The following is a 72,089-nucleotide window of genomic DNA, read 5'->3' on the forward strand; positions in this document are numbered from 1 at the left end:
CAACAACTTTATTAATTGGTGGACGGTGAAGAAGGCTGTGGTGCCTTTGTTTGCATGAAGTGCAACTATGTTTGCTTTTGCAGGTTTTAACTACATGGCCACGAGATAAACAATTTACGCAACATTTATTTTTCTTAACAATCGAGAATTTGTCCTCAAATGAAAGTTTTAGAAACTGGGGGCAGAGCCGAAGATGATGGCTCTGGTTAGGACAAATGGAGCAAGAAGTTTTGGAGGGTGAATTTAAAGCTCGAGGTGGGGTAACACATTTTGCATGATGTGCCGACAACAATTTATTGGGGGAGTTTGGAGTAGCGCTACTAGAAGGTGACAACTTCTTAGAGGGATTGGAATGCATTTTCTTTGGCAACAACAACTTATTTTTGGTGGAGAGGATGTATTCTAAACAAGTCAATGTTTGTATCCTCTCGGTGAGGAATGCGTCTAATTCTAGCCAAGAGGACAACGACGATTTATTTTTTATACTTTGCTCCCAAAGAGTCAAAGTCAATTTTGGCAAACGCTGAAAACAAATGTAAACAACAATAGGATCCCAATGATCCGTGGTGACGTCATAGACTGACATTGCAGCAAGGCAACTATTTATCCCACGTTGGATAGTTTTAAGGCCAGAAATATTTTCATTGTCTATGGAGGGGATTTCAAACAAACATTTGAGATGACAATTTACCACAATTCGTTTATTGTCATACGTATCAGACAAAGCTTTCCACGCTAAAGGGAAACTACAATTGGTGAGTGGAAATCTGGAAACGATTTCACGAGCTTCACCGGTGGTCTTCTGTATTAGGTGACAGAGACGTTCAATGTCTGATATTTGTGAATTGTTTACAAATAAGGTGGTGAACAGATCCCGGAAAGTGGGCCAAGATATAAAATCACCAGAAAAAACTTCAATGTCGATAGGTGGAACAACAAGACTATGATTATCGACAGGTGGATTGGTGTAGCTATTGGTGGTGGAAGAATTTTGCAATTCACAAGCAACTATAGGAGTGGTGGACTGCACAGTATTCGAAACGGAAGGTGAAAGGTGGCATATAATTGTGACAATTTGGTGGAGAAGGTGAACTCGGTGGAGATTGTGTAACTGGTGGAGCTATAGCAGGGGAACAATTACGTTGAAGGTGATTGAGATGCCGATTTATGGTGGATAGACACCAAGAATACGCAATAAATGCAGTATTATATTTTTTTCGACGACATCAATTATATTTACCTGTGCATTCGGAGATGTCGCAAGGTATGTTTTGCACTCCTCATAGGTGCACTGAACTTTATCCCATAACTCTCGAATTTCTGTATTGCGAATTTCGAGGTTGTATGTTGAATACTGGGATTCTGGAATTTTTTCAAAGAATTCCACACTTTTGACGACAATGTCAGTGGCTCTATTGAAGCGTGTGAGAGGAGTTATCGACATTATGTAAGGTGAAGAGGGGAGACAACACAATAGATAATATAATAATAATGCCGAAAAACAAAAAAATACTGTATAAACAATAAAGTATGGAGGAATAGTAATTGAATGACTACAAATGTTGCTATAGCTCAAAATATATTTCAGCAAAAACTCAAAAATATGGACAAAATTTGTAAAATATTGCAAAAGTCTATATTAAAGTAGTACAAAGTGAAGACAATTTTGAAGAATTTCTTCACGATGCCAACTACTTTAAAAAGACCTCAAAAAAACAAGTATTTTTTTCAATTTTCCTCAAATTATACAAAATCTACCAATTGTAGGGTGTAGTTGAGGAGGTGAATGCAAATAATAGGGTGCGGTTGTCCAAAAAGCAAACAAGAATATATCCACTGAGCAAAATTAATGTGTTGAAACACAACCACAATAGATTTAATTGTCACAAAACAATATTTTTAGCAAGTAATTTTGCTTGGGTATATGTAACCACAACCGATTGTAGGGTGCAAATGTCCAAAATATGTAGATAATTCTACAACAAGATTTCAAATATACAAAGTTGTGGAGTAAAACACGACTACAATGAATAAAATTTGCCAAACTAATAGGAAAAACAAGTATTTCCTTACTCCGAATAATGTACGAAATTACCAAGTGTAGGGTGCAAAAGTCCAAAAAATGCTGAAAGCCTTCCAAAATGACTAATGTGCAATGCTTTGAATTGAAAACAACAACAAAAAGGGAGAAATATTCAAAAAATTAATATTTTTCACAAGCACTTTTTATGCTTCGATTGTATGCAATAGCTGCCGAATGTAGGGTGAATTTGTCCAAAAATATAAAAAACCCTACTACCAATCAGTATTTATTTAAAATAATTCAAAAATATTTTTAATACAATTTTTTTTTTGAAAATTCACAATTTTGTCGCTTGGTACCACTGTGCTGTAGTGTGGTGAATAACGAATATCACACAAAACAGAATAAAACACAAGCGACGCTAACAGCGAAATGGCTATGCGTAAGCAGCTACGCACCCACACAACACACGACGCGAGAAACGATCCAACAGTGAGAGTTGGAGTCGACAACAATTGTTGGTATATTTTCTGTTATACCAAGGTGACGCTAGAAAAAGGCGCGTGGAATACACGTGTGTTGTTATTGCAAAATGACGAGACAAATTCTGCAGTGAGAACTGACCAACGTGAGAACAATAACAACAACAGAAGAATGTTTGGTTGGTGATGGATCTATACAACAAAGAAACCAAACAACAAGATCGTGGACTGTTAGGGTGATTGTTGTTATTGTATATTTGGTAATGCAAATTTAGAATAAATGAATAACAACAGCAAAGAATCGTTTGGTTGGGAATAATGCAACAACAAATAAACCAAACGAAAAATAGGAGGTGAAGAGTTTTTTATGTTGTTATTTCTAATATTACAATGTATTTTCTCAGCTTGGAGAACAAACGAGGGGGATAACAAGACGAATTCGTTGGAGGAAAAAAGCAACAAATAATTCAAACGAACAATATAGGGAGAGGTGAGGTTTGTTGTTAGTACAAAATGTATAAATCGAGAAAAAACGAATATGTTTGGTTGGTGAGGGTAAAGAACAACAAGTAAACCAAACAGACAATATGTGGAGTTGTGATGATTAGTAATTTAACTGCAGAGAGTCGAATGGAAATACTGTGTGTTGTTATTGCAATATTATTTCTAATTCTCACTGAAGGATTTTTAAATGAGAATCGATCAACAAATATAAGACGACGAGTGGTGGTAACAACAACACCGAATGCTTTTGTATGATCAACGCGACGTAGGGTGATCAGTACAAGGCGATATACTGCTAATATTTTGTATGGAAGAAAATACGTATTAAAGCAAGAAGTGGTATTATAAGTCGACTAAAATGACTTAAATCACACAGCGAATGAGAACGGGAGATGTGTGTTGCTATGGTGATATTAAAAATATGAAATTCAGAGCCAACGAAAATAGCAACAACACAGATTTGTTCTCCAATGATCAACAATGCTTTTTATGATCACTACAAACAAATGTGGACTGTATTTTTGGTGAATAGGTGAACGATTGAAAGCACACGCGTAGGGATAACTGAAAGCCGACCAATGCCAATTCAATACCGATTGAAATTGGCAAACAAACAAAAAAGACTAACACTCGCGGTAGCTCACTTTTAACGAAATCTGAGTTTACGTACCTGGTGTTAGTATGGTGATTTGTTGATGTGATGATGAGAGATGATTCAAGTAATAATTTCTCCGTCAGCAACAAAAACAACGAGGCGACTGGCTTCTATCCGGCTCGATACGACCAAATGTTTAGGAGGGCGCGAGAGCTGAAAAAGGGAGATCAACAACAACAAGGCAAGTTTCTTATCCGGCTCGTACGGACCAAATGTTTAGGCGAGGAGTCTGCTCTACTCCTCGCCGTGGTGGTGTGTGGGGGGGTGATAAATGTATTAACTCAAGGGAGCGGGGTGAAGCGATAACGAGAGCTCCCAAGCAGTTAATGGTGTAAATGGAAAAGAAAAGAAATTGCAAAGAGAATAAAACACAAGAGTTATTAATATAATTATTCTAAATATCTCGGTTTTATTGGTGGTATTCTTTTCTTAATACAACAAATAAATTACCTCTTGTAATTTATGGTGGCGGCGCTGAGACCTGTTAATAACGCGTAGACGTTATTCGTAGACAAGTTAATTCTATGGAGGTTGAACGACAAGTGAACGCTGTGGTTCATGCAATCACAGAGGATTGCGGTGATCGCTGAGGTTGTCGTTTACTACTACATTTACATATTCCAATGGGAGAAAAGGTCAAGCAAGGAGAGCAAAACAGCAACAACCACCGCTCGGTGGCATCTGCACCCTACGGTCTCCGCTGAGGGAACTTGCAGAGGAGATGCCCGTGGTGTCAATCAGCAGACGTGATTGACTGAGCTCGGGAAGTTGAGTCAGAACGTATCAAACTTATACAGCTATAATACCCTGACAACATTGTTGTGTAGGATATAAAAAATCCAGGCCTCATAAAGATCTGGGAAAATACATCTAAAAAAGCCAGGTATTGGAAAACAATTTAAAAAATCCACAGTTCTTACAGGTCTAGAAAAAATTAAAAAATCCACGCCTCCTACAGGTCTTGAAAAAACACATTTTTTCCACGCCTCTAACAGGGGTTGAAAAAAATTAAAAAAACACGCCTTTTGAGAAACACATATTTTTTCCTCGAAAAAAATCCACGCCTTTTGGTAGGACTTTGATTTTTTTTTAAATTCATGCACTTTGTGGGGCATTAAAAACAATTAAATATACACGTCTTTGGTAGGAATTTAAAAAATATTTTTGAAATCCATTCCCTCCTCGCCCTTGTACCTTGAAAAAATATTTATTTTTAAAAATAAAATCATTTAAAAATTTAAAAAATAAATCCACTCATTTGTTAGGAGTTTGAAACTATATAACGATAGGAATATATAGGAACTTTAAAAATACATTTTTAAAAAATCCTCGCCTTTGGTAGGACCTCAAATAAATATTTTTTTAATTCACTCCAAGGGTGGGTCCTTGAAAATCCTTTCAAAAAATCCTCGTCTTTTGGTAGTCCTAAAAAATGTTTGTAAAAACTTCCTCTCTTCTATCTGTCTATGAAAAATATTTTATTTACCCAAAAAATAATAATAATAATCTTTTGCCCAAATCCTTTTGTTGCAACTATTTTCGAACACATGCTCCTCGTGTAAGTAGTTTTGTACACTCAGCCCGTGTTATGATTTATTTGTTTCTCTTCTCCTTGGGTCTAAGTTCAGGACTTTAAGTACCTATCACAATAAGTATGTGTGCGTGCTTTGAATGTCATACTGCCGTTACTAAGTCTGAGACATAAACCTTATTAATGTCTCACTCATTGACTCTGCCAGCCGCATATTGCCAGCCTGCTGAGTGCTACCGCAGCCACCATTCCGCTTGTTTATTATTTTTTTACCGGCAGTTTTGTAAACATTCCATTTGTCCATTGTCAAAATATTTTTGTTCGATCATTGAAGAATTATTCATGTTTTCATGTCTCATTTTTTGTAGTATTTTTGACATGGTGTGTCTGAATGAACGCACATCCACACGCACAGCTCCCTTGTCCGTCCATCTCGAAGTCCGTCATGTGCGTTTGGTGACAATGTAGCCTTTTTTATGAAAATGACACCCATCCATTGTTTGTTGTTGTTGTTCTGCCTATCTGTCAGTCTGAGGGATTGTCTCAGAATCAGTGCTTGACTGCCTTCTTCGCTACCTCGCACCGCCCCCTCTCCATTTCTATCGCTGCCTTTTGACACCATAAACGTGATGTAAAAATGTCATATTTTGACAAGCAACAAATCGTCGCATCGTATGCTTCAACATGTTTCCCTGTTGCTGTTCTGTTGTTTGTTGTTTTGCTACTTGTCCATCGGTTGTTAAGATAAATGTTCGAAATATGACTTTGTGATAAGAAAAACCATAGAGGGAAAGAGGGCGAGGGTGATGATTACAAATTGTTTTGATATTTATTTTTTTAACAATGGATTACAGTCAACGACCCAGGGTTAAAATTTTAAATGATTTGTGGGTGTGTGTGAGTGTGTTAGATAGTAAATAGGATAATGGCTATTGAGTTCGCAGAAGGATAATGAAAAATATTAGCTAATTTATCAATGCTCAGGGAAATTCCGAGGAAGACTCACACAAAATATTATTGATGATAACGATGTCTATCAAAGGAAGCTGTTGCTGCTGCTGCAGGTTAGAAGTTAATGGCGGAAATCATTTGTTTTAATGCTATGTGTATAGCTGTCGGATTTGTGACAAATGTGAAATATTTTTAGCGGGAAATTGCTAAGTGGTATGGAAAAAAGTTCGGTTATAAAATATTAATATGTTTTCAGGGCTATAAGAGGCGTATATTTTATATATTTAAAGAAAATATTTTTTTTCAAGGCTTTTTAAGAGGTGTCGATTTTTATACCCTTCACCACACTGTAGTACAGGGTATTATGTCTTTGTGCCTATGTTTGTAACAGGCAAAAGGAAACGAGATAGACACATGGTTCCTTTTGAGAATATGCATAGAATCACTTTCTAAGTCGATTTATGCATGTCCGTCCGTCCGTCTGTCTGTCTGTCTATCTGCCCATGTTAAATTGTAAACAAAGTACAGGTCGCATTTATCATTTAATTTGGATGAAATTTGGCACAGTTCACATATTTGGCCCAAGGACGAACCCTTTTGAAATTGGAGAAAATCGTTTCAGATTTAAATATAGCTCCCATATATATTTTCGTCCGATTTTAGGTAAATGGTGCACCAAAGTCGTTATAAATCTTCCGATTTGCACGAAATTTGGCACAGCGTACTAAATTCGGCCTAGACTGATGTGTGTTAAGTTTCGTTAAAATCGCTTCAAATTTAGATATAGCTCCCATATATATTTTCGTCCGATTTAGTGTAAATGGTGTACCAAAGTCCCTAAATATCTTTCGATTTGCACGAAATTCGGCACAACGTACTGAATTCAACGTAGACTGATGTGTGCAAAAAACTCCCATATATATGTTTACCGATTTAAGGTAAATAGTGCTCCAAAGGCTCTACATATCTTCCGATTTGCACGAAATTTGGAACAGCGTACTGAATTACGCCTAAAATGATGTGTGCTAAGTTTCGTGAAAATCGGTTCTGATTTAGATAAAGTTCCCATATATATATTTTAGTCCTATTTTAGGTAAATGGTGCACCAAAGTCCTAATGTTTGTCCGATTGACACGAAAGTTTGACGACACTAAATCTGCCCGAATGAAATTAAACTTAGCATAGTTTCAGAATATATCTACGGATTGATGTTAGTCGGTTCACATATAGATAAAGATCACATATTTAACTTCGTCCAATTTTATATCAATATGTGAAAGTGGTGAAGGGTACCAAATAGTCGGCCCAGTCCGACTTTACTACTTTTCTTACTGGGTTTAAAATGATTTTTCAAGGCGTAGACTTTTTAAAAGATTTGTTCAAGGCGTGCTTATTTTAATAAATTTTTCAAGGACTATAAGAGGCTTGGATTTTTTACAAATATTTTTTCAAGCACTATAAGATGCGTGGATTTTTTAAAGGCATTCTCTTAGTTCTACAAAAATCATTTATTTTTCCTTCGTTTCCAGTTTAATCATACAAAAATAACATATTTACGCAAATTACATACGTATGTATGTATATACATTTAGTTCCGTCGTGTGTTATATTGTTATTATTATCCGTCTGCAATTGTCGGAAAATAATTGTTCGCAACATCCATGACGTCAATGATGATGCCGATGATTTTCCAGATATTTTTATTTATATCTGTTTTTGATGACTTCCCCAGCAATAAAATACTAAAATATATAATTTTCAACATGCCATTCTTGTTCATACATACAGACAATAAATGTATGTCTGATTGTTTCGAAAAAAATTTATTTGAATAAGAGTATCTTTTTTCACCCTCCACACCTTTTGAATTTAACTTCCGTTCGATATTTGGAAGAAAATGTGGATTGGTTTTCGTTTGTTTTTCAATCCAAAACTCTTACGAACGTGTTGCATGACACATCTTTAAGATTTTTATGTTTGAAGCTATTCAAATATGCAAACACGCAATCGTAGACTACTTCCAACAATTTTAGGTGAAATATATTTGGATGCTGATAATTTCGATATTACGACTTTTAATTTCCCCTCCAGAAAAAAACCCAAATTATCTTTCAGTTCCGGTAAATGTGTGAGAGAGATGTGGGGGGAGGGGGAGCTACATATTCCCAGGAAACTAATTGTGTATTGGCATAAATTAATGTGAGTGTATTTATATGTTGCTATATGTCACGACATGAACCTTGGGGGGTATTTCAATACGAACATTTAATTTTTGTTTGAAACGCATTAATAAATTGATTACTCTCGTAGATAATAAATACAATAAGGCGTGGACTTTTTAAAAACACCTTTCAAGGCATATAAGAGGCGGATTTCTTAAAAATATTGTTTATATATTTTTTTAAACATTTTTTCAAGGACTATAAGAGGACTGGATGTTGTCAGGGTATTATAGCTTTGTGCAGCCCCAAAAGATTGTAACGCCGCGAAATATTGGTCCTAGACCCACCTTTAAGTATACCGATCGTCATATCTCGCCTAGCTGACCTAGCCTAGCCGACCGTACGTCTGTCTGTCCATTATAATTTGTAAATACGATACAGGCCACATTTATGAACCAATTTTCACAAAATTTTGCATGTAGGATGGGTTCTGAACAATGAAGACCCCTATTGTTTTTGGTAAATATCGGTTAATATTTATTGGATGAAATGGACCAAAAACATTATTTTTGTCTGATTTCTGGTCTCTCCAGAGTCCGCAATTATGGCCCGAACATCGCCAAATTATACTTGGAGAAGTGGATCGGCCCCGTCCGACTGGTTTAAAAATGTTTTTTTATAGCCTTACCACACTGTGGTACAGGGTATTATGTCTTTGTAACAGGCTAAAGGAAACGAGTTAGACACATGGTTCCTTTTGAGAATATACAAAGAATCACTTTTTGAGTCGATTTATGCAGGTCCGTCCGTCTGTCCATGTTAAATTGTAAACGCAGTACAGGTCGCAGTTTTGATTCGAATTGGATGAAATTTGAAAAATCGGTTCAGATTTAGATATAGCTCCCATATATATTTTTGTCCAATTTAAGGTAAATGGTGCACCAAAGTCAATACATATTTTTCGATTTGCACCAAATTTGGCATAGCGGACTAAAGTGTAGAATGATGTGTGTTAAATTTCTTCCAATTTTAGGTAAATAGTGCACCAAAGTCCCTTTACATCCTTCGATTTGCCCGAAATTTAACATAGCGTAAGGAATTGAGCCTAGAAGGATGAGTGGTGAGTTTCAGAAAAATCGGTTCAGATTTAGATATAGCTCCCATATATATTTTCGTCCGATTTTAGGTAAATAGTCCCTTTATATCTTTCGATTGGCACGAAATTTGAATAGAGTCTAGAATGATAAGTGCTACATTTCGGGAAAATCTGTTCAGATTTCGATATAGTTCCCATATATATTTTCATCCGATTTTATGTAAATGGTGCATCAAGGTCTCTATATAACTTTCGATTTGCACGAAATTTGACACAACGTATTGAATTGAGTGTAGAAAGATGTGTGTTTAATTTCGTTAAAATCGGTTCAGATTTAGATATAGCTCCCATATATATTTTCGTCCGATTTTAGGTAAATAGTTCGCCAAAGTTCGATTTGCACGAAATTTGGCATAGCGTAATGAATATAGTCTAGAATGGAAAATGCTAAATTTCGGGAAAATCAGTTCAGATTTCGATATTGCTCCCATATATATTTTCGTCCGATTTAATGTAAATTGTGCACCACAGTTTCTATATATCATTCGATTTGCACGAAATTTGGCATAGCGTACTGAATTAATTCCAGAACTATGAGTTCTATGATTCATGATAAGATATATGCTCGATTTGCACGAAATTTGGAATAGTGTCTAGAGTGATGTGTTTTAAGTTTCGGAAAAATCGGTTCAGATTTTTATATATCTCCCACATATACATATATATTCGTCCGATTTTACATAAATAATGTTTACCCGATAAACACGAAATTTTGCACAACGTATAAAATGGGACTTGAATGAACTTGTTGAAATTGGTGCAGATGCAGCCTTAGTTTCCATATGTATTTCGAACGATTGATTGAAATTAAATTTTTAACAGTGTATAGCGTGTATCAATTTTCCTATAAATCGTTTTCCATAATGTTGTCCCATGGTACGCAGGCGACTGTAAATCTGCCTGAATTAAATTAAATTTATCACATGTTGCAGAGAGACATGAGTACGTCCATTCGAAGGAACATTGACATGCAAGTGTAAGTATACATACCCAAAGTGGTGAAGGGTATTATATAGTCGGTCCAGTCCGACTTTACTACTTTCCTTACTGTTTTTTGTATTTTTTCGAGTCGATCTATAGGTTACAATTGAAAGCCAAACATCACTACACAGCCCACGGTGAAGGGAACATGGACAATTAATTAGGAGGACTGTACTGGGTATTAATAATATCTGGAAAATATGTCAGTGTAAGGAAGAGGTGCTGTTGATCTCTAATCGGGCAAGAGGGCGCAACTATCACGAAATAGTGTGCAGGCTCGCAATAAAAATCCGCAGAATATAAAAGATCTATCGTAGTTGTGTAGGGTAGGCCCTTCCGACTATACTGCTCCGCTCACTGGTCAGACATAAAAGATGCGCGAATCTTTTAAACATATTTTTTAAGGACTATAAGAGGAGAGGATTTCAAGGACTGTAAAGGATATTGACTTTTTAACAAATATTTGTTTTCAGGGGCTATAAGTGGCGAGGATATTTTAAAAATATTTTTCAGGGGCTAAAGGTGGCGAGGATTTTTTAATGTTGTTTGAGAACTAGTGTGGATAGTTTAAATCTTTTTTTTTCAAGGACTATAGGTGGCATGGATGTTTTAATTTTTTTTCAAGGACTGTAAAAGGCTGCGATTTTAAAAAAATATATATTTTCATTCATCACTCCTAGATGCTCCTTCCATTGCTGTACCTCAAATGCATTGAATTTAATAACTTTCTTGCGAACGAAACGAACATCTTTCGTTGATGGCATTCCATTCCCCCAAAAAAATAAAGAAAATGTATTTCAATTCTTCTTCATTTGTTGTTGTTTTTGTTTCTTTCGTTTATTTCGACAGTACCGCATGTGTTTGTTTAACTGTAACCAACATGAAGAAAAACAAAACCAGAGGTTTTCAATGTGTTTTTGTGTTATTTTAAAGTGACACTTTTTCAAAATTTCGACAATCCAAAACTATCCAAAATAGAGTAGTGCCGTTGGTTGGCATGCAACACGCAATCCTTTCATATACCTTTCATCATCCTCTGAATTCATGCAATCACTCGCAGCAATAATGAAATGGGTAGACCTACTTACAACTCGTGGCGTATAACATAAAAACTGTAATCACAATACAGAGTACCACGGGTTGAGAAGTGGTCATGGAAATTTTTGGAAGTGTGAAGCTCGTCCAATGGCGGTGAAAACGGAGTCACGTCAGGTCCTATCTAATAATAATGTTGCAGAATTTTTTGAAATTTTTAGATTGATATTTGTATTAAGAAGTATCTTAAATTGAATTATTAAATAAACATCATACATTTTTTCTAGTGGTTAACAATATTATTTCAGAATTGTATGACAATTTTTTTCTTGAATCCGACCTTAAGAAGTCAACGTTAAAATATGTCCCTTGAAATTTACCAACAGTTCAATACTTGACATATAGCAATAATTGTCATAATATGTTTTCTTTCCCACAGAGAGAAATCGATACAAATGGCGTGCAATATGTCATTATTTGTTGCAACGGATAGGTTTACAGATATGCCGCCATTCTATGAATCGTATGAATATTTTATATTTGTCATTGACAGTTGCGACAGGGGGTGGTAAATATATTTTCACACCTTCAAGGGTATATACATGTGTGTGAGGATATTTTTCATAAAATAAACAACATTATTATAAAACTCTGAGAAATATATGTATATGGATTTAGATTATAAAAATTATTTAATCAGTAAACAATAGGCATTTGTGGAGAAAAACGATAAAAATATTGACCCTTCTCTAAAATATAAATCTATATGCCAGAAGCATCAATTTTTTGCAAATAGGTTTTTCATTCAAATCACAGCCACTTCGCGGGAAATGGGAATTCGATGAAAACCTTATTTACTTACTTAGCTGGCTTGTTACAGAACGGTTGTTCCATAAGCCGAACATAAAAAAAGATTTCCAAGCGCGTCGGTCTTGTGCGCATCTCCTCCAATTTGAAAGACCACGTTCCAAGATGTGGTTTTCAACTTGGTCTTTCCATCTAATTCGTGGCCTTCTTCTTCTACGGGAACCATCAGTAGGCTCGCTTTTATATGCCTTTTGAGCTGGGGCATTCATTCGCACAACATGGCCTAGCCACCGTAGTCGCTGCAAGTCAATACGACTGACTATGTCCATGTCCGCGTATAAATTGTAGAGCTCGTGGTTCATTCGAAGCCGATATTCACCGTCGACGCAGATCGGCCCGTAGATCTTTTGGAGAATTGTTCTTTCAAACACCCCAAGGGTTGCCTCATCTGTTTGCGCAAGTATCCATGCTTCAGATCCATGTAATAGCACGGGTAGTATCAGCGTCTTGTAAAGTGTGAGTTTGGTCTGGCGGGTGGCCTTGTTTCTAAACTGCTTACTTAAACCATAGTAGCATCTGTTGGCCATCACAATCCTTCTCCGAATTTCAAAACTGATGTCATTCGTTTTATTTATGGCGGTACCAAGGTATATAAAATATTTAACTACCTCGATGCTGTGGTTCTCAAGTTCCACAGTTGGTCCGAGTCTACTGGACGTCTTGCGCATTGATACCATCATCTTGGTCTTCTCGCCGTTTACTGCTTGGTCTTCTCGCCGTTTACTGACAGACCCACTTTGGCAGACTCCTTGCTTTTGAGTTATTTGCTCAGACCATAGTAGCATCTGTTGGCCATCACTATCCTTCTCCGAATTTCAAAACTGATGTCATTCGTTTTATTTATGGCGGTACCAAGGTATATAAAATCTTTGACTACCTCGAAGCTGTAGTTCTCAAGTTCCACAGTTGGACGTCTTGCGCGTTGACTGCCAGACCCACTTTGGCAGACACCTCAATTTGTTCAAAGGTGGCTTTTACCGCTCTCAATGTTCTACCCATCATATCGATGTTATTCGCCTACGCCGAGTAACATGTGTTGTTTGGTATACATAGTGTCATTTCTGTTCACCTTTGCCTCGCGTATGACCTTTTCCAGCATGATGTTAAAAAGGTCACACGACAAACTGTCACCTTGTCTGAATCCTCGTTCGGTATTGAAGGGCTCCGATAGGTCCTTTTCGATTTTAACTGCTGACCTTGTGCCACTTATAGTTATCCTGCATAGCCATATTAATTTTGCAGTAATGCCAAACGCAGACCTGGCTTTATACACCTCTGAAAGAATGCGGCTTTATAGTCGACGAATAGGTGGAATGTGTCGATGTGTTTTTAGTAGGTCTTTTCCACGATTTGGCACAGAGTGAAAATTTGGTCAATGATGGATTTACCAGGTCTGAAGCCATATTGGTATGATTCAAGAATGTCGTTGTCCTGCTGCTTTGTTATTCTTGAGCCGATTAATTGCTTTTATGACATCATCTTGGCTAGGTGGTATACACTCTATATCATCATCTCTTATTGGTTCTGGGGTATCTTCTTCACCGCCACTATTTGATACCAGAATCTTTTCAAAATGCTTCTTCCATATCATCAGCACGCTGTCTGTATCTGTCACCAGGTTTCCTTCTTCTTCTCTACAGGAGGATGTGCCTGCACCAAAGCCTTCGGTTTGGGGTTTTACTCGTTGGTAGAATTTTCGGACTTCATTCTGATTTCTGTACGATTTGCTTACGCTCACGTTTTTCTTGTTCTTTCTTCTTTTTTCTGAAAACACGTTTCTCCTCTCTCCGTTTCTTCCGACAATACTCCATCACATTACGTGTTGCTACTGTTTGCAGGGTTACCCTATACGCTGCGTTTTTCACATCAGTAGCATTACGACACTCCTGATCATACCATGGGTTTCTTGGTGGTGGTTTTTGGTACCCAAGTGTTGCTTTTGCTGTAGTTTGTAGGGAGTGGACTATTCTTGGCCATTGTGATTCTATACTATTATCGGGACAAGAAATGCTTTCGTCAAGCAGTTGGGTAAATTGAGAGGAGTAGGCCTCGGCTACCTGTTGTGTTTGCAGCTTTTCGACGTCGAGTTTCCGGGTTGTGTTACATCGCACCTTTGCTGCTACATTAAGACGGTTGCGTACCTTGGCTGCCACAAGGTGATGGTCCGAATCGATATTCGCTACTCGGATCGATCGATCGAACGTCTAATACACTGGATGAATGCCTTCCGTCTATCACAACATGATCAATTTGATTTCTCATTGTTCGATCGGGAGGAATTTAAGTGGCCTTGTGTATATCGAGATGCTTGAATATGGTGCTGCTAACTACGATGTTTTTTCAGAAGACTGAATTTTCCGAAGATGGGGCCAAAGATATTTTCCCTTCCGATTTTTGCATTAAAATCCCCTAGCTGAATTTTAATTTTTTGGCCAAGGCAGCGATCATATGCTGTTTCTAGGCGCTCATAAAATATATCTTTGGTCTGCTCATCTTTGTCTTCGGTCGGAGCATGGGCGCAAATGAGACTGTTGTAGAAGAACTTCGCTTTTATGCGGATTATAACAATTCGCTCATCTACTGGAGTGAATCTGGAGACGAGGTATTTTATTCTCCTGCTAACCATAAATCCACAGCCAAATTCATGTCTCGTTTCAAGGCAGCTATAATACAGGGCGTAATCGTCTGATTTACTTACGCCTCTGCCTTTCCATCGCATTTCCTGTAAGGTAATAATATCGGCTTTGTACTTCTTGAGTACATCCGCCAAAGCGAACACTGCACCTGTTCTGTACGATGTGCGCACATTCCAAGTGCAGATTCGCAGATCGTGGTCCATTATGCGTATGCGGGGGTCGTCAAGGTTTGCGAGGGGTTTGGGTTTCTTTTCCTTTGCTTTTTCATAGTAGGTTGGGTTTTCCGAGAGTGGGCAATGAAGCCGACGCCTCAACCCATTTTTTTATAGTTCTTATGGGTGAACTCGCGGCACATATTAGCTCACTATTTCATGGGGTGATGAAAATATCTAACCCAGGTAGCACCGCGGGGAGGTCAGTATCCACAATTGAGATGAAATAGGGACCAAGATAAGCCTGGACTTCACCATGTTAAAGCCAATCAGAGCCGTGGCTTGGTATCTATCATCCCCAACGCCACCCTATTACATTCATATAATAAAAAACCACGTAAATGCATATTCATATTTCGATTTATCTAAAAGCATTTTCAATGAAATGCCGTTATGCTTTTCTTTTACATTTTTCTGTGGAAAACTCGTCCTTCACTTCGCAGAATTACATTTTACAAATCCTTTCGTTGAAAATGTCAGAATATTGAAGATATTTGTAATTGCAAAAAAAAAGAAACAAAAAACTTGCAACATTGCAATTCCTAACTATACATAGTTGAAACGAAAAACTGCAGAATAACTAAAATACTGGTATACTGTGGTAAATGTTAATAGGTACAAACATTAAAGCATAAAAAATTATTTTAAAAATCTGCGACTTTATAAAATGTAATCGAGCTTTCGCTCAATATTTTTTTTAATTCTCATTGTCTTTAAATTACCCATAAACAACATACCTATTCAATGTTCCACAGTGTAATCATATTTATCTATCTGAATTTATATTGGATGAATAGGAAAAAAAAACACCACACACAAAAAGAGGAAAACAAACAAACAAAAAGTAATGCTAGTTTTCGTCATCTCCATCGAGGATTAGTAAAGTGTCATGGTATCAGTAGTAGCAGCAGCAACGACAGCTACAACAAGGATACGATACAAACACAACTACACCTCAAAGGCAATGTGTTTGCAAGGTTGCCCGTGTCACATCGTTATCAATGTTTCACTGAGGCAGTACCACCACAACCACTGCCACCTCGGGAACATACAGCATCCGCATAATTCTCGCTTTAAATGCAATAGAATGAAAACAAAAACAACAACAACAAGGAAGAAATTCACGCGAATGCACAGTAAAATAATCGTTTACCAAGACAATTGTGAGAAGCGATACCCAAGGGGACTTTATTTGTTGGTAAAAAAAAAAAAAAAACAATGAAATGAATTCATCCTTCAGTTGGGAATGTGTAAAATAATATGAAAAACGTTTGTAAATATTTTCGAAAAAAAAATGCATACCTCAACAATAAGTTCGGGAGATGCATTAAATAAACAGATAATGAGGATCCGAATAATTTTTCAAGGACCAAAAGAGGTGAGGATTTAAAAAATATATATTCAAAGTAAATAATGTTTTTTCAAGGCCTATAAGAGGCGTGGATTTTTTAAAGAACATTTTTTCAAGCCACCATAGAAGAGGCGTGGATTTTTTAGATAATATTTTTTCAAGCCACCATTGAAGAGGCGTGGATTTTTTCAAGAATATTTTTTTCAAGCCACCATAGAAGAGGCATGGATTTTTTTCAAGAATATTTTTTCAAGCCATCATAGAAGAGGAGTGGATTTTTTCAAGAATATTTTTTCAAGCCACCATAGAAGAGGCGTGGATTTTTTAAAGAATATTTTTTCAAGCCACCATAGAAGAGGCGTGAATTTTTTAAAGAATATTTTTTAAAGCCATCATAGAATAGGCGTGCATTTTTTTAAAGAATATTTTTTCAAGCCGCCGTAGAAGAGGCGTGGATTTTTTAAAGAATATTTTTTCAAGCCACCTTAGAATAGGCGTGAATTTTTTAAAGAATATTTTTTCAAGCCATCATAGAAGAGGCTTGGATTTTTTAAACGAATATTTTTTTTCAAGCCATCATAGAAGAGGCGTGGATTTTTTAAAGAATATTTTTTCAAGCCACCATAGAAGAGGCGTGGATTTTTTAGATAATATTTTTTCAAGCCACCATAGAAGAGGCGTGGATTTTTTAGATAATATTTTTTCAAGCCACCATAGAAGAGGCGTGGATTTTTAAAGAATATTTTTTCAAGCCACCATAGAAGAGGCGTGGATTTTTTAAAGAATATTTTTTCAAGCCACCATAGCAGAGGCGTGGATTTTTTAAAGAATATTTTTTAAGGCCTAGAAGAGGAGGGGATTTATTAAAGAATATTTTTTCAAGGCCTAGAAGAGGTGGGGATTTTTTAAAGAATATTTTTTCAAGCCACCTTAGAAGAGGCGTGGATTTTTTAAAGAATATTTTTTCAAGCCACCTTAGAAGAGGCGTGGATTTTTTAAAGAATATTTTTTCAAGCCACCATAGAAGAGGCGTGGATTTTTTAAAGAATATTTTTTCAAGCCACCATAGAAGAGGCGTGGATTTTTTAAAGAATATTTTTTCAAGCCACCATAGCAGAGGCGTGGATTTTTTAAAGAATATTTTTTCAAGCCACCATAGAAGAGGCGTGGATTTTTTAAAGAATATTTTTCAAGGCCTAGAAGAGGAGGGGATTTATTAAAGAATATTTTTTCAAGGCCTAGAAGAGGTGGGGATTTTTTAAAGAATATTTTTTCAAGGCCTAGAAGAGGTGGGGATTTTTTAAAGAATATTTTTTCAAGCCATCATAGAAGAGGCGTGGATTTTTTAAAGAATATTTTTTCAAGCCATCATAGAAGAGGCGTGGATTTTTTAAAGAATATTTTTTCAAGCCATCATAGAAGAGGCGTACATTTTTTTAAATAATATTTTTTCAAGCCGCCTTAGAAGAGGCGTGGATTTTTTAAAGAATATTTCTTCAAGACACCATAGAAGAGGCGTGAATTTTTTAAAGAATATTTTTTCAAGCCATCATAGAAGAGGCGTGGATTTTTTAAAGAATGTTTTTTCAAGCCATCATGGAAGAGGCGTGAATTTTTTAAAGAATATTTTTTCAAGCCATCAAAGAAGAGGCGTGGATTTTTTAAAGAATATTTTTTCAAGCCATCATAGAAGAGGCGTGCATTTTTTTAAATAATATTTTTTCAAGCCGCCTTAGAAGAGGCGTGGATTTTTTAAAGAATATTTCTTCAAGACACCATAGAAGAGGCGTGAATTTTTTAAAGAATATTTTTTCAAGCCACCTTAGAAGAGGCGTGGATTTTTTAAAGAATATTTTTTCAAGCCACCTTAGAAGAGGCGTGGATTTTTTAAAGAATATTTTTTCAAGCCACCATAGAAGAGGCGTGGATTTTTTAAAGAATATTTTTTCAAGCCACCATAGAAGAGGCGTGGATTTTTTAAAGAATATTTTTTCAAGCCACCATAGCAGAGGCGTGGATTTTTTAAAGAATATTTTTTCAAGCCACCATAGAAGAGGCGTGGATTTTTTAAAGAATATTTTTCAAGGCCTAGAAGAGGAGGGGATTTATTAAAGAATATTTTTTCAAGGCCTAGAAGAGGTGGGGATTTTTTAAAGAATATTTTTTCAAGGCCTAGAAGAGGTGGGGATTTTTTAAAGAATATTTTTTCAAGCCATCATAGAAGAGGCGTGGATTTTTTAAAGAATATTTTTTCAAGCCATCATAGAAGAGGCGTGGATTTTTTAAAGAATATTTTTTCAAGCCATCATAGAAGAGGCGTACATTTTTTTAAATAATATTTTTTCAAGCCGCCTTAGAAGAGGCGTGGATTTTTTAAAGAATATTTCTTCAAGACACCATAGAAGAGGCGTGAATTTTTTAAAGAATATTTTTTCAAGCCATCATAGAAGAGGCGTGGATTTTTTAAAGAATGTTTTTTCAAGCCATCATGGAAGAGGCGTGAATTTTTTAAAGAATATTTTTTCAAGCCATCAAAGAAGAGGCGTGGATTTTTTAAAGAATATTTTTTCAAGCCATCATAGAAGAGGCGTGCATTTTTTTAAATAATATTTTTTCAAGCCGCCTTAGAAGAGGCGTGGATTTTTTAAAGAATATTTCTTCAAGACACCATAGAAGAGGCGTGAATTTTTTAAAGAATATTTTTTCAAGCCATCATAGAAGAGGCGTGGATTTTTTAAAGAATGTTTTTTCAAGCCATCATGGAAGAGGCGTGAATTTTTTAAAGAATATTTTTTCAAGCCATCAAAGAAGAGGCGTGGATTTTTTAAAGAATATTTTTTCAAGCCATCATAGAAGAGGCGTGGATTTTTTAAAGAATGTTTTTTCAAGCCATCATGGAAGAGGCGTGAATTTGTTAAAGAATATTTTTTCAAGCCATCATAGAAGAGGCGTGGATTTTTTAAAGAATGTTTTTTCAAGCCATCATGGAAGAGGCGTGAATTTTTTAAAGAATATTTTTTCAATGTTTCTTTTTTCAAGCCATCATAGAAGAGGCGTGGAGTTTGATTTAGAATATTTTTTCAAGATTAGAAATATTTTTTAACGCCAAGAAGAGGTTTGGTTTAATAGGCTTGGATTTTATAGGGCAATTTTTTAGACAAATGTTATATGCGGAAGAACACCAAACCCTGTGTAAGACCAAATATAGCATTGCCCCAATTTCATTGGAAGCCAAATCAAACTTCCCCTCCATCCCAACCTCAGTTCCCAGTCAACCATTCAAAGCTTGTCAAACCGTAATAAGTGGATTAATTCGCAAAAGTACTCCATCAAATGAACATGCAAACCTGTAATTTTCATTACCTTATAACAATTTTCCGTTACGTGTGTCTCCAGTGCTCTTTTATAGAGTAGCATATATGGGTGAGAGTATAGTATGCGAGTTTGTATGTGTCTGATCACCCACATACACATACCTCCATATATAGCACATAATTAATTACATAAGTAAGGCTGCCTGATATTCACTCTGACTGTCTGTCTGTCCCTCTATCACTTAGCCAACTACTACTGGCACCGTTGATTGGAATGCGAATGAATTTCCCAGTTACTTAACCAACTGCATCAAGAGCGAGTGACTGAGCACACTGTGAACATTTTCTTTCTTTTGTGTCACTCAGTCAATCAGTCACTAAGCCAGCCAACTTGCTGAACATTTTATGTTTTCCCCAATGTCGGGATGGATGTATGTATACATGGTATTCAGCTATGCAGTATGTTGGATTTGAACATTTTTGGCATTCGACTGTGACTTTAAAACTCGTCGAACATCGTCATTTTCTTCATATTTGTGCATTACAGTGGAAGAAAGTGCATTTAACAGATTTTTTTTTTCAAAACTCTATTTTTTAGGGATTTGCAAAAGAAACGTTTTTAAGGCCTAGTTATTTTTTGCAGGGTCCTGGACGTTTAAGAATACATTTTCAGTGCCTATAAGAGGCGTGGATTCTTAATGAAGATTTTTTCAGGGCCCATAAGAGTCGATAATTTTTAAGGCCTATCTTAATCTTAAAAGATTTTTTTCTAGGCCTGGAGGAGCCGTATATTTTAAAAAAATCGATACGTAGAAGTAGGTTCGATGTTTAAAGAATATTTTTTCATGGTCTAGAAGTGTCGTGGATTTCTAAAGAATAACTTTTCTAAGACCCACTAAGTCAGGATTTTTTAACCTCTTGCAAGCATTTTGGGTTTATATGGCGCACATTTGTTTAATAATCTTTAATCCGCTTTACTCTAATATTCTCTTTTGTTTACACTGTTCATAAACGCATTTGGTTTATAAGCTATCATATCAAAATTTTTTTTTTCTGTTGCCAACTTTTAGATGACATTTCAACATTTGTAAACTTTGTTAAGTCTATTTTCGAACGTATTTAAGTATGTGTGTGCGAGCATTTGTGTTTATGTGCGTTCGCTCATTATTTTTCTGTAAATGCGATTTGAATTTTGAAAGTTTCGCAGAAATCCCACAACTGTTATACACACACAAATCTATATACTTACATACAAACATAACATTTGTTGCTCACTTCGACGTTCATTTGCCTGATAGAAATGGCTTAGAAACTCCAAATACCCGCGTTTCAGCGCATTGATATAAAATATGGAAAATATGAACACGTCACGTCGTGTGCCAATGATAGTGCGTGTCGTGCATTCTAAAATGGGTAGCTATGGTTTGCTGCTGTTACATTTTTAGCAAAACACAGACACAATTTTTATTACTATTACAGTTATTGAGTTTTTTTATTTAATGACATATGTTAAGGGGAATTTTTAAAAACTCATTATGCAAGCTAATTATTTAAATGGGACTACAATTTCTTTAAGAAATCTTCAATTCAGCCTGGCTGAATTTGGATTTCTATAAAAAAATCTTGAATTCAGCCTGGCTGACTGATGACTTCTATAGGAAATTTTTAATTCAGCCTGGCTGAATTATGATTTCTATAGGAAATCTTCAATTCAGCCTTGTTGACTTATGATTTTTATAGGAAATCTTCAATTCAGCCTTGTTGACTTATGATTTCTATAGGAAATCTTCAATTCATCCTGGCTGAATTAGGACTTCTATAGGAAATCTTCAATTCAGCCTGGCTGAATTTGGATTTCTATAGGAAATCTTCAATTCAGCCTGGCTGAATTATGATTCCTTTATAAAATCTTCAATTCAGCCAGGCTGAATTTGGATTTCATTAGGAAATCTTCAATTCGTCTATAGGAAATCTTCAATTCAGCCTAGCTGAATCATGATTTCTATAGGAAATCTTCAATTCAGCCTAGCTGAATTTGGATTTCTATAGGAAATCTTCAATTCAGCCTAGCTGAATTTGGATTTCTATAGGAAATTTTCATTTCACCCTGGCTGAATTTGGATTTCTATAGGAAATTTTCATTTCACCCTGGTTGAATTTGGATTTCTATAGGAAATTTTCATTTCACCCTGGTTGAATTTGGATTTCTATAGGAAATCTTCAATTCAGCCTGGCAGAATTATGATTTCTATAAAAAAACTTCAATTCAGCCTGGCTGAATTTAGATTTCATTAGGAAATCTTCAATTCAGCCTGCCTGAATTATGATTTCTATAGCTAATCCTCAATTCAGCCTGGCTGAATTATGATTTCTATAGGAAATCTTCAATTCAGCTTAGCTGAATTGTGATTTCTATTTGAATTTTTTATGTTCATGGGAAAAAATCAACATATCCCTCATTGCAACTCTCAGCCACACACACACAACTTATCGAAATAAATTGCCAATCAACAATACATGCAAATGTGTATCCTTTTACTTTTTTGTTATTTGTGACAATTTGTCGTTGTTGCTATTGTGGTATCATTCAATCCATTAGATTTATATTGTCTGTGTTGATGGCTAAAAAGCTTTGGTATTCTACACAAATATCAACAAAAACAAATTGGCATACCAACAAAACCACAAATACAACAACATAAAAATGACAAAACAATTGAGTTAAACGAGATGACATTTATGGTATTTTAATTTTTGTTTTACAAAAAAACATTTCTATTCAAAGGATAATAAAAACAAATGAACATCAATGACTCTTTTGGGTCCTTTTGATAAACAAGTTCGACAAAATTTATGATACTTTATTTGAAATAGAAGTTGTTTTTATTTATTTGTTTTTTTTTATCAAAAAAATCGATTTCGATATCGACAGTTTACGGCATCAAAGGCCTTAAACTGTCAATGGATGATATAAAATATCCTTGATGTATAATTGAGTTTATTAAGAGGTAAATAGAGACTACTTAGTATATGGAGGTCCCAATTTACAAAATAAAAAATAGAAGTTGCACTTATTGGTATATGAAGTTCTCCATTTCTAAGGATGGCGAAGAGAATTTTTACAAAGAAAATAGGTCTCAGTCTTCCAAATACACTCTTCTCTGTCTACAATCCCTACACACCTTCATATGTTCAGTGAGCAATTTCATTATCCAACTCTCTTTCTCTCGCTCTTTTATATTTCCACAAATAGTTTTGATTTTTTTCAATTAGAAAAAATAACCATGCTCTCTTTAGAGACTGAAGACCACAATTAAATATTCATATTTTTATTTAGATAAGTGCGTGTTGATATTTCACATACATATGCGTACATAACAATGCACTTACACACGAGTACATATGTATGCTGTAATACATGACAGCCATTGACATTTGTGTTTACAAATTGAATTTATAATTCCAAAACAGCATAGCCTAATATAGAGTTATGCTGAGACGGACCGTCATATTAAATCCCAAAACACACAACGGACAACCCATAGGGTATTGAGGTTAGAAAAATAGAATATGGAAACATGAATACAAAGCAAAAACAAAACGACAACAACATCAATAATTTATTCATAATTTCATTTGCAATACACAATAGGAACAAATGTTGTTATTTTGTTTTTCTTTTCATACAAGGACACAAATATGTACATATGTATACCAACTTTTGTGATATATGTAAAGGCTGAATAAAATATTTCTTATGGAAATCGTAATTCAGCTAGGCTGAATTGAATATTTCCTAAAGAAATCGTAATTCACCTATGCTGAATTGAAGATTTCCTAAAAAAATCGTAATTCAGCTAAGCTAAATTGAAGATTTCCTATAGAAATCATCATTCAGCCAGGCTGAATTGAAGATTTCCTATAGAAATCATAATTCAGCCAGGCTGAATTGAAGATTTCCTTTAGAAATCATAATTCAGCCAGGCTGAATTGAAGATTTCCTATAGAAATCACAATTCAGCCAGGCTGAATTGAAGATTTCCTATAGAAATCACAATTCAGCCAGGCTGAATTGAAGATTTCCTATAGAAATCACAATTCAGCCAGGCTGAATTGAAGGATTTCTTATAGGAATGATAATTCAGCCAGGCTGAATTGAAGATTTCCTATAGAAATCACAATTTAAACGAGCTAAATTGCAGATTTCCTAAAGAAATCACAATTCAGCCGGGCTGAATTTAGGATTTTTAATTTTTATAGGAATGATAATTCAGCCACTCTATAAATTTTACTCACATCAAATTTTTATTTCAAAATTGTATTAAATTACAATACTTTTTCTTTAATATTGTGCTACATCATAAATTCCATCCATAACCCGAACGTTCGTTCACTCGTTCACTTATTTAAGATGAAGTAATAACTGCACTATGTCATCCAAGTGGACACTTTATTATCTGCTCCATCAAAATATGAGCTTTGCACTATTTATTACACATACACACATTGCATTTTTTGCAGTGCTAACAAGGGGCAATGTGGAGGAAAAGGGTGGTGGTTCTCTAGCATGACTTCAATAATCTTATCGCCGGTATCAAAGTTTTACAACTACCGCTGCTTTCTCCCACCCCGGTTATGGCAACATAAAGCCGTGGATACTCATATTTTATGGGGTCATATTTATCATTTAACGCTTCGCAAGCTTATGAAGATGCATTGGCATCATAGCTTTAAGATATTTTGCAAACAAAAGAATTTACAATTCAGGTTAGGCCAATATTTGCTAGAGATAAAATTTAAGAAAAGTTTCGAAACCAAATATTGAAAAAATATTCATTAAAAAATCCACGCCTCTTGAAAAAAAATATTCATTAAAAAATTCACGCCTCTTGAAAAAAAAATATTCATTAAAAATCCACGCCTCTTTTAAAAATATTCGTTAAAAAATCCACGCCTCTTTTAAAAATATTCGTTAAAAAATCCACGCCTCTATTAAAAATATTCGTTAAAAAATCCACGCCTCTTTAAAAAATATTCGTTAAAAAATCCACGCCTCTATTAAAAATATTCGTTAAAAAATCCACGCCTCTATTAAAAATATTCGTTAAAAAATCCACGCCTCTTATATGCCTTGAAAAAATATTCATTAAAAAATCCACGCCTCTTATATACCTTGAAAAAAATATTCATTAAAAAATCCACGCCTCTTTAAAAAATATTCGTTAAAAAATCCACGCCTCTATTAAAAAATCCACGCCTCTTATATGCCTTGAAAAGAATATTCATTAAAAAATCCACGCCTCTTATATGCCTTGAAAAGAATATTCATTAAAAAATCCACGCCTCTTATATGCCTTGAAAAGAATATTCATTAAAAAATCCACGCCTCTTATATGCCTTGAAAAGAATATTCATTAAAAAATCCACGCCTCTTATATGCCTTGAAAAGAATATTCATTAAAAAATCCACGCCTCTTTAAAAAATATTCGTTAACAAATCCACGCCTCTATTAAAAATATTCATTAAAAAATCCACACCTCTTATAGGCCTTGACAAAATATTCATTAAAAAATCCACGCCTATTATAGGCCTTGAAAAAATATTCATTAAAAAATCCACGCCTCTTATAGGCCTTGACAAAATATTCATTAAAAAATCCACGCCTCTTTTAAAAATATTCGTTAAAAAATCCACGCCTCTATTAAAAATATTCGTTAAAAAATCCACGCCTCTATTAAAAATATTCGTTAAAAAATCCACGCCTCTATTAAAAATATTCGTTAAAAAATCCACGCCTCTATTAAAAATATTCATTAAAAAATCCACACCTCTTATAGGCCTTGACAAAATATTCATTAAAAAATCCACGCCTCTTATAGGCCTTGAAAAAATATTCATTAAAAAATCCACGCCTCTTATAGGCCTTGACAAAATATTCATTAAAAAATCCACGCCTCTACTAAAAATACTCGTTAAAAAATCCACGCCTCTATTAAAAATATTCGTTAAAAAATCCACGCCTCTTATATGCCTTGAAAAAAATATTCATTAAAAATTCCACGCCTCTTATATACCTTGAAAAAAATATTCATTAAAAAATCCACGCCTCTTATATGCCTTGAAAAAAATATTCATTAAAAAATCCACGCCTCTTTAAAAAATATTCGTTAAAAAATCCACGCCTCTTGAAAAAATATTCGTTAAAAAATCCACGCCTCTTATATGCCTTGAAAAAAATATTCATTAAAAAATCCACGCCTCTTATATACCTTGAAAAAAATATTCATTAAAAAATCCACGCCTGTTTAAAAAATATTCGTTAACAAATCCACGCCTCTAATAAAAATATTCATTAAAAAATCCACACCTCTTATAGGCCTTGACAAAATATTCATTAAAAAATCCACGCCTATTATAGGCCTTGAAAAAATATTCATTAAAAAATCCACGCCTCTTTTAAAAATATTCGTTAAAAAATCCACGCCTCTATTAAAAATATTCGTTAAAAAATCCACGCCTCTATTAAAAATATTCATTAAAAAATCCACACCTCTTATAGGCCTTGACAAAATATTCATTAAAAAATCCACGCCTCTTATAGGCCTTGAAAAAATATTCATTAAAAAATCCACGCCTCTTATAGGCCTTGACAAAATATTCATTAAAAAATCCACGCCTCTATTAAAAATACTCGTTAAAAAATCCACGCCTCTATTAAAAATATTCGTTAAAAAATCCACGCCTCTATTAAAAATACTCGTTAAAAAATCCACGCCTCTATTAAAAATATTCGTTAAAAAATCCACGCCTCTTATATGCCTTGAAAAAAATATTCATTAAAAATTCCACGCCTCTTATATACCTTGAAAAAAATATTCATTAAAAAATCCACGCCTCTTTTAAAAATATTCATTAAAAAATCCACGCCTCTATTAAAAATATTCATTAAAAAATCCACGCCTCTTATATGCCTTGAAAAAAATATTCATTAAAAAATCCACGCCTCTTTAAAAAATATTCGTTAAAAAATCCACGCCTCTTGAAAAAAATATTCGTTAAAAAATCCACGCCTCTTGAAAAAAATATTCATTAAAAAATCCACGCCTCTTATAGGGCTCGAAAAAAATATTCATTAAAAAATCCACGCCTCTTATAGGGCTCGAAAAAAATATTCATTAAAAAATCCACGCCTCTATTAAAAATATTCGTTAAAAAATCCACGCCTCTATTAAAAATATTCGTTAAAAAATCCACGCCTCTTATATACCTTGAAAAAAATTTTCATTAAAAAATCCACGCCTCTTATATACCTTGAAAAAAATATTCATTAAAAAATCCACGCCTCTTTTAAAAATATTCGTTAAAAAATCCACGCCTCTATTAAAAATATTCCACGCCTCTTATATGCCTTGAAAAGAATATTCATTAAAAAATACACGCCTCTTATATGCCTTGAAAAGAATATTCATTAAAAAATACACGCCTCTTTTAAAAATATTCGTCAAAAAATCCACGCCTCTTTTGAAAATATTCGTCAAAAAATCCACGCCTCTTTTAAAAATATTCGTTAAAAATTTACGCCTCTTTTGAAAATATTCGTCAAAAAATCCACGCCTCTTTTAAAAATATTCGTTAAAAATCTACGCCTCTTTTAAAAATATTCGTTAAAAAATCCACGCCTCTTTTAAAAATATTCGTTAAAAAATCCACGCCTCTTTAAAAAATATTCATTAAAAAATCCACGCCTCTTATAGGCCTTCACAAAATAAAAAATCCACGCCTCTATTAAAAATATTCGTTAAAAAATCCACGCCTCTATTAAGAATATTCGTTAAAAAATCCACGCCTCTATTAAAAATATTCGTTAAAAAATCCACGCCTCTATTAAAAATATTCGTTAAAAAATCCACGCCTCTATTAAAAATATTCGTTAAAAAATCCACGCCTCTTATATGCCTTGAAAAAAATATTCATTAAAAAATCCACGCCTCTTATATACCTTGAAAAAATATTCATTAAAAAATCCACGCCTCTTTTAAAAATATTCGTTAAAAAATCCACGCCTCTTTAAAAAATATTCATTAAAAAATCCACGCCTCTTATAGGCCTTCACAAAATAAAAAATCCACGCCTCTTATAGGCCTTCACAAAATAAAAAATCCACGCCTCTATTAAAAATATTCGTTAAAAAATCCACGCCTCTATTAAAAATATTCGTTAAAAAATCCACGCCTCTATTAAAAATATTCGTTAAAAAATCCCCGCCTCGAGGTCTAAAAATCCACGCCTCTATTAAAAATATTCGTTAAAAAATCCACGCCTCTTATATGCCTTGAAAAAAATATTCATTAAAAAATCCACGCCTCTTATAGGCCTTGAAAAAATATTCATTAAAAAATCCACGCCTCTTATAGGCCTTGAAAAAATATTCATTAAAAAATCCACGCCTCTTTTAAAAATATTCGTTAAAAAATCCACGCCTCTTTTAAAAATATTCGTTAAAAAATCCACGCCTCTTTAAAAAATATTCGTTAAAAAATCCACGCCTCTTTTAAAAATATTCGTTAAAAAATCCACGCCTTTTTAAAAAATATTCGTTAAAAAATCCACGTCTGTTTAAAAAATATTCGTTAAAAAATCCACGCATCTTTAAAAAATATTCATTAAAAAATCCACGCCTCTTATAGGACTTGAAAAAATATTCATTAAAGAATCCACGCCTCTATTAAAAATATTCGTTAAAAATCTACGCCTCTTATATGCCTTGAAAAAAATATTCATTAAAAAATCCACGCCTCTTATAGGCCTTGAAAAAATATTCATTAAAAAATACACGCCTCTTTTAAAAATATTCGTCAAAAAATCCACGCCTCTTTTAAAAATATTCGTTAAAAAATCCACGCCTCTTTTAAAAATATTCGTTAAAAAATCCACGCCTCTTTTAAAAATATTCTTTAAAAAATCCACGCCTCTTATAGGCCTTCACAAAATATTCATTAAATAATCTACGCCTCTTATAGGCCGTGAAAAAATATTCATTAAAAAAAAAGAGAACGATTTGCATTCAAAAATTTTGCAGAGATTATTTTTTAAAATTTCTCCAAGAGAATTTCTCTCCTCAATCGTCAACATGTATTATCTCAAAAGGCCGAAATGACTGATCGTTCTGAGTGCATTTCGCAAATTTAAATTCAGTTATCGATTATCAGTCAGTCGCAATGGTTGGACGACAGGTTTTGTGTTTAAGTCTTATTGCCATCCTCTCCCCCCATACTCTGGTTGCTGCCGGTCAAGCCACACTAACAACATGTACCAATCAAACAATAGGGGATTTTTGGCATGACTCAAGTGATCCGACTTGTGGTGTTGGTGTTCGTAGTGTATTTCAAGTCTACAGCAAATTGTCTAAGAGTCAAACAAATATTGATCGGTTTGATGCTTTAATTAAAAATGAACTGGCGAATAGTTTAAATGAGATGCTGACTGAGGAAATTATTGCTAGCATACAGAGTGCAGAATTAAAGAATACCAACAATTTACAAATCATAGATAATGATTTATATGAAATCGATTCGAATTTACATTTCATGATATGGAAAAATGCTCTGGAAGAATTGCAGCTACACCGCACAGATCCGGCCTTAATTATGGAACAGGTGATGACGGCCTTAAAAAATGCCAAATTGAAATTTCAAATAATTGAATATTTATGGAGCCAGGTGGATACACATTACAAACATAATGGTCATATTTTACCCATTATTACCCACGCCCTGACCACATTACTCAATCAAAACCTAGGAGACCTCACCACCCAACAGGTCATTACGGGCGAACGAATCCGCAAAGAATTGCCGCATCAATTACTCGACATCTATCAAAGTCAAAATGTCAATGTTTCAATACTGAATCGTGGCCACAATGAATATATGTTAGCCGATCAGGATAGAGGCCCGACGGCGGAGAAACGTCTTGTATTTACCTATATACACACCCCGAACAGTCCAAAGGTAAAGGGGAAATTCAAATTACTCTTCAATGCCCGAAGTATGGTGGCCATCTCCGTATTTTTCAATGGAGAACCTAGATGTTTGGAATCCAAGGACGACAGTGTTTCATTTTGTCCCAACTGCATGGATTCGTGTTCCGCACCTTTGTGGTGGAATATTATTTGGCCATTTGGTAATCCACCATCGAATAATGAACCGGAGGGGGAGGCCTATATCTATTTACAACACACGGAAAATGGTCGTCTGCTATGTGCCACTAGGCCTTATGATGCCAATCGGAGGTGGTTGAATGTAATGGCGGTGCGAGATCGGGAATCTATTGAATCTTGTAAATGGCGAATTTTACCACGTCGGAGATAAGAAATTTAAAATTAATAAAATAAAAGAAAACAATTATAAGGAAATATTTTCAGATGTATTTTTTTTTTAAATATGGTATAGTGGACCTACATTAATCATATAGGCATAGAACAGGCGTGGATTTCTCAAGGAATATTTTCAAGGCTTAGGACAGGTATGGGTTTTTAAAAGAATATTTTTCGAAGGCCTTCTACAGGCGTGGATTGTTTAAAGAAGGCCCATTGAAGGCGGGGATTTTTTAAAGAATATTTTTCGAAGGCCTACAGAAGGCGTGGACTTTTTAAAGAAGGTTATAGAAGGCCTATAGAAGGCGGGGATTTTTTAAAGAAGGCCTAAAGAAGGGGTGGATTTTTTAGGTTTTTTAAAGAGTTTTTAAAGAAGGCCTATAGAAGGCGTGGATTTCTTAAAGAATACTTTTCAAAGGCCTATAGAAGGCGTCGATTTCTTAAAGAATACTTTTCGAAGGCCTATAGAAGGCGTGGATTTCTTAAAGAATACTTTTCGAAGGCCTATAGAAGGCGTGGATTTCTTAAAGAATACTTTTCGAAGGCCTATAGAAGGTGTGGATTTCTTAAAGAATACTTTTCGAAGGCCTATAGAAGGCGTGGAATTTTTAAAGAATATTTTTCGAAGGCCTATAGAAAGCGTGAATTTTTTAGAATACTTTTCGAAGGCCTCTAGAAGTCGTGGATTTTTTAAAGAATACTTTTCGAAGACCACTAGAAAGCGTGGATTTTTTAAAGAATACTTTTCGAAGACCTCTAGAAAGCGTGAATTTTTTAAAGAATACTTTTCAAGGACCTCTAGAAAGCGTGAATTTTTTTAATAATACTTTTTTTTAAGAAGGCCTAAAAAATGCGTGGATTTTTTAAAGAAGCCCTATAAAAGGTGTGGATTTTTTAAAGAAGGCCTATAAAAGGCGTGGATTTTTTAAAGAAGCCCTATAAAAGGCGTGGATTTTTTAAAGAAGGCCTATAAAAGGCGTGGATTTTTTAAAGAAGGCCTATAAAAGGCGTGGATTTTTTAAAGAACGCCTATAAAAGGCGTGGATTTTTTAAAGAAGGCCTATAGAAGGCGGGGATTTTTTAAGAATATTTTTCGAAGGCCTATAAAAGACGTGGATTTTTTAAAGAAGGTCTATAGAAGGCGGGGATTTTTTTAAGAATATTTTTCGAAGGCCTATAAAACGCGTGGATTTTTTAAAGAAGGCCTATAAAACGCGTGGATTTTTTAAAGAAGGCCTATCTTGGAGATTACCTAACTACCCAAATATTCCACTAATATATATATATTTCACTTTTATATCACAAATTCCAAAACAACCCACACTTTGTGGTCACAACACGCATACCCATATCTATTTAACTTCACAAAGTTTAAATATTAAAAAACAGAAGAAATATTCTTTAAAAATTATTTCCGGCGCCAGCAATACTGTGTCACGACAATTTTAAATGAATCTGGCGCCAAATAAATCTGTACGTTCACGTACACTCACTCTCTATCTCCAATAACGTCCAAGTTTTGTGGAACAGGATGTTTTGTCCTTCGTTCGTTTTTTTGTTTTCTTTACTCCTATTTTTATACATTTTTGTTAAGTGCGCAAAAATCTGTGGGAAAAATTAAAAGAGTATCTATTTCCATCCAATATTATTATCCGAAGAACAACAACAACTGTAGCAGCAGCAACCCAACTTTGGCAACGTTAACTCACTTTTCTAAGAAAACGAAACGAACGAAATTTCGAAATGAAAATGCCAAAGTTTTTCATTTTCATGGTAGCGAATTTCGCGTTCAGTGAAAATTCTTTAAACTTTTTATGTTTATCGCAAAAACCAAAAGCAAGAAGAAGAAGAAGCAGACAAGAGAAGCAACCATAGAACACCACACATTTACCGACCGAAGTTCTCTGAGACTTTGGCATATTAAAAATTTATTATTTCCTTTAAAAATGCTGTTGTTTGTTTTTATTCATTTATTTATGTTTTGTTGTTGTTTTGTTATTTTCCCATCCCAACCAATTTGAAGGTAAAAATCTAACCAGCCAACAACAACAACAGCAAAAAACCCAAACTATTTAGAATTTTAAGTACTTACCTTTCCTTCGTTGGCATCACTGGCATGATAGCGCACTTCGAGTGACCCACCTAAGACAGCGTACCAAAAACGACCTTGTTCACCGGCACGAAAAACTATAAAGAGAACAGAAAATAGATGTGTAACATGAATGAAAAGGGGGAAATGGAAAGCAAAATAAATGGTTAAAGGAATAGAAAGTACCGAAACAAAAACTATTTGTTACAAGCAAAATAATTATCTACAGAACTTCATTATTAACATTTTAGAGTAGTAAGCAAAAAAGTGTAGCATAGTTTTAGGCGCCTTATATTAATTTCTTCTTGCAACCACACCTCACAAAATGAAAAGACAATGGAACTTTTTAAACTGCAACCCTATAAAAAACCTGAGTTTACTATATAATACCCTACACCACTTCGGATGTAAGCAAGAGGTGATCTTAGCAAGATATGCATTTATAACACACAATACATTATACTGTGGCATAAATCGAGGTCGTGATCTGGGTGTGGGAATAGATTTTTAGAAATAGAAGCCCTGAAAAAATATACTTTAACAAGTGAAAAAGCGTTAAGCTCGGCCGGGCCGAACTTTGGATACTCTCCATCATAGATATACTGAGAGGTACTTGAAATGGAAATATAGGGAAAATAACAAAAAGTGGACCTATACCGACATTTCTACAAACCTATTATGTAAACCATAATATAAATTTCAAAATGGATAATTATACCCTCAGCCTTATGGCTAATGGGGGTGTATACACTTTGACACGGTGAAAATGTGCCTCATCGAAATATATTTGTTTTAGACCCCATGTTTCTTTGGACAAAATCCGTTTCAGAAAATTTAGATTTCTATTCTTCCAACTACTATTTCTTCCAAATTTCGTTCAATTTCGAAGATGGGGAATATCGGTCCACTCCTTCTGGTACCTCCCACACAGGGGCTAGATTTAAATGCGGTTATAGTTCATTATCGTACCTTACGTTCTAGTTTTTTATCTGGATATCCTCCGCAGGTGAAAAGATTACAATAGAGTCTTAGAACCAAGCCCAAAACACAGACCAAATCAAATAACGATCTTAATATAAAAAATGGGGTTATATGGGGACTACCCCAAAAAGGGGGGCGAATATTAATAATTTTTGGTGGAGAGATTTGTTACCATATACGACTACAAAATACCAAATTGCAGCGAATTCGGTTGAAAAGTGCGCTCAAGACCCCCAAAATACCGAAAATTGGGGGTACCCTTATAATGGGGCTACCCGAAAAAATAGACCTATGTTCATAATTTTTTGTGGAGAGATTTTGAACCTATTAAAAACTCAAAATACTAAATTACAGCCAATTCGTTGGAAAAATACGACTAAGACCCCCAAAATACTGAAAATTAGGTGGTGCCGTTATAAGGGGGCTACCAGAAAAAGTGGGCCTATATTTATACTTTTTTGTGGAGACATTTAGTAACCAATAGCAACCCAATATTGAGTGAATTAGGTTGAAAAACGCGCTCAAGAACCCCTTATATGGGAGCTATGCCTAAACGTGGACCGATATATCCTATCTTCGAACTTGACCTGCCTGCAGACAAAAGACAACCCTATGCACCCTATCTCAATTCCTTCAGAAAATAGCGTTATTACAACAGACGGACGGACATGGCTAGATCGTCTTAAAATTTTACCCTGATCAAGAATATATTTACTTTATAGGGTCGGAAATGAATATTTCGATGAGTTACAAACGGAATGACAAAATTAATATACCCTCCATACTATGGAGGAGGGTATAAAAATCCACGCCTGTTCTAATCCCTGAAAAAGTATTCTTTAAAAATCCACGCCTGTTCTAAGCCTTGAAGAAGTATTCTTTAAAAATCCACGCCTGTTCTAGGCCTTGAAAAAATATTCTTTAATAAATCCACGCCTGTTCTAAGCCTTGAAAAAGTATTCTTTAAAAATCCACGCCTGTTCTAAGCCTTGAAAAAGTATTCTTTAAAAATCCACGCCTGTTCTAAGCCTTGAAAAAGTATTCTTTAAAAATCCACGCCTGTTCTAAGCCTTGAAAAAATATTGCCACTCTGCTTAAGTAACATTCTTTAAAATTCAACATATTTATTATCCGCAAAAACATTATCCTTGCATGGAAGATTGAACCAATGCACCATTAGCTTCATCAAGCGCAACCTCAATGTAATTGAAGTTTGACCTTATTCTGTCCAAGTAAATTTTATTCTTCAGCAGTAGATTAAGAAAAAAAAAAAACGGATACCAAAAAGAACTAAAAAATAAATCTTTGCCACAAAAAAGAACAAATTTATCATTTATCATTACTACAACGACTACTTTCTGCTACTGTTACGACTTCTTACGTGTTACTCCTTTTTCTAGATCTTCGTAGAAACCGCACATAGCCAATTGCTGCAATGCAGAACCGGGCAAACGACACAATGGCTCCACACGCCGCAGACGACAGGATATCAATTCAACATCGCGCAGATTACGGTCACAAGGTCTGAAAGGAGAATAAGAAGAACACAAATGAAAATGGACAAACGAGAATTGACATTATGACAACGACAAAGAAGACAATAAAAAACGAAAATCGCTTACAATATACGGGTAAATAATAATAATAATTTTAGTGGTGTAGTGGGTGAAAGGATAATGGCGGAGGACAATTTGAAATTTGAACGAGATAAGTGAACTAAATTGTATCCCCAACAATTACAAGTTAGTGATAAAATGGTGAACGAATAATAATGGGGATAGGTGGGGGGGTGTGGTGAGGTAACCCGTGCAGCAAGGACAAATTGGGAAAAAGTGTAGCTTCTTAAGTCAACTAAGAAAGTGAAAGAATAAAAATTGGAAGTTAAGTTCACTTTTTATCTGTTAAATTTTAGGATTGTATCCCCTGATGATAGCGATACAATTAGATGGTAATATAATAAATAAAAACCAGTAAGGAAAGTAGTAAAGTCGGACTGGGCCGACTACATGACACCCTTCAGCACTTTGGGTACAGACAAGAGATGTTAATATCTACAATATCCTGTAGATTGAACAGACATAGAATCTTTGGAGGACCATTGAGATGGAATCAAAGGAAATTAAATGTGTGATCTTAATCTATATCTGAACCGACTAACATTAATCCCTACACATGTCATTCTGCAACCTATGTACTGTTCGAAATTTAATCTCAATCAGACACCCATTGATTATTTGGTGTACAATTAACATGAATAAGTCAAAAATATATATGGAAGCTATGCTATATCTATATCTGAACCGATTTCAAGTGAACTTGCTAGTGATTAATTTATATTAATTTGAATACGTTTTGTCAATCAGCTTAGCTACGGGTCTTAAGTGCGCCATTTACCTAAAATCGGGCGAAACTATATATGGGAGCTATATCTAAATCTGAACCGATTTTCACGAAACTTATTCGTGCATTTCTAATGATTTTCAGGAACTTTGGTGCACCATCTACTTAAAATCGGGCCAAACTATATATGGGAGCTATATCTAAACCTGAACCGATTTTCACGAATCTTAACACACATCATTCTAGACCTAATTCATTTCACCGTGCCGAATTTCGTGCAAATCAAAAGATATATAGGGACTTTGGTGCACCATTTACAATACAGCGGACGAAAATATATATGGGAGCTATATCAATATCTGAACCGATTTTCAGGAAACTTAACACACATCAGTCTAGACCTAATTCATTACGCCGTGCCAAATTTCATGAAAATCGAAAGCTCTTTAGGAACTTTGGTGTACCATTTACATTAAATCGGACGAAAATATATATGGGAGCTATATCTAAATCTGAACCGATTTTCACGAAACTTAACACAAATCATTCTACACCTAATTCATCACGCTATGCCAAATTTCGTGCAAATCGAAAGATATATAGGGACTTTGGTTCACCATTTACATTAAATCGGACGAAAATATATATGGGAGCTATATCTAAATCTGAACCGATTTTCAGGAAACTTGACACACATCGTTCTAGGCTTAATTCAGTACGCTGTGCTAAATTTCGTGCAAATCGAGAGATATATAGGGACTTTGGTGCACCATTTACATTAAATCGGACGAATATATATATATATATATATATATATTGGAGCTATATCTAAATCTGAACCGATTTTTCCCAACAGAGTTCGCCCTTGGGCGAAATAAGTGACTTGTGCCAAATTTCATCCAAATCGGATCATAAATGCTATCTGTACATTGTTCACAAAAATACATAGACGGACAGACAGACGGACATGCGTAAATCGACTCAGAAAGTGATTCCATGCATATTCTCAAAAGGAACCATGTGTCGATATATTCTATTCTTTAAAAAAACCACGCCTGATGGTAGACCTTAAAAAATATTCTTTAAAAAATCCACGCCTGATGGTAGACCTTAAAAAATATTCTTTAAAAAATCCACGCCTGATGGTAGACCTTAAAAAATATTTTTTAAAAAATCCACGCCTGATGGTAGACCTTAAAAAATATTCTTTAAAAAATCCACGCCTGATGGTAGACCTTAAAAAATATTCTTTAAAAAATCCACGCCTGATGGTAGACCTTAAAAAATATTCTTTAAAAAATCCACGCCTGATGGTAGACCTTAAAAAAATATTCTTTAAAAAATCCACACTGATGGTAGTTCTGATGGTAGACCTTAAAAAATATTCTTTAAAAAATCCACGCCTGATGGTAGACCTTAAAAAATATTCTTTAAAAAATCCACGCCTGATGGTAGACCTTAAAAAATATTCTTTAAAAAATCCATGCCTGATGGTAGACCTTAAAAAAATATTCTTTAAAAAATCCACGCCTAATGGTAGACCTTAAAAAAATATTCTTTAAAAAATCCACGCCTGGTGGTAGACCTTAAAAAATAATATTTAAAAAAATCCAAGCCTGATGGTAGATCTTAAAAAATTACATTTAAAAAACCCTACGCCACTTATAGACCTTGAATAACTACTCTTTAAAACTTCAAGCCATTTTTTGCTTCTATGCTTTCTCTTTAAAAATCCCAATTTACATCAGACCTTCAATATCTATTTCCATTTAAAGCGATGCTTTAAATAAAAAACCTGGCATTCACCTTTGTTCATTTCAAGTAGCTTTTGTGTGTTTCTCTGTATGTATGTGTGTGTTTGTGCGTTTATTTTAAAATGAAAAGTAATTTCCTTTTAGTATTATATATTCTATTGACTTCTTTTTTCATTCCTATTCGACGAATTGTTTATTTCTAGTTTTTGGTTGGGGTGTGTGGCGCCCAACCAAACACCGAACCACTGCCTCCCATCATGTTGGTAAATTTTGTTAGAATTCTTATTGGAAATAACCAAAAAAATGGATTTTGTTGTTCTTGTTGTTCTTTTCATCATTACATTTGTTTGAGTTTCAGCTTGTAATGTAAATATGCTGTTGAAACAGAATTTTAGGCCTCGAGCGTAGTTTAGTAGGAATCTGAAAACTGTAAGTGATTTTGGAACATTTTTCTATAAATGGCTATTTCGAACTTGAAAACTAGTTCCCACCATTCCTTTGGGCAATTTTAAATTTCTCCAAGGAATTGTTCTTCACCTACGCCATTGTCTGCCTTGCAGTTGAATTTTCATAAATATGTATGAATGAATTCAACTTTGGTAAACGTCTTTTACTTGGAAATTGTAATTTATTATTTTGTAATAATGAAAAATTTATTTAAATAAAAATAATATTAATACGAATATTTAATATTTTAGTCTAGTTTACAGATTTTTGGGTAATATTTTAATTCGTTAGGATGCTAAGGTGTTTAGCAATAGGCAAAGGTGAGGATGACGTTTAGATGTGTGTAGAATTTAATATATTTAATGTAGAGGAGAAACCTACTCCAAATTTTGTGCCACAGAATTTGTTGGTTCCTCCTAAAAAAATTGACCTGCTGCTTGAATCTGAAAATACAATTTCTGACTTAAAAGACTACTGAATAACCAGCGGATTTTTTGGAACACAAATCATATTTCACAATACAAGTGTGCACACGCATTCATCATCCATTCATGATTGTGCATTTGTAGCCTTTTTCTACCATTCAAGGACACTGCCATTTATTTACCTCATGCTGCTTTTTAAACCAAACATTAATTTCACACAAAACATTGTGGAACGACAACGCAATAGTTTTAAAATACGACACGGACTATTTACCCATCCCCCTCAACCATCCATCCTTGCTAGAGTAGTGAAATTTATTGTCCTTGGTTTTAGCCAAATATTTTATATGTATTTAAATTTCTTTGCGAACAAAAAAGGAAACCAACAAAATGTGAATGTGGCACCGCTGAAAGGATAAAATGACAATGGTAAACAACCGTAAAAGAAAGTAAACTTTTTTGTTTGTTTACCATAAGTTACACATTGTCGTAAATAGTGATTTTCTTTAGGGAAGAGAAAAAATCCACACCTTAAAAAGCGTTCTTTAAAAATCCACGCCTGATGGTAGACCTTAAAAAGCGTTCTTTAAAAATCCACGCCTGATGGTAGACCTTAAAAAGCGTTCTTTAAAAATCCACGCCTGATGGTAGACCTTAAAAAGCGTTCTTTAAAAATCCACGCCTGATGGTAGACCTTAAAAAGCGATCTTTAAAAATCCACGCCTGATGGTAGACCTTGAAAACCATTTTTTAAAAATCCACGTCTGATGGTAGACCTTAAAAAGCGTTCTTTAAAAATCCACGCCTGATGGTAGACCTTAAAAAGCGTTCTTTAAAAATCCACGCCTGATGGTAGACCTTAAAAACCATTTTTTAAAAATCCACGTCTGATGGTAGACCTTAAAAAACATACTTTAAAAATCCACGCCTGATGGTAGACCTTAAAAAACATTCGTTAAAAATCCACGCCTGATGGTAGACCTAAAAAAACATTCTTTAAAAATCCACGCCTGATGGTAGACCTCAAAAAACATTCTTTAAAAATCCACGCCTGATGGTAGACCTCAAAAAACATTCTTTAAAAATCCACGCCTGATGGTAGACCTCAAAAAACATTCTTTAAAAATCCACCTCAAAAAACATTCTTTTAAAATCCACGCCTGATGGTAGACCTTAAAAAACATTCTTTAAAAATCCACGCCTGATGGTAGGCCTTAAAAAACATTCATTAAAAATCCTCGCCTGATGGTAGACCTCAAAAAACATTCTTTAAAAATCCACGCCTGATGGTAGACCTCAAAAAACATTCTTTAAAAATCCACCTCAAAAAACATTCTTTTAAAATCCACGCCTGATGGTAGACCTTAAAAAACATTCTTTAAAAATCCACGCCTGATGGTAGGCCTTAAAAAACATTCATTAAAAATCCTCGCCTGATGGTAGACCTCAAAAAACATTCTTTAAAAATCCACGCCTGATGGTAGACCTCAAAAAACATTCTTTAAAAATCCACGCCTGATGGTAGACCTCAAAAAACATTCTTTAAAAATCCACGCCTGATGGTAGACCTCAAAAAACATTCTTTAAAAATCCACGCCTGATGGTAGACCTCAAAAAACATTCTTTAAAAATCCACCTCAAAAAACATTCTTTTAAAATCCACGCCTGATGGTAGACCTCAAAAAACATTCTTTAAAAATCCACGCCTGATGGTAGACCTCAAAAAACATTCTTTAAAAATCCACCTCAAAAAACATTCTTTTAAAATCCACGCCTGATGGTAGACCTCAAAAAACATTCTTTAAAAATCCACGCCTGATGGTAGGCCTTAAAAAACATTCATTAAAAATCCTCGCCTGATGGTAGACCTCAAAAAACATTCTTTAAAAATCCACGCCTGATGGTAGACCTCAAAAAACATTCTTTAAAAATCCACGCCTGATGGTAGACCTCAAAAAACATTCTTTAAAAATCCACCTCAAAAAACATTCTTTTAAAATCCACGCCTGATGGTAGACCTCAAAAAACATTCTTTAAAAATCCACGCCTGATGGTAGACCTCAAAAAACATTCTTTAAAAATCCACGCCTGATGGTAGACCTCAAAAAACATTCTTTAAAAATCCACGCCTGATGGTAGGCCTTAAAAAACATTCTACAAAAATACACGCTTGATGGTAAACCTTTAAAAAAATTCTTTAAAAATCAAAAAAATGATGGAAGACCTTAACATTCTTTAAAAATCCACGCCTGATGGTAGACCTCAAACAACATTCTTTAAAAATCCACGCCTGATGGTAGACCTCAAAAAACATTCTTTAAAAATCCACGCCTGATGGTAGACCTTAAAAATATTCTTCAAAAAATCCACGCCTCTTCTATGGTGGCTTGAAAAAAATTCTTCAAAAAATCCACGCCTCTTCTATGGTGGCTTGAAAAAAATTCTTCAAAAAATCCACGCCTCTTCTATGGTGGCTTGAAAAAAATTCTTCAAAAAATCCACGCCTCTTCTATGGTGGCTTGAAAAAAATTCTTCAAAAAATCCACGCCTCTTCTATGGTGGCTTGAAAAAAATTCTTCAAAAATTCCACGCCTCTTCTATGGTGGCTTGAAAAAAAATTCTTCAAAAAATCCAAGCCTCTTCTATGGTGGCTTGAAAAAATTCTTCAAAAAATCCACGCCTCTTCTATGGTGGCTTGAAAAAATATTCTTTAAAAATTCCACACCTCTTCTAAGGTGGCTTGAAAAAATATTCTTTAAAAAATCCACGCCTCTTCTATGGTGGCTTGAAAAAAAATTCTTTAAAAAATCCACGCCTCTTCTATGGTGGCTTGAAAAAAATTCTTTAAAAGATCCACGCCCCTTCTATGGTGGCTTGAAAAGATATTCTTTAAAAAATTCACACCTCTTCTAAGGTGTCTTGAAAAAATATTCTTCAAAAATCCACGCCTCTTCTAAGGTGGCGTGAAAAAATATTCTTTAAAAAATCCACGTCTCTTCTAAGGTGGCTTGAAAAATATTCTTTAAAAAATCCACGCCTCTTCTAAGGTGGCTTGAAAAAATATTCTTTAAACAAAAACCACGCCTCTTCTATGGCGGCTTGAAAAAATATTCTTTAAAAAATCCAAGCCTCTTCTAAGGTGGCTTGAAAAAATATTTTTTTAAAAAATCCACGCCTTATGTAGGCCTTGGGAAAAAATAAGAAAATTTATTGTAGAAAATATATACAAATATTTTCCACGTCTCGTTTAGTCCTTGAAAATAATATCCCAGTACTTCTCTCGCCTTCGAATATAATGGGAATAAAAAATTTGTTATCATGTACGAGCAAAAAAATGTTTACCCACAACCTGATTGCCAATTTTATCTGCCAAAACATTAAGAATTAAAGGTTATTTTTTTGTTTGGTGATAGCCAAGAAAAAAAAAACATTCAGACACCAACGGAAGTTAACTGGAGCCACCTTCCAAACCAAAGAGCAGCAGCAAATCACTTGTAACGACAATTGAGTCAGCACTATTTTTTTGTTGTGGATGACGACGATGCTTCGTTGGAAAAAAAATTGGCTACAAAAGAATTCAATTTATATGCTGGTCGATTGCCAATAAGTCTGGTAATTTGACCTTGAAACGTATTGGAAACAAAAAACCATTGAAGGTTCAATTGCTTGGAGTAGTAGTGCGAGATTGGTTTGGTTTATAGATAATGTAAACTATGAGTCAGTCAATGGGTTGTTTTTACAGAAAAAGAGAGAAACTATTTTGCTGCCACAAATATAAAAAATATGTGGCAGAATGTGGAGAATATTGTGAGGAAGGGGAAAAAGTCTGTGGAGCTAAGATGAAGAAAAACTGTCCTCCAAGAAAAGTAGCAACTTTCTACTTTTCAAAAAATCCTTTAATATAATAATTGTTAGTATTCATGAAGTTTTCAGCAACAACTTTAAAGTTCAAGACATTCTTTAAATGAACTTACTGCCTGAAAGTATGCTGAACAAGCTACGCGGGAGTGCCATACGAGGAGGGAGTCATACGAGTATTTGGAGTCGTTGTCAATGTAAACTATTTTTTAATATCCTAAAAGCATTGCTCGGCAAAGTTTGTGAAAGTTATGCAGGGACACAGTAATGGAAGACGATATTTTCAAAAGAAATTTGACAACTTATTTTTAACTGGAAATAAAATTACAAACGAAGAGAAGTTAAAATGATGAAAAATTAAAGCATTTTTATCAGAGAAAAAAAATAAAATATACTAAAAATAAATATTTGAATATTTACTATGGAAAGTATATTTTAAAAGGACAGACTAAAAGAGGCGAGAATATTTTGAAGAAACATTTTTGAAGAGTTGTCTCATGCGTGGACTTTTTTAAAGAATACCTTCCAAGAACAAAAAGAGGCGTACACTTTCCCCTTTTTGGGGAACTAACGAAGTTGTAAAATCTTAGAAGAGGGTAGGATGTTTAAAAAAAATATTTTTTGAAGCCCTCCATCTGCCATGGATTTTTTAAAGAATTTTTTTCAAGCCACCTTAGAATAGTCGAGGCGTGGATTTTTTAAAGAATATTTTTTCAAGCCACCTTAGAAGAGGCGAGGCGTGGATTTTTTAAAGAATATTTTTTCAAGCCACCTTAGAAGAGGCGTGGATTTTTTAAAGAATATTTTTTCAAGCCACCTTAGAAGAGGCGAGGCGTGGATTTTTTAAAGAATATTTTTTTCAAGCCAACTTAGAAGAGGCGTGGATTTTTTAAGCCACCTTAGAAGAGGCGAGGGGTGGATTTTTTAAAGAATATTTTTTCAAGCCACCTTAGAAGAGGCGAGTCGTGGATTTTTTAAAGAATATTTTTTCAAGCCACCTTAGAAGAGGCGAGGCGTGGATTTTTTAAAGAATATTTTTTCAAGCCACCTTAGAAGAGGCGTGGATTTTTTAAAGAATATTTTTTCAAGCCACCTTAGAAGAGGCGTGGATTTTTTAAAGAATATTTTTTCAAGCCACCTTAGAAGAGGCGTGGATTTTTTAAAGAATATTTTTTCAAGCCACCATAGAAGAGGCGTGGATTTTTTAAAGAATATTTTTTCAAGCCACCTTAGAAGAGGCGTGGATTTTTTAAAGAATATTTTTTCAAGCCACCTTAGAAGAGGCGTGGATTTTTTAAAGAATATTTTTTCAAGCCACCTTAGAAGAGGCGTGGATTTTTTAAAGAATATTTTTTCAAGCCACCTTAGAAGAGGCGTGGATTTTTTAAAGAATATTTTTTCAAGCCACCTTAGAAGAGGCGTGGATTTTTTAAAGAATATTTTTTAAAGCCACCTTAGAAGAGGCGTGGATTTTTTAAAGAATATTTTTTCAAGCCACCTTAGAAGAGGCGTGGATTTTTTAAAGAATATTTTTTCAAGCCACCTTAGAAGAGGCGTGGATTTTTTAAAGAATATTTTTTCAAGCCACCTTAGAAGAGGCGTGGATTTTTTAAAGAATATTTTTTCAAGCCACCTTAGAAGAGGCGTGGATTTTTTAAAGAATATTTTTTCAAGCCACCTTAGAAGAGGCGTGGATTTTTTAAAGAATATTTTTTCAAGCCACCTTAGAAGAGGCGTGGATTTTTTAAAGAATATTTTTTCAAGCCACCTTAGAAGAGGCGTGGATTTTTTAAAGAATATTTTTTCAAGCCACCTTAGAAGAGGCGTGGATTTTTTAAAGAATATTTTTTCAAGCCACCTTAGAAGAGGCGTGGATTTTTTAAAGAATATTTTTTCAAGCCACCTTAGAAGAGGCGTGGATTTTTTAAAGAATATTTTTTCAAGCCACCTTAGAAGAGGCGTGGATTTTTTAAAGAATATTTTTTCAAGCCACCTTAGAAGAGGCGTGGATTTTTTAAAGAATATTTTTTCAAGCCACCTTAGAAGAGGCGTGGATTTTTTAAAGAATATTTTTTCAAGCCACCTTAGAAGAGGCGTGGATTTTTTAAAGAATATTTTTTCAAGCCACCTTAGAAGAGGCGTGGATTTTTTAAAGAATATTTTTTCAAGCCACCTTAGAAGAGGCGTGGATTTTTTAAAGAATATTTTTTCAAGCCACCTTAGAAGAGGCGTGGATTTTTTAAAGAATATTTTTTCAAGCCACCTTAGAAGAGGCGTGGATTTTTTAAAGAATATTTTTTCAAGCCACCTTAGAAGAGGCGTGGATTTTTTAAAGAATATTTTTTCAAGCCACCTTAGAAGAGGCGTGGATTTTTTAAAGAATATTTTTTCAAGCCACCTTAGAAGAGGCGTGGATTTTTTAAAGAATATTTTTTCAAGCCACCTTAGAAGAGGCGTGGATTTTTTAAAGAATATTTTTTCAAGCCACCTTAGAAGAGGCGTGGATTTTTTAAAGAATATTTTTTCAAGCCACCTTAGAAGAGGCGTGGATTTTTTAAAAAATATTTATTCAAGGCCTATATAAGAGGTGTATGTTTTAAAAAATATGTTTTTATCATTCCGGGACCATCATCATTTTATTTATTTTTTTTATTTTTTGGCAAACTAATTAAACCTGGCTGACAAATACAAATGTTTTTGGTTTTGTTGCTGTTTTTGTTCGGTTGGTTTTGTGGCCTATTCCGTAGATACGAAACGAACAACAGATGAAAATCATTACAAATTGAAATATAAATGAATAGAAGATAGGATGCAGGATGTAGAACATTCTATCTAATGTTGTCCTGCTTCCGAGTAAATGAGCTTAATTAACCCAAGTTCGCCTTAACAAAAGTTTAACAATATCTTGAGAATTTTTTTCGCAAGTGAAGAGACATTCGAAATAGGCCTTTGTCCCTTTTATGAATTGATATCCTTTTTTGTTTGGCAATATGTTGGTGAGATAATGATTTAACACAATGACTCCGATATATATATATAGACAACATATGTGCGTATCTCCAGCTGTGAGGTAGTGTTAATCTGCCTTCTTTTGCTTCAGTACTTTTTTTTTTGCTGGTCCTTTTTTTTTTTTTTTTGGTGTGGACCAAACAATGAATTATTTCCTCTACGGTTATCCTACCTAGCAGTGGTCGTTCACAACAAAAAATATTTAATAGAATACAAAATATGGTCGAAAAGGGACAACGGGATAGAGCCAAAGGCAAAAGAAAAACAAATCTCTAACCTTATGTACAGAATGGCCTGTCACCGCTATTAATCATTGGTCCAGCTGTAAGCGTATTGCTGGGTAGAAAGTTAACACAAAAACTCATTGTGTTTGTCGAAGTTCAAGGATATTGGACATCATTAGCTTTTTTCATAGTTGTTGTCAATTTCGATTTTTTTTATAGAGGAGAATCAATATAGCTAATTTAAAGTAAATATCGTGGGAACTTAAAGTGTCATGTACATCAGGTGTATATTTTTCACGAAAGAGTGAATAGGACATTAAACAAATTTAAAGAATATTTTAAAATAGAATATCGGAGTCGTGAATATTTTTAAGAATATGCTTCAAGGGACTATCGGAGGCATACAATTTTTAAACAATTTTTTTTAAAGCCTATATAAGGCGTAGATTTTTTAACTAATATATTTCCAAGGTCCAAAAGAGGCCTGAACTTTTTAAGAATATTTTTTTCAAGGCCTACAAGAGATGTGCGTAGTTTTTAAAGAGCATTTTTCCAAAGCCCTAAAGAAACGTGGATCTAAAGAATATTTTTCGAAGTCCTTCGAAAAAGTCCTCTTTTAGAAAATCATTTTAGAAATGTTTATAAATATTTGTGAAAGGCCTAATCGTTATGTTGCGTATACTTTATGTAAATGTTATCAAACCTATTGTGTATACGCAATGGCGTGCTGGAAATATATGCTTAGAAGACCTATATAAGGCGTGGATTTTTTAAAGAATATTTTTTTTAAGACCTATATAAGGCGTGGATTTTTTAAAGAATATTTTTTTAAGGCCTATATAAGGCGTGGATTTTTTAAAGAATATTTTTTTGAAGACCTATATAAGGCGTGGATTTTTTAAAGAATATTTTTTTTGAAGACCTATATAAGGCGTGGATTTTTTAAAGAATATTTTTTTGAAGACCTATATAAGGCGTGGATTTTTTAAAGAATATTTTTTTGAAGACCTATATAAGGCGTGGATTTTTTAAAGAATATTTTTTTGAAGACCTATATAAGGCGTGGATTTTTTAAAGAATATTTTTTTGAAGATCTAAGGACCTATATAAGGCGTGGATTTTTTAAAGAATATTTTTTTGAAGACCTAAGGACCTATATAAGGCGTGGATTTTTTAAAGAATATTTTCTATGGACCTACATAAGGCGTGAATGTTTTAAGAATATTTTCTATGGACCTACATAAGGTGTGAATGTTTTAAAGAATATTTTAAGCCCTATAAAGGGCGTGGATTTTTTTAAATAATATTTTTAAGGGCCTGTGCATTTTTAAGGACCATGATAAGTAATGGATTATTTCTAAGGACCTATAAAAGGCGTGATTTTTTTTACGATTATTTTTTAAGGACCTATAGGAGGCGTTGATTTTTTAAAGATTATTTTTGAATGACCTTGATAAGGAGTGGGGTCAGTCAGTCTCATATGCGCCCATGGTCCGACCGAAGAAAAAGATGAACAGTCCAAAGACATATTCTACGAGCGCCTAGAAACACCATATGATCGCTGCCCTCGACATAATGGGTCGAACACGGAGAGGGGTAACAGCCACCATTGAAAAAATTGAGAAGGAGTCTGCCAAAGTGGGTTTGGCAGTAAACGGCGAGAAGACCAAGCTGATGAGAACTGCAGCTTCGATGTAGCCAGAGATTTAATATACCTTGGTACGGCCATAAACAAAACGAATGACATCATTTTTGAAATTCGGAGAAGGATGATGGTGAATATCGCGTTGATGGTGAATATCGCCGTCGAATGAACCATGAGTTGCACTAGCTAATCTCGGACATGGACATTGTTAGACGTATTGAGCTGCAGCGACTACGTTGGCTAGGTCATGTTGTGAGAATGGATGAAGATGCCCCAGTCCAGAAGGCATATAAAAGCGAACCAGCTGATGGTTCACGCAGAAGGGGAAGGCCACGAATAAGATGGAAAGACCAAGTGGAAGACAACATTGCCGTATATGGTCTTTCAAATTGGAAAAACTGCACAAAAGACCGACGCGCCTGGAAATATTTTTTTATGCTCGGCTTATGGAACGAAAGTTCTGTCACAAGCCAGCTAAGTAAGTAAGTTTTTAAAGAATATATTTTTCAATGTCGCTAAGAGGCGTGGATTTTCTAAAGAATACTTTTTCAAGGCCATGAGGCATGGGTGCTTTAAAGAATATTTTTTCAAGGCCTCAATGATGTGTGGATGCTTTAAATAATATCTTTCCCAGGCCTAGAACAGGCGTGGCTGCTTTAAAGGATATTTTTCACAGGCCTCGAACAGGTGTGGATGCTTTAAAGGATATTTTTCCAAGGCCTCGAACAGGCGTGAGTGCTTTAAAGAATATTTTTCAATCCTCGAACAGGCGTGGATGCTTTAAAGAGTAGTTTTTCAAAGTCTCTATGAGGCGTGGATATTCCAAAGAGTATTTGTTCAAAGTTTCTAAGAGGCGTGGATTTTTTAAGGAATATTTTTTTCAAAGTCTCTAAGAGCCGTGGATTTTTATACCCTACACAACTATGTTGTCAGGGTATTATAGCTTTGTGTAGTCCAAAATGTTTGTAACGCCGCGAAATATTGGTCCTAGTCCCACCTTTAAATATACCGATATTCGTATCTCGACTAGCTGAGTCGATCTAAACATGTGTGTCCGTCTATCCATTATAATTTGTAAACACGATACAGGCCACAGTTATAGACCAATCTTCACGAAATTTTGCATATAATATAGGTTCTGGCCAATAAAGACCCCTATTTTTTGGAAAAGATCGGTTAATATTTAGGGGATGAAATGGACCAAAAACTTTATTTTTGTCGATTTTTCTGGTCGCTCCAGAGGTCCAATTATGGTCCAAACACCGCAAAATTTTGCATGGAGAAGGGGATCGGGCCGAAGAATAAGCATGCCTGTTTTGATAAAGATCGGTCAATATTTAGCGGGTCAAATGGACCATGACTTTTGTATGGTCATCGACATCACTATAATTTTCGGTGATGATCAGATAAAAATTTTGGGATAAAGTGGACCGAAAAATTAATTGTTTATGTTTTTTCGAGTCGATCTAAGTGTCGCAATTATAATCCGAACATCACAACACAATCCACGGTGAAGGGAATCTGGACAAGTAATTAGGAATATTTGGACAATATTGGGAATATTCGGAAAATATGTCAGTGTAAAAAAGAGGTGCTGTTGATCTCTAATCGGTCAAGAGGGAGCAACGATCACGAAATATTGCCCAGGCTCAGAATAAACATCGGCAGAAAGTTAGAATTCCGTGGTAGTTGTGTAGGGTATCGTATGGTCGGCCCCGTCCGACTATACTACTCCGCTCACTGGTTTAGGGAATATTTTTTCAATGCCTTTATGAGGCATGAATTTGTTTACGAATATTTTTTCAAGGCCTTCAAAGTCCCTACGAGGCGTAGATTTTTTCCAGACTTAAATCAGTCGTGGATACTTTTAACGACCTATAGAAACACTGGATTTTTAAAAAAATATGTTTTAAGAACCTATAAAAGACCTTTATTGGGAGTGGATTTGTTAGAGATTATTTTTTAAGGACCTATATAAGGTGTAAATTCACTAGTTTTTCGGAAAAATTTCCTTAAAATATTACATCGATTTATACAGTCGCTTTACTGTAAGTCGCTTAACTGAAAAATATCGGATAAGTGAAATTGATTTCCTGCACCATTGTATTTTAGGTTAATCGCCCACAATTTACTCCGTATAAGTTAAACTTCGCATAACTGAAAATATCGGATAACTGAAATAGCCTTTGTAGTCAAATTATGCAATTTCCTTTTAAACCACTCCGCATTACTGAAAATCATGAGTGAAAGATAATGACAGAATATTTTACATCGACAGAATATTTTACATCGAGCCTACACTAACATATATTTTTCTGTAATTAATGATTTTTCCGACGTATAGAACGTGTGTGTCAACTATATATAAATACAATTTTGAGGAGGTCCTATACTTTCAACTACTCTATTTTATTATTTAAATCCTTCAACATGATAACCAAAATTTAAATAGGAACGAATTAAAAAAGAGAATCTATCATGAAAAAATTTGGTAAGGAAGTATGTTACTCATTCACAACCCCATAATAAAAAGCAAGTCAGCTATTAAAAGACTTAAATCGGCTAGTATGAAAATTTTTCAAAGACATGGACCGATGTTTTCCATTTTTAAAATCAATCAATCTATTATAAATATTACAAGCCGCGCATTTTAATAATACGCATAAAAAAGACAGTTCATAATAAAAATGCCTTAAGCAGTAAACATGTCAACCATTTCCAATTTATATTGTCTAATTTCATAAAAGTCCAAATGTACGAATATCATATAAATTATTGAAATTCCTAAAAATGATTTTTTTTGCTTATGATAAGTTCGTATAACTGAAATTATTTTCTGTTAACCGAACTTCGCTTAAGTGAAAACATCGGATAACTGAAACAAACATCCAGATTTTTTTTCCGTTTCAGTAATCTTAAAGGATCTTAAAGGACCTATCGAATGGTTTACATTGCGTATACGTTATGTTAATGTAATAATATTCATAGCGTATACGCATTAGCGTGCAGCTGAAATATAAAGCCTATCTGATTCTCCTCTCAGTAAAATATATTCATTATTTTATAGATTTACATAATGATACATTTTTGGAAAACCTACTTTATCACATTGTGTACAATGATGGGATCTTCGATGGAATATTTGGCAACCTATTGATAACAAAGTTATTTGTAAAATGTGCGCTCATAAAATAACCGGAGATCTTAACCAAAGATTACAGTTCACAATAATATCATCAGCGAAAAATAAAAACAAATTTGAATTTGAAAATAAAGTTATTTTTGTTAGACGCTTACCTTTTGTCCATAGCCGTTATCCATTCCATAGCCATGTTGACGTTTTCGTTTCGATCCTTGCACCAACACGAAAGAATTTTTCTGAAGTTTTTGGGTTTTGGTGTTTTGTTTTTGTTTCTGTTTTTTTTTTATTATTCTTGCTCCCCTTTCTATGGGCTCGAGAGCAAATCACAAAGCATTAACACGTAGCAAAGCGATAAACGATGAAACACGCTTTTCGTTTCGTATTTTTTTATCGAATCAGACACTTTTATTGATTTTTTGCTGCTGCTGATGTTTTGTTTGCTTTATTCACTGGCAAATGATGTAAAATTTAATGAGAATTGCCGAAAACAAAGACAAAGGAATTTGATTGAGGGAGGGTGCTAAGATTCTCTTTCCGAGCAGCAAGGATAACAAACGTTCGCTGCTTTGTTTTCTGTGTTCTCGGTTTTTCACGTTTTATCCGTAAGCACGTTTCACACCTCCTATTTTTTTGGTAGGCAATTATTTTATTTTTTCTTCTTCTTCTTGGCAGATATTATGTGGTATTTTAAGAATTTCTTATAAAAGCTGTTAAGCTTCGCACTTATTAGCAAGTCAAATTTTGGCTACACATTTAATGTTTGCAGCGACTTTAAAAGGTTTTTCTATTTTGGCACAGCTGTGGCCTACACTTTAGGCCATTAGAAATTTGGCAGGCAAAAAAAAATGGAAATTACTCAAGCAGCATCGGGATAAGACAGCGTTTTTGGTTAATTCAAGGCTTAGCTGAAGATTTCCTTAGCAGCCGTTTTAGTCGATTTACACGATTTTGAAACACAAAACTTTATCTCACCAAAAAAACTAATTTAACTTCACTTGAACACAAATCCGAATAAAATTTATTTATTTATTTTTTTTGTTCTAACTGACAGTGAACATATTTTTTGTTGTTGTAGATTGGTTGGTTGGAAAAGTTGTTGCTTTGTTTGTTTGTTTTTGATTCAAAACTTTTAAATTTCCGTTGCAGCCGTTGACTTTTTTGTGTTATTCTTTGTGTGTGTGTGGTCTTTTTTGTTATTGTCTATAGGGAAGTGTCTACAGATATCTGTTTGAGTGTCCTGTTGACTGTTTATCTGTGTGTCTGTACGTGTTTGGGGGAATTGTGTGTGTGTGTGTGTGCAAGAGAGTGTTTGTGTGTGTGTGTTTTTATGTTAATATACTTTTACGGGCGTACATCTGTTGTGCCAACATCCCGTTTACTTTCCATGGAACATCATCACCATCCGACTCAGCGTCATTATCATCATCGTCTTCACGATTAGGGGGAACACAGGAAACATGTGTTTCAACCTAAAAATAAAAACGCAAAAATGAACAAAAACCAGAAGTTATAGTTAATGGTGCCTTTTTAAAGTTTTCTTTTTGGGTGGTTATATATTTAAAAATATTTTTTGGGTGGGAATTGCCAAAGGACAGGGGCTAAAAACAAGGATATGGGACCAAAAGATTTATTAGAATTAATTTTTCTAAGGTCTGGATTAAAAAAAATACATTTTTTAATGACTATAAGAGGCGTGCATTTTTTAAACAATATTGTATCAAGGCCTATGAAGCGTGGACTTTGTAAAGAATATTTTCTATGGATCTGAAGTGAAGTTTCGATTATGGTCAAGGACGAGATTTCATTCAGGTGTGCAATGAACCGAAAACTTTAGTCGCTCTAGAGGCAATTATTATATGCAGAACATCACATATTTTACAAGGTGAAGGGGATCTAACCAAATACTTAGAGCGGCTGTTTAGATGATGATCGGTCAATATTCCGAGGGTCAAATCAACCAAAACCTACATTGACCAATTTTTTATTTTATTGCGTAAAAAGTCACTTCAAGAATTTTTTTTTTAAATATGCCAGGGTTAGAAAGTGGATTTGTTGAAATATTGCCCAGACTCAGAATATGGAACCACATAAAGTTAGCTTTTCGTGGTAGTTGTGTAGGGTGTCATATGGTCGGCCCCGTTCGACTATACAGCTCCGCTCACTGGTTTAAAGTATATTTTTAAAGTCCTTTATAAGGCTTGGATTTTTTAAAGAATATTTTTAAGGTCCTTTACAAGGTGTGGATTTTCTAAGGAATATTTTAAAGGTCCTTAAAAAAGGCGTTTATTTTCTAAGGAATGTTTTTAGGGTCCTTTATAAGGCGTGGATTTTTTAAAGAATATTTTTTAGGACCTATATGTCATTTAAAAAGCGTGGATTTTCAAAGGTCCTTTATTAGGCGTGGATGTTCTGAGGAATATTTGTAAGGTCCTTTATAAGCCGTGGTTTTTCTAAGGAATATTTTAAGGACCTTTATAAGGCGTTGATTTTCTAAGGAATGTATTTAAGGTCCTTTATAAGGCGTGGATTTTTCAAAGAATATTTTTTTCAAGCCTTACTCAGGCGTGGATTTTTAAAAGAATATTTTTTTCAAGCCTTACTCAGGCGTGGATTTTTAAAAGAATATTTTTTCAGGGACCAAGACAGGCGTTGATTTTTAAAAGAATATTTTTAAGGTCCTTTATTAGGCGTGGATTTTCTAAGGAATATGTTTAAGGTTCTTTATAGGCCGTAGATTTTCTAAGAAATATTTTAAGTACCTTTATAAGGCGTCGATTTTCTAATGAATGTTTTTAAGGTCCTTTATAGGCCGTGGATTTTCTAAGGAATATTTTAAGGACCTTTTTAAGGCTTTGATTTTCTAAGGAATGTGTTTAAGATCCTTTATAAGGCATGGATTTTCTAAGGAATATTTTAAGGTCCTTTATAATTCGTTGTTTTTTTAAATAATATTTTTTCAGGGCCTATAGGAGGCGTAAATTTTTTTATAAGGAATATTTTTTCAAGGCCCATAAGAGGACTAAATTTTTTAAGGAATGTTTTTTCAAGGCCTATAAAAGGCATGGATTCTTTAAAGAATATGTTTTGGATTTTTTTTAAGAATAGTTTTTCAAGGTTTGTTTTTTAAACCCAAGCCTGTGATAGTCGTTGAAAGAAATATGTAAAATATTTTTTTTTAAATCCACGGCTGAGAAAATATGTATGTATGATATTTACGATTATGTATCTTAAATATATTACTTTAAAAATCCGCTCTGGATAACTGAAAAATCCTGTTCAAAACATATCTTCAAAGACCCACTAGGTTGTTCAAATCCACTTAAGTTGTTTAAAAATCCACCAAGGTTACCCAACAAAATTATTTTTCTACAAATAACTCCTTCACCTAATCACTGTATTGTTCTATTTAGAAAAAACTATCTCTCACCACACATTTCCACTCCATCCTTTAAAATGCTAATACACACACACACTTACATCTGCTAAAATTTCAAGAATGTGGAAATTTTTTGTTCCTGCAAATAATTAAAATGTATTTCAAACTTTTAACGGTTTATTTTAGAGATTATAAAAGTTAAATTTGCCCAAAAAACCGTAAGCCCAAATGTGCTGCTACCATCATCATCAACGACGACGAAACAAAAGTAATTTTCGTGTAAAATTAACAAATCAATGAAGTGTTAAGTTGGAAAAATCCACAAAACACGGAGGATATAAATTTTGAAGCGGAGCAAAAGGATGGGACCTGGCATAGCGGCATTCTTATCTCGTTAAGAGCTTGTCATTAAGAGGATAAGACGAAATTCCTTGTTGAAGTTAATCTGTGAGGTGGCTTCACGGGTAAGGGATAATTTATTTCTCCACCCAAAAAAAATGAAATAAATAAAAAAATGTCCTTTGAACTTTGCTGTATTGGAAAATTGCAAATCTGTATTTTTGTTCCTTCTTTTGACAAATTACAATTCGAATTATAATTTTTGCAGCCATTGATTTGGAAAATTAGAAAATATTCGACTTTCATTGTTTAAACAACATTTTGTGTGCGTGCATGTGTTTGACATTTAAATACAATTGTAATTTAACTGTGGTCATACACAGATTATTAAGCAATGACGATTTGTGGCTTCGAGGGAAATTTCGAAATTTAATAATTGGGGCACTTAAATATTAGAATTAAAGAGAATAAAAAAATTGAGAGCATTCAATGGAGGACAAAGGACTAGCACAAGCGTCAGCGTGAATTTTTTCCAAGGACTACATAAAGCATGGATTTTTTTTAAAAAGTACTTTAGAAAGGGGAGATTTTTTAAAAAATATTTTTTCTAGGCATTGGGAAGTCATAGTAGTAGTGATTTGCACTTTTTATACCCTACACAAGTATGTTGTCAGGGTATTATAGCTTTGTGCAGCCCCAAGAGTTTGTAACCCCGCGAAATACTGGTCCTAGACCCACCTTTAAGTATACCGATCGTCATATCTCGACTAGCTGAGTCAACATGTGTGTCCGTCCGTCCTTCCGTCCGTCCATTATAATTTGTAAACACAATGCAGGCCACAGTTATGGACCAATCTTCACGAAATTTTGCATGTAGGATGGGTTCTGGCCAATGAAGACCCCTATTGTTTTTGGTAAAGATCGGTTAATATTTAGGGGATGAAATGGACCAAATACCTAATTTTTGTCGGTTTTTCTGGTCGCTCCAGAGGCCGCAATTATGACTCAAACATCGCGAATTTTTACATGGAGGGGCCAAAATTAAGCATGCCTGCTTTGATAATGATCGGTCAATATTTAGCGGGTAAAATGGATCCTGACTTTTGTATGGAAAATTAGAAAATGTATATTCTATTGCGGATATATTTGCTCCTGAAGGACATAGACCCGAGGAGTTGATGTAGGGTATCATATGGTCGGCCCCGTCCGACTATACTGCTCCGCTCACTGGTTTATAATTTGTAAACACGATACAGGCCACAGTTATGGATCAATCTTAGCCCCTATTATTTTCGCTAAAGGTCGGTTAATATTTAGGAGATGAAATGAACCAAATACTTAATTTTTGTCGATGTTTCTGGTCGCTCCTAAGGCAATTATGGCCCAAACATCGCGATTTTTAACATGGAGGCGAGGGGACTGTGATAAAGAATAACCATGACTGTTTTGATAAAGATCGGTCAATATTTAGCGGGTCAAATGGACTCCGACTTTTGTGTGAAAAATGACAAAATTTGTATTCTATAGAGAATATATTTAGTCCTGAAGGGCATAGACCAGAGAAGTTGAGAGTATATCCAAGAGGAGTGGTGTTGAATTCTAATCGGGCAAGAAAACGAAATATTGTCCAGGTTCGGAATAAAAATCTCCAGAAAGTTAGAGTTCCATGGTAGTTGTGTAGGGTATCGTATGGTCGGCCCCGTCCGACTATACTACTACGCTCACTGGTTTAAAGAATATTTTCAGGACATAGAAGAAGCGAACATTATTTAAAGAATATTCTATCGAGGAATATTTTTTCAAGGCCTAGAAGAGGCGTGGAATTTAAAGGAATATTTTTGCGAGGAATATTTTTTTTAGACCTAAAAGAGGGGTGGAATTTAAAGGAATATTTTATCGAGGAATACTTTTTCTAGGCCTAGAAAAGCCGTGAATTTTTAAAGAGTATTTGTTCAAGACCTGGAAAAGGCGTGGATTTTTTAAAGAATATTTTTTCAAGGCATAGAAAAGGCGTGGATTTTTTAAAGAATATTTTTTCAAGGCATAGAAAAGGCGTGGATTTTTGAAAGAATAATTTTCCGAGGCCTAGATCAGACCTGCATTTTTATACCCTTCACCACACTGTGGTACAGGGTATTATGTCTTTGTGCATAAAGCTCCCATATATATTTTCGTCCGATTTAAGGTAAATAGTGCACCCTTTGTATCCTTCGATTTTCACGAAATTTCGCATAGCGTGCTGAATTAAGTCTAGAGCGATGTGTGTTAAATTTCGTGAAAATCGGTTGAGATTTAGATATAGATCCCATATATAATTTCGCCCGATTTTAGGTAAATAGTCCACAAAAGTCCCTGGAAATCTTTTGACTTGCACGAAATTGTGCATAGCGTATTGGATTGCGTCTATAATAATGTGTGCTAAGTTTTGCAAAATCGGTTTAGATTTAGATTGGCTCCGATATATATTTTCGTCCAATTTAAGGTAAGTGGCGTAACAAAGTCCCTATTTATCTTTCGATTTGCACGAAATTTGGTACAGCATAATGAATTAGGTCTAGAATGATGTGTGTCAAGTTTCCTGAAAATCGGTTCAGATTTGGATATAGCTCCCATATATATTTTCGTCCGATTTAAGGTAAATAGTGCACCAAAGTCCATTTTTATCCTTCGATTTGCACGAAATTTCGCATAGCTTGCTGAATTAAGTCTAGAACGATGTGTGTTAAATTTCGTAAAAATCGGTTCAGATTTATATATAGCTCCCATATATATCTTCTTCCGATTTAAGGTAAATGGTGCACCAAAGTACCTATATATCCTTCGACTTGCACGAAAGTTGGCATAGCGTATTGAATTGTGCCTATAATAATGTGTGCTAAGTTTCGTGAAAATCGGTTCAGATTTAGATATAGCTTCCATATGTAGTTTCGCCCGATTTTAGGTAAATGGTGCACCAAAGTCCCTGGAAATCTTTTCATTTGCACGAATTTTGGCATAGCGTACTGAATTAAGTCTAGAATGATTCCCTGAAATCGATTCAGATATAGATATATAACAAAGGCGCGACGTCTGTTAGGATATGCATGTAGAATATACCCAAAGTGGTGGGTATACCCACTTTGGGTATGTCGGTCCAGTCCTACTTTACTACTTTCCTTACTGTTTTTTTCAACGCTTTTAAGAGGTGTGGATTTGTAAGAACATTTTTCCGATGCTTTAAGAGACCTTGATTAGTTTTCCAAAGCCCAAATAAAGCGGAAATTTTTAAAGAATATTTCTGAGTCCTTTAGAAGGCGTGGGTTCTTTAAATAATATTTTTCAAGGCCTACAAGTGCCGTGGATTTTTTGCAGGATATTTTGTCAAGGCCCACAAGTGCCGTGTATTTATTAAAGATTTTTTGTTTTTTCAAGGCCTACAAGTTGGATTTTGTAAAGAATATTTTTCCGAAGCTTTAAAATGTGGAATAAGATTTTTAAGAATATTTGTCTGAGGCTTTAAAAGGAGTGGATTTGCCTCAGACAAATATGCCTTTGGTTTTTCAAAGTATATATGTTTTCAAGGCTTTAAAATGAGTGAGTTTTTACAAAAAATATTTATTTCAAGAAGAAAAAACTGATTTTGCGGGTACCAACACGGCAGTAAATTATTTTAAAGAAATTTTTTTAGAGACCAACACAGATGTGAATGTTTTAAAGATTTTTAATGGAATTCTAATTAAAAACTATAAAAGGTGTTTTTTTCCTAAAATTGGATTTTCTGAGAATATTTTCTTCAATTATCTGTGGATTTTTATCAATAATTTTAAAATTTTTAAATTTAATTAGAAATTATAAATCACCCAACACTCACTTTAAGTTAGGTAAAGCGTTGTAGTAACCGGAAACACAAACACACACTTATATATTTTTTTTAATTAATATTTTATAAAATTAAATTTCTTCAAAATCTCATTCATTCAATTTAAATTCTTTTTTAATATTTGCTTGATTTTTTATTTAGAATTTTATATTTCTCTCTCTCCCCTACTTTTTTGTTTAGTATAGAATTATAATTTCACTTTAAGAGAATATATATGTATGTAGTTGATCATTTCACATCTATGTATATATTTCACATTTTATTTCTTTTTTTTTTTTTTGGATTTTAATCACTTTTTTTCTGTTTGGTGTTTCCCAATTTGTTTTCCGTTCGTTGCTACCGTTAACGTTAAGTGTTGAAATATAACTGAATTTTCCCAAAATATTTACTTACCTAGACTTTGGCGCTGAAACTAAAGGCATGCATTTGAAATGATGGTGAATATTATCAGAGAGATAGGAGAATCCATGTGTGGTGAATTTCTCTCCATGGGAAAAATACTGGGAAAATGTTTGTTTGTTTGTTATTATCCTTTAACTTGCTAACTCTGCATTACTTTTATTTTAGTTCATTGGTCCCATGGCAGTTACCACACCATTCATTACTCAACGTTATGTTGTGGTGGTCACAGGAGTTGTGTGTGTGTGACGGTGTGAGTGTAAAGGAAAAGTTTGCCAGAACATACCAATGGTGTTTTACGTCATTTTTCGTAGTCGGTTATTTTTGTTTGTTGACTCCTTGGGAATGTCGTTGAGAGATATTAATTTCAGATTGAAAACAAGTGTTGCGGGAACTTTAGGGAGGTTCTTATTTTATAATTCTGTAAGAATATTAATTTTAAAGACTACATAAAATACCTGGATTTCTTATATTTAACTTTCTTAAAAATATTTTTCTAATGCATAGAGGATTTTTAAAAACATGTTTCCAAGGATTTGTATAAGGCCTGGATTTTTTAAAAAATATTTTTTAAGAACATAAGGCATGGATTTATAAAAAAAATGCTCGTGGTGTTTTTCTTTGACATACAACTATAAAACCTCAGAAAAAATCTATTGCTTTGCTTGTCATAACAACCAAATTAAGGACATCTTCCACAAAAACATGCAAATGTCCTGACATTTTCTTGGGTTACTTACACACAAAGAAATAAAGTTCATTTGTGTTTGTATGTCATCACTAATATAAAAATGTCATTTATAGGTTTACATGTTGAAGTCAAAATAATAGTTGTTGTTTTTTTTTTAACAAATGGACAAGGATAACACATGGCAAGGACAAGCATTCAACAAGTTTTCATATTATAAAATATTATATGATTTTCAATGGCATTTTTTTGCAGAAATTTCATTATACCCTTTACCACACTCTGGTACAGGGTATTATGTCTTTGTGCATATGTTTGTAACAAGCAAAAGGAAACGAGATAGGCACATGGTTCCTTTTGAGAATATACATATAATCACTTTCTAAGTCGATTTATGCATGTCCGTCCGTCTGTCCATCTTAAATTGTAAACAAAGTATAGGTCGAATTGGATGAAATTTGGCATAGGTCACTTATTTGGCACAAGGACAAACCCTATTGAAATTGGGGAAAATCGGTTCAGATTTAGATATAACTCCCATATATATTTTCATCCGATTTAATTTATATGGTGTCCCAAAGTCCACACACACAGCACAGCGTACTGAATTAGGTCTAGAATGTTGTGTGTTAAGTTTCCTGAAAATCTGGCCAGATTTAGATTTAACTCTCATATATATTTCCGTCCGATTTGATGTAAATGGTGTACCAACGTCCCTATATATATTTCGATTTGCACGAAATTTGGCACAGCGTACTGAATTAGGTCTAGAATGATGTGTGTTAAGTTTCGTGAAAATCGGACCAGATTTAGATATAACTCCCATATATATTTTCATCCGATTTAATGTAAATGGTGTACCAAAGTCCCTATATATCTTTCGATTTGCCCGAAATTTGGCACAGCGTAGTGAGTTAAGTCTAGAATGATGTGTGTTAAGTTTCCTGAAAATCGGACCTGATTTAGATATAGCTCCCAAATATATTTTCCTTCGATTCAATGTAAATGATGTACCAAAGCCCCTATATATCTTTCGATTTGCACGAAATTTGCCATAGCGCACTGAATTAGGTCTAGAATAATGTGTGTTAAGCTTCCTGAAAATCGGTCAAGATTTGGATATAGTTCCCATATATATTTTCGTCCGATTTAATGTAAATCTTGTACCAAAATCCCTATATATCTTTCGATTTGCACGAAATTTGGCACAGTGAACTGAATTAGGTCTAGAATGATGTGTGTTAAGTTTCCTGAAAATCGGTCCAGATTTAAATATAGCTCCCATATACACATTCGTCCGATTTAATGTAAATGGTGTACCAAAGTCCCTATATATCTTTCGATTTGCACGAAATTTAGCATAGCGTAATAGAATTAGGTCTAGACTGATGTATGTTAAGTTTCCTGAATATCGGTTCAAATTTAGATATAGCTCCCATATAGATTTTCGTCCGAATTAATGTAAATGGTGTACCAAAGTTCCAATATATTTCGATTTGTACGAAATTATGCACAGCGTACAGAATTAGGTCTAGAATGTTGTAGTTTAAGTTTCCTGAAAATAGGTCCAGATTTAGATATAGCTCCCATATATATTTTCGTCCGATTAATGTACGAAAGTCCCTATATATCTTTCCATTTGCACGAAATTTGGCACAAAGTAATGAATCAGGTTTAGAACTAAGTGTGCTAAGTTTCGTGAAAATCGGTTCAGATTTAGATATAGCTCCCATATATATATTTTCTTTCGATTTTATGTAAATTGTACACTAATGACCCAAAGTTTGTCCGATTGCCACACAATTTTGTACAATGAACTGTAGTTAATAAAACTTAATCTCTTGCCAATCTCTCATTGAAATCGGTTCAGATTTTGATATAGCATCTACATATATATTTTCGTCCGATTTTATACAAAATTGGCACAAATATTGCACAACAAACTGAAGTTAGTATGACTTAGAAGTTGGATATAAATGCTGCCCCAAGGTCGGTCCGATTGGTCCAACATGTTGCACAACGTACTGAAGTTACTATAACATAACGTGTGTCAAGTTTTGTTGAAATCGGTTTACATTTAGATACAGCTCCAATATAGTTTCGTCCGATTTTAAGTAAAGGTGGACCAAACACCCAAGGTTAGGCTGAACCTAGCTGTGGAAAATTTTGAAATCGGTTCAGATTTGGATAGAGCTCCTATATATATTTTCTCCCGATTTTAAGTACATGATGCGCCAAGCACTCAAAATGTGGCCCATATGCACAAAACATACTGAAATTAGTATAACTTAACCTGTGACAAGTTTCGATGAAATCTTTCGTCCGATTTTTAGTAAATGGTACACCAAACTACTCATGTTTACCCAATCGGACACCCAGATTCATATTTGCTTTAAATAGATTTACATGCTTTGCCCCATTGTAAGAAGCAACTTTATATCAGACCATATGAAAAATGTAGTATGGGTTGCAGAATGACATGTTTATTGATCCATTTTTATTTTACTGGTCCTTCAAAAATTCGACGTCTCTTAAGATTCATCTGTTGAATATAACCAAAGTGGTGAAGGCTATCATATAGTTGGCCCACTCGACTTTACTACTTTCTTTGCTGGTTTATGTGATGCATAAATTCAAAGGACTTTAAATAGGAACCTAAAGAATGGCAAAAGGTGACAATAGAGTAAAAACTAAGTCCATATAATCTTAAATCCCCTCGTCCGATTAATTGATTAAATTGAAGTATACAATACTAGGTCACTATGTAATATATTCTGTCAGAGTAAATGTCCTGTGTAATTGTTTATCCATAATTTCGAATCTTAACCTCCACCACATTCCACATACAACAATTATATCAATCATGGTTATAAATAAATGTTTTTAACGACAAAAAATCCCATTGATCAAATATGTCACCTTCGCCAAATTGAAACAGTCTTTACTATTCATCCATGTGATCCTAAAGGCGATAGCAGCTGCTGACCTGCTCCTCCTCCAATTCCTCAAAATCAATAACTTATTTGTCCACCTTGTTTGTTCTCCTTACATCAATTTAAATCAATCAATATCAATGTCTGTCTTGTTACAAGATTGCAGGACATAATGGTCGCCCGATAGGTCGGCCAGTCGGTCAACATCATGGTCAATATTTTTCTTTCTTTACTTTTCTTTACGATATTTTTTTTTTTTTTTTTTTTGCTGTGACTCTCCTTAACCTTTCGCTGGTTTAATGTGAGTAAATAAATTTAGACGAACCACTTAAGTCGTAATGCAATAATAACCAAAAGCAACAAAAAATAACTACTTAACAAGTGGTGGAGGAGGATCAGGGTGGCATAGTAAGAATGTATATAACCGGCAAAATATAGAAAAGAAATCGTTTTTCTTCTCCCATTTTTAGTAGGTCTAGTGGTTTAAGTTTGTGTGTGTGTGTCTAGTCCAATATCCTATCTGTTGGTTTTGTGTGCTTCCTTTATCTGTGTGTGTGTGTGCGAGTCTGGCTGGCATTTCCAACTGACAGTATCTTTTAAATATTTCTGTAAGTAACAATGACGTCTAACAGCCAGACATGTCAGGTTTCCAGCCGGCAAGCCTATGGCTTCGTCTTTTTTTATATTTTTTTCTCTGAATTCATTTCCGTTGACGGTTTGTCGTGGTGAGCGAATGTAAAGATTTTAAACACAGTGCTGTAAAGTCGAAATATTTTGAATCAAAAACCAATAAGAAAAGTAGTAAAGTCGGACGAGGCCGACTATATAATACCGTTCACCACTTTGGGTATATTCAACAGATGAATCCTACCAGGCATCGCATTTTAAAGGACCAGTAAAATGAAATTGGATCCATAAACATGTCATTCTGCAACCTATACTAAATTTTTCAGATCAGATATAGAAGCTATATCTAAATCTGAACCGACTTCAGGAAACTTAACACACATCATTCTAGACCTAATTCAATACGCTGTGTTAAATTTCGTGAAATCGAAAGATATTAAGGGACTTTGGTACATCATTTACCTTAAATCGGACGAAAATATATACGGGAGCTATATCTAAATCTGAACGGATCTTCACGAATCTTAGCACACATCATTCTAGGCCTAATCCATTACGCTGTGCCAAATTTCGTGCAAATCGAAAGATATTTAAGGACTTTGGTGCACCATTTACCTTAAATCGGGCGAAAATATATATGGGAGCTATATCTAAATCTGAACCGATTTTCACGAAACTTAGCACACATCATTCTAGGCTTAATTCAGTACGCTATGCCAAATTTCGTGCAAACCGAAAGATATTAAGGGACTTTGGTGCACCATTTACCTTAAATCGGACGAGAATATATATGGGAGCTATATCTAAATCTGAACCGATTTTCACGAAATTTGGCACACATCATTCTGCGCCTAATTTAGTACTCTGTGCCAAATTTCATGCAAATCGAATGATATATAGGGACTTTGGTGCACTATTTACCTTAAATCGGATGAAACTATATATGGGAGCTATATCTAAATCTGAACTGATTTTCACAAAACATAGCACACATCATTCTAGGCCTAAACCAGTACGCTGTGCCAAATTTCGTGCAAATCTAAGGCTATTTAGGGACTTTGGTGCACCATTTACCTTAAATCGGACGAAAATATATATGGGAGCTATATCTAAATCTGTACCAATTTTCACGAAGCTTAACGCACATCATTTTACTCTTAATTCAGTACGCTGTGCAAAATTTCGTTCAAATCGAAAGATAAATAGGGACTTTGGTGCACCATTTGTCTTAAATTCGACGAGAATATATATGGAAGCTATATCTAAATCTGAACCGAATTTCACGAAACTTAGCACAAATGATTCCAGGCCTAATTCAGTACGCTGTGCCAAATTTTGTGCAAATCGAAAGCAATTTAAGGACTTTGGTGCACCGTTTACCTTAAATCGGAAGAAAATATATATGGGAGCTATATCGAAATCTGAACCGATTTTTCTCAATTTCAATAGGGTTCATCCTTGGGCCAAATAGATGAGCTGTGCCAAATTTTATCCAATTCGAATAATAAATGGGACCTGTACTTTGTTTACAATTTAACATGGACAGGCGGACGGACGTGGACTTTTAAAACTATTTTTAAAAAGTCCACGCTTTATATAGGGTTTCAAAAAAATATTTTTTTAAAAATCCACGCCTTATATCCTTGGAAATTGATTTAAAAAAGTGTACACCTTATATACCCCTTGGAAAAATATTAAAAAATATATATTCTTTTTTAAACACTGTCCCGCCAATAGACCTAGTTCGTTTAAACGGCGCGCCTAAACCTCAACTTAAATTGCAAACAAAAAAATCCGTAACTAGTGTAGACAAGCACAGACATAATGCTTACATAGATACAATCACCTAAGGGAATTTTGTACACTTCCCCTTTCCCACCATCCTTTTTTATTTTATTGGCAGCATTGGCGGCATAAGGAACATCATTGCAACAATAGTATCCTGTAGGCAATTTTTATCTCTTTTTTGTGTTCCTTGAAGTTCTGGGAAATATCTGTTAAATAAGTTTTCAGCCAAAAAAAAAATATTGTCGATTTCTTTTAAAGAATCTGTTTTGTGATTGTGATAAGGACATCAACAAAAATATATTTTAAGTGTAAATCGTTAATGTGGTGTCTTTTGTGGTCTCCGAAGCTCGTGTTTCTTTTCAAGTGAAAAAAGTACACATTTGAAATCATTTCGTCATTGTTTGTGGCTTTTCTTTGATATCCGGAAATAAATTTGAAGTGGGTGGTTTCTAAGTGTCAACAAAAATGTAATACGAGATTGAAATATTTACTGGAATAAACATTTGATGGAGAGGGTAGAAAATGAAATATTCTATCTTTCTATTGATACTTCAAATGATTGGGAATAAATGCTCTTTGTAAGATTCCAAGAAGAGATTTGGTTTTTTCTCGAAATTAAATGCTGACAATAATAATTTCAAATAAAAGGAAATTTCAAATAAAAACTCTAAAGAGAGAAGGACAAAGTTCATATTCTGAGAAGTTATTTTGAAAAAAATATTTTAAAAAATACACTCCTTATATAGGCCTTGAAAAAAAATATTTAAAAAAATTCACGCCTTTACAATCTTGGATAAAATATTAAAAAACCCAGTAAGGAAAGTAGTAAAGTCGGGCGGGCCGACTATATGATACCCTTCACCACTTTGCGTATATTCAACAAATGAATCCTAACAGACGTCGCATTTTTGAAGGACCAGTAAAATGAAAATGGATCAGCAAATATGTCATTCTGCAACCTATACTAAATTTTTCATTTGGTCTGATATGGAGTTGCTTCTTACTATGGGGCAAATATTAATCTGGGTGTCCGATTGGGTAAACTTGAGTACATAGTTTGGTGCACCATTTACTAAAAATCGGACGAAAGATTTCATCGAAACTTGTCACAGGTTAAATTATACTAATTTCAGTATGTTTTTGGCCTCATTTTGAGTTCTTGATAGATCATGTACTTAAAATCGCGAGAAAATATATATAAGAGCTCTCTCTGAACCGATTCCAAAACTTTCCACAGCTAGGTTATATTAACTTCAGTACGATTTCAACAAAACTTGCCACACGTTATGTTATAGTAACTTCAGTACGTTGGGCAAAATCGTTTGGGCCAATCGGTCCGACCTTGGTGCAGCATTTATATCCAACTTCTAGGTTATACTAATTTCAGTACGTTGGCGCAATATTTGTTTTGTATTTATTTTGTATATCAAAATCTGAAGCGATTTCAATGAGAGATTGGCAAAAGATTACGTTTTATTAACCACAGTTCATTGTACAAAATTGTGTGGCAATCGGACAAGCTTTGGGTCATTAGTGCACAATTTACATAAAATCGAAAGAAAATATATATAGGATCTATATCTAAATCTGAACCGATTTTCACGTAACTTAACACACATCATCCTAGATCTACTTCATTACTCTATGCCAAATTTCGTGCAAATCGAAATATATATAGGGACTTCGGTGCACCATTTACATTAAATCGGACGAAAATATATATGGGAGCTATATCTAAATCTGATCCGATTTTCTGGAAACTTAACACCCATCATTCTGCAGCCAAATCATTAGGCTGTGCCAAATTTTCGTGCAAATCGAAAGATATATATGGACTTCGGTGCACCATTTACATTAAATCGAAAGAAAATATATATAGGAGCTATATCTAAATCTGAACCGATCTTCACGAAACTCAGCACACATCATTCTAGGCTTAATTCATTACGCTATGCCAAATGTCGTGCAAATCGAAAGATATAAGGGGACTTTGAAACACCATTTACATTAAATCGGAGGAAAATATATATGGGAGCTATATCTAAATCTGAACCGCTTTTCAGGAAACTTAACTCACATCATTCTAGACCAAAATCATTAGGCTGTGCCAAATTTCGTACAAATCGAAAGATATATAGGGACTTTGGTGCACCATTTACATTAAATCGGATGGAAATATATATGGGAGCTATATCTAAATCTGAACCGATTTCTCCCAATTTCAGTAGGTTTTGTCCTTGGACCAAACAAATGAGCTGTGCCAAATTTCATCCAAATCGGATTATAAATGCGACCTGTACTTTGTTTACAACTTAACACCAACAGATGGACAGACAGAAGGGCATGCATACATCGACTCAGAAAGTGATTCTAAGCATATTCTCAAAAGGAACTATGGTTCAATCACGTTTCCTTTTGCCTGTTACAAACATATGCACAGAGACATAATACCCTGTACCGCAGTGTGGTGAAGGGTATAAAAAGGACAAAATGCTAACTCTGAGAAGTTATGTTTTCATCTGAAGTGGGATTGAACTATATAGTCCTGGGAAAAATATTTTAAAACATCCTGTCAGGCCTATATAGTCTTGGAAAAATTATTTTAAAAAATCCAGGCCTTTTATAGGCCTTGAAAAAAATATTTTAAAAAAATCTAAGCCTTGAAAAAATTTTAAACAATGCCTAATATAGGTCTTGGATAAAATATTTAAAAATATAACGCCTTACATAGGTCAGGTCAATTTTCATAATTTGAAAACTGACCTGCTTTTTAATAACATATCTTTGTAAATTAGCAAATATTAATTGAATATTTTATGATAGCCAACGAGAAAGGTCAAATGAATTCTTTTCTTTGAAATTTGGGAATTTACTCGAACAAAGGGCAATATTGTCAAATGACAATAATTACAAATCGAATCGAATGTTCGCAAAACGAACAATGGCTATGGGTAAAATTTAATTTGCAGTAAATCAGTCTCTTAAGGTTTACATTGACCCTGTCAACAGGAATTGACATTATTTGTCAACAAACAAGTAAAACTGATGTATTGATGAACGACCTGAAAGGTGGTGGAGGTCACATGGCAATTGACTTCCAATTATTTTTGCTATTTATTTCAATTGAATCGTTTGAAAAATGTGTAGGAAATTTGGTTGGCAGTTGGGTTTGGTTTCCAAAGCAGGCCTTGAAAAAATATTATTTAAAAAATCTCTAGCAAACCTTGAAAAAATATTTTTTTAATAAATCAAGTTTTTGACATATACACATTGCTGCTAAGGCTTGAAAAGATTTTCATTAAAAAATCCAAGCCTCAGAAAAGCATTGAAAAAATAATCTTTAATAAATCCACGCCTCTTGTATGCCCTGAGAAAATATTCTTTATTAATCCGACAATATATTTTCCTTAAAAATATGTATTTTTTCTTCTTAGAATAAAAAGAGAATGTTCCACAAAGTTAACTATAATCCAATATAAATGTTAAACCTGCCATTTTATTTTGCCACAAAATCTATGGTCATTATGGCAGGATTCAAATGTATCCTCAATATAATTGCAGAGTAATTCCCAAACCCTTCAAATCTGAAGTTAACAAACCAAAGGTATTTTTGTGTCTCACAACGCACACATACACACAAATCCTTATACAAAAGTTTCCTGGTTGTCCACTTCTAATTCCTTATTCCTCGAATTTTATTTAACTCTCCTCTACCGTTGATAGTTTTAGACATAGAAGACGGAACAAAAATTACAGCCGGAAATAAGAAACTTTTATTGTTAGCATCCATGATGAAGATGATGATGAGGCACACACACACACTCACTCACACACATTTGTTTTGTTTTTTTTCTGTAATCACTTCGTTTCCCCATTTTCTTTTGTTTGCCTTTCAGTTGCAGCTTTAACTGAACTTTTCTTTGGTGTCTCCGTTTTTGCCAAGTTTGTACGTGACTGTTGTTCGGAAGTTTTTGCAGTTCTGCCAGGAGGCCACCTTGCTTCACCTTTTGTTTCATTAAAGCGATATTAAAGTGTTTAACAGGACATAAAACAAGAAATGAGAGCTAAAGGAACGAAACGACTAACTGGAAAAGTTGTCGAAGAAAACAAAAGAAGGAGAACAGGATAATTTCCATTTTTTTCTTGGATTTTTTTTCTTTTGTTTTACATTGAGATTACAATCAGTGGGGACATTTAAACTTTCTCTCTATAAGTATTAGAAAGAGTTTAGAGACATATTTGATGTCTGAAATGAAAACAATGTTTGAACTAAAAAATGACAATGTTTAGTTTTGCTTAAAGGATAAAAATGACAGTTTACTTTAAAAGGGTAACAGAGGTCACGTAGTGTCCTTGAGTTTGGTAGGTGAATTCATTCAGGAGCAAATGATATGGAAACTCAATATTATTTAAGGCCTGTAAAGGATATTTTTGCCAGGACTACCAAAGGAGTGGATTTTTAAAAAATATGTATGCTAGACATACTGAACGAGTGGGTTTTATAAAGAAATTTTTTTAAGTCCCTAAAAGATTTTTTTAAAGAATATTTTTCGAAGCCGTGGAAGGCGGGGACTTTTTAAAGAATATTTTTCAAGCATTAGAATAGGCGTGGATTTTTTAAAGACTATTTTCAGAAAGCCTATAGAAGGCGTTGATTTTTTAAATAATATTTTCCGAAAGCCTATATAGAAGGCGTGGATTTATTAAAAAATATTTTCAGAAGGCCTCTACAAGGCATGGATTTTTTAAAGAATATTTTTCGAAGGCCTCTAGAATGAGTGGATTTTTTTAAGAATATTTTTCGAAAACCTATAGAAGGCGTGGATATTTTAAACAATATTTTCTCAAGGCCTAGAACAGGCATGGATTTATTAAAGAATATTTTTTCAAGGCCTAGAACAGGCATGGATTTATTAAAGAATATTTTTTCAAGGCCTAAAACAGGCATGTATTTATTAAAGATTATTTTCTCAACTAGCTAGACACATGGTTCCTTTTGAGAATATGCATAGGATCACTTTCTGAGTCGATTTATGCATGTCCGTCCGTCTGCAGATGTTAAATTGTAAACAAAGTACAGGTCGCATTTATTATTCGAATTGGATGAAATTTGGCATAGGTCACTTATTTGGCCCAATGACGAACCCTATTGAAATTGGGAAAAATCGGTTCAGATTTAGATATAGCTCCCATATATATTTTCGTCCGATTTAAGGTAAATGGAGCACCAAAGCCCCTATATATCTTTCGATTTGCACGAAATTTGTCATAACGTACTGACTTAAACCTAGAGAGATGTGTGTTAAATTTCGTAAAAATCGGTTCAGACTTAGATATAGCTCCCATATATTTTTTCGTCCGATTTTAGATAAATTTTGCACCAAAGTCCCTAAATATGCTTCGATTTGCACGAAATTTGTCATAGCGTACTGAATTAAACCTAGAGAGATGTTTGTTAAATTTCGTAAAAAATCGGTTCATATTTAGATATAGCTTTTATATATATTTTCGTCCGATTTTAGGTAAATGGTGCACCAAAGTCCCTAAGTATGCTTCGATTTGCACGAAATTTTGCATAGCGTACTGAATTAAGTCTAGAATGATGTGTGTTAAATTTCCTAAAAATCGGTTCAGATTTATATATAGCGCCCATATATATTTTCGTCCAATCTAATGTAAATGGAGCTCCAAAGACCCTATATATCTTTCGATTTGCACGAAATTTGGCACAGCGTATTTAATTAGTGATGTGTGTTAAGTTTCCTGAAAATCAGTTCAGATTTAGATATAGCTCCCATATATAGTTTCGTCCGATTTAAGATAAATGGTGCACCAAAATCCCTATATATCTTTCGATTTGCACGAAACTTGGCATATAGTACTGAATTAGCTCCAGAATGATGTGTGCTAAGTTTTGAGAAAATCTGTTCAGATTTAGATATAGCTCCCATATATAGTTTCGTCCGATTTAAGGTAAATGGTGCACCAAAGTCCCTATATATCTGTCGATTTGCACGAAATTTGGCATATCGTACTGAATTAAGTCTAGAACGATGTGTGTTAAATATATTTTCGTCCGATTTTGTGTAAATAGTGCACCAAAGTCCATATATATCCTTCAATTTGCACGAAATATGGTATATCGCACTAAATTAAGTCTGGAGTGCTGTGTGTTAAGTTTCGTGAAGATCGGTTCAGATTTAGATTTAGGTCCCATATATATTTTCATCCGATTTAAGGTAAATGGTGCACCAAAATCCCTATATATCTTTCGATTTGCACGAAATTTGGCATAGAGTACTGAATTAGGTCCAGAATGATGTCTGTTAAGTTTCGAGAAAATCGGTTCAGATTTATATATATCTCCCATATATATTTTCGCCCGATTCAAGGTAAATCGGGCACCAAAGCTCCTATATATCCTTCGATTTGCACGAAATTTGGCATAGCATACTAAATTAAGTCTAGAACGATGTGTGTTAAATTTCGTGAAAATCGGTTCAGGTTTAGATATAGCTCCCATATATATTTTCGTCTGATTTAATGGTGCACCAAAGTCCCTTAAGATCTTTCTATTAGCACGAAATTCGGCACAGCGTAATGAATTAGGTCTAGAATGTTGTGTGTTAAGTTTCCTGAAATCAGTTCAGATTTAGATATAGCTTCTATATATGACCAAAAGAAAAATTTAGTATCGGTTGCAGAATGAGATGTTTATGGATTCAATTTGATTTTACTGGTCCTTTAAAAATGCGACGTCATCTGTTGAATATACCCAAAATGGTGAAGGATATCACCGAGTCCGCGCCGTCCGACTTTACTACTTTCCTTACTGGTTAATTATTGATTTATTAAATTAACTTGAAACCCTGATTGTTTAGTCCTTTAATTTTCTCAAGGACCAAAATCACCCAACTGTTCATTTTTCGAACTAACTGTCATGGTCATTTTCACGGGTAATTACATCTGAGCATAGCTGCTACAATTGCTTTGATATTATAACCAAATATATATTTAAACAGTTATGAAGGTCGTAACACTTGACTAACAAACAAAAAGGATAAACTCGACTGACTCCATTGGCTATTATTCCAATTACGGTCATTTAAATGAATTTAGATACCCGCCAAAGATGCTACAGCTGCCGTTATTCTAGTTGAGTTAATAACTCATTGAAGGCTACTGGCGATTTTTATTTCTTCTTGTTCTTCTTCTTCATCATTGTCGTATAACTGTAATTGACCTTTTCCATTAACCAAAGTCATGTGGCTTATTTCACTTTTGTATCGGTTTTGTTTTTTCTTTAATGGCTTTATTGTGCTAAACAAAGGAGAAGTAGAATGAAAAACACTTTAGTGTGAAATAAAATACCAGCGATAAAAGATGAGAAAAAAATGAAATAGAAAGAAAAAAACAAAGAATAACAAATTTTACATTCCATTTTATCCATTTAACACTTCAACGCTTTTCTGTAGATGGACAATGGCGATAAACAGCAACACACACACACAAACAGACAAAATAACAATCGCTATGAAAATATATTTATGTTCGTTGATACTATCATTGGTATGTAGGGATCCTTGGTGAACATCATCACAGATGGACAGACAGAAAATTCATAACCACCATATCCTGTACATGAGGAAATCATGCCGCGATACTTATGGCAATAAGTCTGGATTTTAACGGATATCCAAACACTATTGTATCATGGAAATGTTTCGAGTGTTGGTTTGCGGATTTTATTGCGGGAACTCCTTGGTGCCGACATGTTAAGAAAATGGAAAGGGGAAAATATTGTTTCAAAACAATCTTCGATTTTTCAGGCTTTCAAAAAAACCATTAAGGAAAAAACAAAAGTCGGACGGGGCCGACTATATTATACCCTTCGCCACTTTGGGTACATACAAATGATGTTAATATCTAC

General features: G+C 34.3%; 1 protein-coding gene across 1 annotated transcript; it reads right to left on the reverse strand.

Moving 5' to 3' along the window:
* Nucleotides 1-32,300: 32,300 nt before the first annotated feature.
* Nucleotides 32,301-50,390, reverse strand: LOC133327327 (rap guanine nucleotide exchange factor 4-like). Its single transcript, XM_061535890.1, has 3 exons — nt 50,306-50,390; nt 34,688-34,830; nt 32,301-32,423 (listed from the first exon to the last, which is right to left on the reverse strand). The coding sequence occupies exons 1-3, from the start codon at nt 50,338-50,340 to the stop codon at nt 32,317-32,319; spliced, it is 285 nt and encodes a 94-aa protein (XP_061391874.1). The 5' UTR covers nt 50,341-50,390; the 3' UTR covers nt 32,301-32,316.
* Nucleotides 50,391-72,089: the final 21,699 nt, after the last annotated feature.

This window comes from Musca vetustissima, unplaced genomic scaffold (genome assembly GCF_032173495.1).
Source record: "Musca vetustissima isolate MV318-11 ecotype Yass unplaced genomic scaffold, APGP_CSIRO_Mvet_v1 utg3966, whole genome shotgun sequence".
Classification (NCBI taxonomy): Eukaryota; Metazoa; Arthropoda; class Insecta; order Diptera; family Muscidae; genus Musca; species Musca vetustissima.

Excerpts from the sequence above, each read along its gene's own strand:
- LOC133327327 (XM_061535890.1), bottom strand. The coding sequence starts at position 50,340 with ATGGCTATGGAATGGATAACGGCTATGGACAAAAG. Across the intron at positions 34,831-50,305 it reads ATAACGGCTATGGACAAAAG|ACCTTGTGACCGTAATCTGC; the intron begins GTAAGCGTCTAA and ends TTCTCCTTTCAG. Across the intron at positions 32,424-34,687 it reads TCTAGAAAAAGGAGTAACAC|TTTTTCGTGCCGGTGAACAA; the intron begins GTAAGAAGTCGT and ends TTCTCTTTATAG.